The following is a 62,234-nucleotide window of genomic DNA, read 5'->3' as shown; positions in this document are numbered from 1 at the left end:
CAGATGACAGAACGAGGAGTAATGGTCTCAAGTTGCAGTAGGGGAGGTTTAGATTGGATATTAGGAAAAACTTTTTCACTAAGAGGGTGGTGAAACACTGGAATGCGTTACCTAGGGAGGTGGTAGAATCTCCTTCCTTAGAGGTTTTTAAGGTCAGGCTTGACAAAGCCCTGGCTAGGATGATTTAACTGGGAATTGGTCCTGCTTCGAGCAGGGGGTTGGACTAGATGACCTTCTGGGGTCCCTTCCAACCCTGATATTCTATGATTCTATGATTCTATGATACCTCTAAAATTCCAGAAATTGTAAGTAATAGCAAGGAAATACGTTAGATTATCTTTTGTTTTAGCTTGTGAATTTTACCTATGCTAAGAGGGAGTTTTATTCTTGTTTTGTCACTTTAAAGTTAAGCCTAGAGGGGAATCCTTTGTGTTTTAAGTCTTTTTATTACTCTGTAAAATTACCTTCCGTCCTGATTTTACAGAGGTGCTTCTTTTACTTTTTTTTTTTTTTAAATATAATAAAATTCTTCTTTTAAGAACCTGATGGGTTTTTAGTGTCCTAAAAACCCAAGGGTCTGGTCTGTGCTCACCTTGTTGACCTATTTGGTTGGTATATTATTCTCAAGCCTCCCCAGAAAAGGGGGTAAGGGGCTTGGGGGGGGGGAGATAGGGCTCCAAATGGCTCCTCCCTGAATGTTTGTCTAAATCATTTGGTGGTGGCAGCAATACCATCCAAGGACAAGGAATTTGTGCCTTGGGGAAGTTTTTAACCTAAGCTGGGGGAATATAAATTTAGGGGGTCTTTCGTGCAGGTCCCCACATCTGTACCCCAGAGTGGGGAGGGAACCCTGACAGGAGCCTCAACTGCTAATTAACAGTGCCTCGATACTTGTTTATGCTGCAGACTTTGTTGTCAGGGATTCCCAAGGACTCTGGTGTCTGAGGACAGAACACCCACCCATACACACACAGCCCCTGCATTTTTCTGCACACACACACACACAGAGCTCCTGCACTGCACACACCCCCACAGCTCCTGCATTGCTCTGCACACACAGAGCCCCTGTATTGCACATCCCCTCCCCACGATAACTCCTGTGTCCGGTGTCTAAGGGCAGAACTGTGGCCTTTACATGATTTGCTGGGCTGGTGCAAGTCCTGGTGCACTTGAGCAGTGCTACCCACAGGCGCTGGGTGTTCCCAGGCCAGGATGTGCCCTAGCCCCTGGGGAACAGGCAGCAGAGGCATTACAGCTGGATGGGCCCCCGGATTGCTCCCTGGTGGGGCTGGGCAGCAGCTGTGGGGTCTAGGGCAACCCTCAGGCCCTGCCCAGATTATGCCAATCCCTCAAGACCACCAAACCCGCTCTCCTGGCAGAGCAGCACCTGCCAGTGGCAGTGTGGGCATCTCCCTTTCCTGGCTGCCCCCAGGCTTGCAGTGGGAGATGCCTGATGGGGAACAGGGAGCGGAAGTTAATTTGACCCCATGCCACCATAATAGGGTCCTATGGGGGCACAATGACTGGAAGTTATATTGCCCTGGTGAGCACGGTATTAGAATCCATCCAGAAACAGTGACCAGAAGTTTTATTGCCCCAGTGCGCGCTCCGTTAGAGTCCGAACGGGATAGTGACTGAAATTGACATCACCCAATAATCTCTCTAATGGATTTCCACCAGGAACAGTGGGTGGAGGTTGCCCCACTTCCATAACAGGGGAATGAGAAGCTAGTGGAGAATGGAAGAGCTGGCCAGGGCTGGAGGCTTTGAGACGAGGGGCACTTGGCAGCTATTGGGGAGTGGGGGAGGGAGGAGGGGCAGGGATGTGGGGGTCCCTGCTGCAGTGCAGCAAGCTGGAGCCTACACTCCCGTGGTGCACTGGGGCTGGTGCAGAGAGGCCCACAGGGCGGGGCAGGGAGACAACATCTCCCATAGGGAGAGGGCCCTTCCAAGCAAGGTTGGCACCTCCCGAAGCAGCACGGACCCTTTCCCAGCATCACAGCAGCTTCTGCTTCCGGCCTCGCACCACCGACCCCTTGTCCTAGAAATGAGATGGTAGGGCCAGACTGGCAGTGGCTAATGGAAGATGGAGACAGGGGAGACACTATATCTACCATGATGCTCCAGGGCTAGGATTGCCAACTTTCTATTCCCACAAAATTGAACACCCTTGTCCCACCCCCTGCCTCCATCTCCCATCAGCCTGGTCAGTTCGTATCTCTGATGTTCATAACTCTGAGGTTCCACTGTATCCCCCTATTGACTGGGTACATGTCACCTCAGGTCATGATGCTGAGATCAAGTTTCTAGACACCATGAATAACTGCTTCTTGGAGTAGCTAGTCCTGGAGCCCACAAGTGGGGAGGCCACCCTTGATTTAGTCCAAAGTGAAGCAAAAGATGTGGTCCAGAAGGTGAATATAGCTGAAACACTCAGTAATAGCAACCATGATATAATTAAATGTTAACATCCTCGGCTGGGGGGGTACGGGGGAAAAAGGGGGAATGACACCAAAGAAACCCACCACAGTAGCATTTAATTTCAGAAAGGGAAAACTACAAAAAAAATGAGAAAGCTAGTTAAATGGAAATTAAAAGGTATAGTCACAAAAATGAAATGCCTACAAGCTGTATGGAAACTTTTAAAAAACATCATAGTAGAGGTTCAAATTAAATGTATACCCCAAGTTAAAAAAAAACACATAGTAAGAGGACCATTAAAGTGCCACCATGGTTAAACAACAAAATTAAAGAGGCAGTTAGAGGCATTAAGGCACCTTTTAAAAATTGGAAGTTAAATCTTATTGAGGAAAATAGAAAGAAACAAACACCAGCAGGTCAAGGGTAAAAGTTTAATTAGGCAGGTCAAAAAAGAATTTGAAGAGCAACTTGTGTGGCAAAATACCTTGTTTGCCTCAGTCCTTTTTAGCCTTAAAGACTCAGGTTTGGGGCAAAGCAAATCCTTATAGGTGGCACAGGGTCCTGCTACTCCTCTCCTCAGTTAGCCCCTTGTGCTTATTTTCCTTCCCTCCTGAGGAGCAAATGTAGCCTCCCTACTGGGAAGGTTTGGTTTCTGGCTGCAAACAGCCTACTAACAGTTTCCCTACTCCTTCACTCTCCCCCTCCTACCACCCAGGGGAGGGGTTAAAAAGGTCCCAAGTAGTTGGAGTCAGCTGAACCTAATTGATTCCCTAGCAACCCCTTTTCCAGCTGAACCTTATTGCCCCCTGGTTCTCTCTCCTCAGTGGATAGGGAGGGGCCTTTTAAACCCCTGGGACTAATTACTACCCCCTTTTTGTAGCTGTTTGTCCTGGGTTTACCACACTAGCCAAAGTCTCAAAAACCAACAGCAAAAAAATGTTTAAGTACATCTGAAGCAGGATCTTCAAGTACATTTGTTCAAGTTTAAGTACATCTGAAGCAGGATCTTGTGTTTAAGTACATCTGAAGCCTGCCAAACAATCAGTGGAGTCACTGGACAATCAAGGTGCTAAAGGAGCAGTCAAGGAAGACTAGGCCATTGCAGAGAAGCTAAATAAATTCTTTGCATCTGGCTTTACTGCTGAGGATGAAAGGGAGGTTGAAAATCCAGACTCCTAGGTTTTATTCCCAATTTTGGGAGAAGAATGAATCAGGACACCTGGGTTCTATTCTCAGCTGGGCCAGTGACTCAGACAAGTCACTTGGGCCCAGATCTCATAGATATTTAGGGCATGGCTATACTTGCAGATGTAGAGCTCTGTGAATTAAACCAGCCCTTGGAGAGCACAGTAGGGAAAGCTCTGCAGTGTGTTCACACTGTCAGCTGCAAGTGCACTGGCATGGCCACATTTGCAGCACTTGCAGCAGCATTGTGAGTGGTGCATTATGGGCAGCTATCCCACAGAGCACCTCTTCCCATTCTGGTGCTGTGGCTTGTGGGAAGGGGGTGGAGGGCTGCAGGGCATTCTGGGTCCTGTCCCAATGCCCCGAGATGCATCACTTCGCATCCCAGAAATCTCCCTGCTTCCGTCCATATTTGGCACCATCTTTCAACCTTTTTTGTACTGTGCACTCTGTATTCCCTTTTGGTCTGCAGGAATGGAACCCAAAGTGCTAAGGAATATGCTGATGAGTCTCGCCAGCACATCTGTCATAAATATAAAGGGAAGGGTAACCACCTTTCTGTACACAGTGCTATAAAATCCCTCCTGGCCAGAGGCAAAGCCCTTTTACCTGTAAAGGGTTAAGAAGCTCAGGTAGCCTGGCTGGCACCTGACCCAAAATGACCAACGAGGGGACAAGATACTTTCAAATCTGGAGTGGGGGGAAAGGCTTTTGTCTGTCTGTGTGATACCTTTGCCGGGAACAGATCAAGGATACAAGCCCTCCAACTCCTGTAAAGTTAGTAAGTAATCTAGCTAGAAAATGCATTAGGTTTTCTTTGTTTTGGCTTGTGAAATTCGCTGTGCTGGAGGGAATGTGTATTCCTGTTTTTGTGTCTTTTAAGGTTTTGCCTACAGGGATTCTTTGTTTGGAATCTGACTGCCTGTAAGATTATCTTCCATTCTGATCTTACAGAGGTGATTCTTTCACCTTTTCTTTAAATGAAATTCTTCTTTTAAGAACCTGATTGATTTTTCATTGTTCTTAAGATCCAAGGGTTGGGGTCTGTGTTCACCTGTACCAGTTGGTGAGGATATTATTATCAAGCCTTCCCCAGGAAAGGGGGTGTAGGCTTGGGGGAATATTTGCGGGGAATAGGACTCCAAGTGGTCCTTTCCCTGTTCTTTGTCTAAATCACTTGGTGGTGGCAGCAGCATACTGTTCAAAGACAAGACGGAATTTGTGCCTTGGGAAAGTTTTTAACCTAAGCTGGTAAGAATAAGCTTAGGGGGTCTTTCATGCGGGTCCCCACATCTGTACCCTAGAGTTCAGAGTGGGGAGGGAACCCTGACAACATCACATTTGGCAGTCAAGTTACTCCTTAAGCTACAAACTGACAGTAAGGAGTCCGACGATGTCGACTCGCTTAACGCATATGACACGAGATTGCTTGTGGCATTTATGGACATGCTCACCGCCATGGAACACCACTTTTGGGCTCAGGAAACACGCACTGAGTGGTGGGATCACATCGTCATGCAAGTCTGGGGTGATGAGCAGTGGCTGCAGAACTTTCGGTTGAGAAAAGCCATTTTCATGGGACTGTGTGATGACCTCACCCTCACCCTGCGGCGCAAGTACACGAGATTGAGAGCTGCCCTGCCGGTGAAGAAGTGGGTGGCTATTGTAATCTGGAAGCCAGTTTGGAGTGGGAAAGTCGACCGTTGGAATCATGTTGATGCAAGTTTGCAGGGCCATTAATCGCATCCTGCTCAGAAGAACCGTGACTCTGGGTAACGTGCATGACATTGTAGCTGGCTTTTCACAAATGGGTTTCCTTAACTGCGGAGGGGCGATAGATAGGACGCATATTCCAATTCTGACACCAGCCCACCTAGCCTCCGAGTACGTTAATCAGAAGGGGTATTTCTCTATGGTTCTCCAGGCACTTGTGGATCACTGTGGACATTTCATTGACATTAATGCAGGCTGGCCCGGAAAGGTGCATGATGCACGCATCTTTCGGAACACTGGCCTGTTCAGGAAGCTGCAAGCCAGGACTTTCTTCCCAGACCAGAAGATCACCGTATGGGAAGTTGCCCATTGTGCCCATTGTGATCCTTGGAGACCCCACTTACCCTTTAATGCCATGGCTCATGAAACCCTACACGGGGAGCCTTGACAGCAGCAAGGAGCGGTTCAACAGCAGGCTGAGTCAGTGCAGAATGACTGTGGACTGTGCTTTTGGCCATTTAAATGGCTGCTGGCACTGTCTGTATGGGAAGCTGGACCTGGCCGATGACAACATCCCTGTGATCATATCCGTGTGCTGTACCCTCCATAACATTTGTGAAGGGAAGGGTGAAAGATTCACTCAGGCATGGAACTCGGAGGTTCAACACCTGGAAGCTGAATTTGAACAGCCAGAGAGCAGGGCTATTAGAGGAGCTCAGTGCGGGACTGCAAGGATTGGGGATGCCTTGAGGGAGCAGTTTGAGGCTGAAAGTCACCAGTAATGTTTGGTGCCCCGCACGGGAGTGAAAGGTGGTGGTTCCAGTGTTAGTAGGAATCTGTGTTTGCTACACTGACTTGCAGTGCCTGTTGCTTTCCTGGGCTAAGGTATCTTTTACTTAATGCAATAATAAAGAATGTTTTCAAAGCCAGAAAATCCATTTATTGAAAAGAAAATTCATTTATTGAAAAGAAACACAACTGCTTGGGAAACAGAAAGGGCAAAGAGGTGGGGTGGTGAATGGTTCAATCACAGATTTGTGTATGCCCTGTTATCATACTCTGCCTTCCTGTCTGGAGTGCTGTGCAATGAGTGCTGCACTTCAGGATGGCTAAAATGCATGGTGTTGGGGGTTGAGTGCAGTGGGTAAGGGTCGTAGTTTTCAGGGCTGGGTGGTGAAGCTACAGGTGTTGGAGGCAGCTGGTGTCGATAAGAACCCGGATGTGGGGAAAGTGGGTTGGAGGTGACATGGGGGCACAAGGGAAAGGGTTTTGGGACAAGGGCTGCAGTGGGTGGGGGGGGGCGGGCACGGTAGTGCTCCACCTGTGTGGCTACGAGCGCCTGTATCGGGTCCTCTTGGTGCTCCATAATGCTTAGCAGCCGCTCCATGCTTTGGTGCCAGTGATCCACATTCTGCCGGCAGACCCTCCTTTCACTCTCCTGCCACTCCTGCGCTTTTTGATTTTCATTATGGGACTGCTGCATTATTTCATGCAGCATGTTGTCTTTGCTTCTACATGGCCTCTTCCTAATTCTTTGGAGTCTTTCAGCCAGTGATAACATGGGCCGCTGACATCTCAAGGTTGCACCTGTAAAGGCAAAATGCAACACTTAACAGAGGCAGCATTGTTCACATCAGACAGAGCAATGATTTGCCCATACTTAAAGACAAGCACAGGCTATACAATAGCAGAATTTGCCCATCCCTAAACGAGCGCATATAACCCACAGGAGCCCCAAAATGGTGAGTAAGCACAGAGACAAGGGGGCCGGATTGTTTCACGGCCATACCGTCCTCTGGGTTTCTGTGCCTTGGGGAGAGCTAACAGCTGCAAGAGGTCCCTATACTGAACACTGTCCCCACATTTTCCACAGGAGTTCATCCTGGAAGATATCTCGCTGATGAGGGTGACCTGGGAAGCAAGGGAGGGTCTTCTACTATAATGTGGCTTCTCCCCTGGTCCGTATGCAGTTTGCCTCTGTGCAGCAATGGTCCCCCCGCTCCTCATGGCGCAGTGGCATGGACATGTTAGCCTTACTGGGACAAGAAATACAGTAGCTCTCCCAAGGAACCTGCGCAAGTGCATTGCCCAGCTTCTGCATGAGACCTTTGAAGAGATCACTGAGGTATATTACCGCGATGCGAGAGAGCATATCAACACCCTATTCCGCATCTAGGCATGCTTGCAGCCCTAGCCCTCCTCGCCCCAAGAACCCGCACAGAAAAACATTCGTCCCAAAATAAAAGCCGCTTACCAAGCATCTCCTTTGGTGTTTGTCCTTCCCCAAGCACTGGCCACTGCGATTGGCTACCTTCTTCCTGGCTTGAGAACAGCTCCTGGCTGCATGCATCTAGGGGTGTCTCCCTCCTCCTCAGCACCCTCACTCCCCTTTCCTCCTCCTCCTCCTCCTGCCTTGTTAAACTGGGCTCTGAAGTATCCATGGTGGTCCTCAGAGTGGAGGTAGGGTCACCCCCAAGTATTGCGTCCAGCTCTTTGTAGAAATGGTAGGTCCCGGGGGCAGCACTGGAGTGGCATTCCACAGCTCCTTCACTTTAACCCTGCACTGCTGTGCGTCTTGGTCATGGCCCCTTTCCATCATGTCCCTTGATATCTGCCCAAAGGTATTGTAATTCCTACGGTTGGAGCACAGCTGGGACTGGACAGCTTCCTCCCCACAAACACTGATGAAGTCCAGCACCTCTCCATTTCTCCATACTGGGGATCACCTGGTGCGTGGAGGCATGGTCACCTGGAAAGATTTGCTAAGAGCACTCCACGCCTTGCTGAGCAAACAGGAAAGGGATTTTCAAAATTCCCAGAGAATTTAAAGGGTGGGTCTGATGGTTGGTCACCTGAGGGCAGGGCAGTAGAGTTCAAAGTGATGACCAGAGTGGCTAGAACAGGCATTGTGGGATACTTCTGGAGGCCGATCAGAGCGCAATAACAGACCAGGGTGTCCACACTGGCGCCGTGGTCCTCCAGCCGGGACACAGCAAGTGTAATGCCTCTCGTCGAGGTGGATTACCAGAAGCGCTCCAGCCGCAGAGTCCAAGCGCTGTACGTGCCTTGCCAGTGTGGACACTTCATGAGTTAGTGTGCCCGGGGATGCTTTAATGCACTCTAATTCACAAGTGTAGCCAAAACTCTTAGGTGCTTAATTCCCAGTGCGAGTTATATGCCTCTATACCTTTGAGGATCTGCGCCTTCACCTCTTTCTGAGCCTGTTTCTCCACCTGTAAAATGGCGACAGTGGTGGCTACCTTTGGACTACACACGGAAAGGAAAATTCTGCTGTGAAATACACCAGTTTAAACCTGGAGCAAGCAACTCCACTGAAGTTAACAGGGTTATGTCAGTGTAAGTGAGAGCACAGTCTGGTAGGAAGCATGGTACACAAGGGATTTTATTATTCTCCTTTGCAGATTTTGCCAAGATTTCCCACATTTATTTTACCCACAAATGTTATTGAAGTCCCACATTGCAGATGCCTCCTACAGCCTTTGACTCTGAATCTGGATATATATTAGGATTGTCAAAGGCATTTAAATGAATTAGGTGCCTAACTCCTACGGAAGTTAGGGTGCCTAGGTACTTTTGAAATACTTTAGATACTTTTCAGCATCTTTAGGTGCCTAAACAACCTTTAGAAATTTGGCTCTCTACTGCCAGTACCTTTCTGTATTTTCCAGTCCTGGGACTTCAGAATGAGGAAAATCCAAAGTGCTATATAAATGTGAAATATGTTTATTGATATTACATTTTTTGTAAGGGGTTTGGAAATCAAAATGATCCCAAAATTCCAGGGCTACATTTTTCAAAACTAGGACCCTAAATTCAGATTCCTAAACTCTGATTTAGTCTCCTAAATAAGTGACCTTCAGAAATGTTGAGCAGGGTTGCTCTGTACTTTTGAATATCAGCCCAATCTACACCCCACATAAGGATTTCTGGACAGTGCCTCCCAAAACTCCAGGCTAGTTTTTCAAATTTTGGCCCAAGATTGCATTCTTATAACAGACTGAAAAATCTTTATATGCATCTGAGGAAGTGAGCTGTAGCTCACGAAAGCTTATGCTCTAATAAATTGGTTAGTCTCTAAGGTGCCACAAGTACTCCTTTTCTTTTTGAAAAATCTTTGAGATTTCACAGAAAACCATGGATTTCTGTCACACGAATTTTCCTAAAACCAGCTCTGTAAAAATCTTTAGACACATGCTTTGAAGCCATGGGTTAAAGTTTCTGCATCTCATTCACCTCATTCAGAGAAATAACACTGACTGCTTTATGTTCTCAGCCAATTACAAAGCCGCTCTCTTCCCTGTCCCACCTACCACTTCCTCTTATCTGTCTCTCTTTCATCATCACTATACTTCCTGTATCCTTGTTTCTATATTCCGAGTCCTAGGCCAGTGTGGTGGGTAAGTTGCAAGATCTCTAATTCGGTTTGAATCCTTTGCCATTCTGGGTTTAATTTTTGCCATCCACCCATGTGTTAAGATTAGAATACGTGTCCTTAAGACTTTATGTGGGGAGAGCAGTGTTCCCGTGGATGGAATTTGGCACTGGGACTGGTGAATTCAGAATGTGTAGGTCACCCCGTTAAGTGGGGCCAAAGGCAGGAGGTTATTGGGAAAGTGGTCTGTTAAACTGTGAGATTGTGCTGTGTGATCTTCAGCGACACCCCTGAAATTCCCATTGAATTCGCAGTATCTGGGCGAAACAGATGACATGATTTGTCCCTGCGTTTTAATGAATTACTATGTGTCTGTCTGCAGTGTCCTCTTCAGGCCTGCACGAAGGCACGCATGCGGTGGAAAGAGTTGGTTATCTCTCTCTCTCCCCCCCGGCATGATTTGGTGACTTGTTTCAGGGCAGGCAGGGAGTGTGCTGCAGAGCTCGGAAGCGACCCCGGGAGTTCTGACGCTTAGTTTTGCCCTTTAATCCAGTAGACTCTACTCCCAGCTCCGGGAGGGAGAGCAAAGTCCTGAGACCCGCTCCTCCTGCTATAACCAAACCATAATAAACAGCAGGAGTTTTATGTACAAGTGTGTGTCCCTTTAAGAGGAAAAGCACACGGTGGGGGAGCCGGTGAAGGCTGAACGAAGGACGTCCTTGCTGCGGCGGGGGCAGGGCTCGGGAGGTGCCTTCCGCGGTGTGTCCTAGGACTAGCAGCCTCTTTCGGGGTGCGGAATGAGCGGGGAGCGGGTTTGACTTGGGGTTCAGAAATGCTGCTGCTGGCGGCAATGGTGAAGCTGACCACTCCGTGTGTGGCGGATGTGTTGGGGAAAGGGTGGGAGCTGAACGTCGCTCCAGGCCTCAATTTTGCTCTGGCTTTTCTCCCCACTTTATAATTTGCCGGTGAAACTCCACTGAAGGAAGTATATGGAAGTTTAGTTACAAGAGAAGAAAGTTGAGTGGGCTCTGCTGGCTTTGAAACACACCGTGCAATTCAGAGGCTATCTTGAGCCCAATGTGGCTCCCGTGGTAAAACGCCTGTCTGCTTGTATAGTGCCTTTACTGAAGCCGGGGTGCTCTCCAGACCCCATTTTAAAAATGGGTTTCATGATGGATGGGCTCAAGACTCCTGGGTTCTACCCCAGCACTGGGAGGGTAGAGGGGCCTTATGGTAGGTGAGCTGGGAGTCAGGACTCCTATTACTGGCTCTGAAGATGACCCAGGGGTGACCTTGAGCAAGCCACTTTGCCTGTGCCTCTCTGTACCTCAGTTTCCCCAACTGTACAATGTGACTAGTACTTCATAAGGAAGCATGGTGAGTCTTGATTCATTAATGATTATGCTTATAAAAACACTCCAATCTGGAATGGGAGTTACTAGAAAAAGAGCAAATTATTAAATATTGTTGTTTCTGCATCTGTTTTGACCCCTTATTAGCTACAGGTGGTTGGGTACTTCATAGCCTTTGAGCCATCCCTGTCAGCAACCTTTACCTGATCTGTAGCATCTTAAGACTCTTTGCATCTACCAAGGTAAAGGAAGCCAATCACTTTTATACAGGTCAGAAAGATACTCCTTGAGCCCAGGATCTATGAAGCCTCAAAGGATGTCAGATACAGAATGCAAACACCATAGGCTGCAAGCAGCCAGGCTTTCCCAGAAAGATTCTGTGCCTTGCTCTGGGGGGTTGGATCTGCAAATGAGGCAGTGGGATAAAGTCTGGAGGCTGATTCAGGGCAGCAATGGGTTCAATTAAGGATTATTCTAACACAGAAGATTGGAGCTACATAGGATGGGTGGCCTAACAGGCCTGTTTTCTTGGGGTCAATGTAGGATTGTTCCCTATAGTCTGCTTTCTATCCCTTTGTTCACTCTGGTTTTAAAAGCCATAAAGTCAGTCAGGAAGAGCTGAGACTAGAAGTGTAAATGCGGAAGAGGCTGAGAGGAAGGAGGACTCAGCAGTTAGGGTGCAAGCCTGGGACTTGAGAGACATGGGCTTAATTTCTGGCTCCACCACAAATTTCTTGTGTGACCATGTGCCAGTCTTAGTCTCTCTGTGCCAGATTTTTACAGGTACTTGGGCACTAAAGATACAGATAGATATGTAGTGGAATGTTCAGAAACATGTAGGTTCCTAACACCTACTGATTTCATTCTGTGTCTTTAGGTGCTCACAGACATTTTAAAAACTGGCCCAATGCCTCAATTCTTTAGCTGTAAAATTTGGAGAATAGCAGAGCCCTACATCACCAGGAAGAGATTGTGAGGTGGCGCCATGTAAGACTGACCTTAATCTGGTTATATTCATGGCTCTGCCACTTGCTGGTGATCTGGGGCAAGTCATTTGCCTCTCTGTGCCTCAGTTTCCCCATCTATACAATGGGGATGATATTGACTTTGCAGGGCAGATGAGAATTAATGTTTGTAAAGCAGTCGGACTGGAATTGTTGGAGCAGCCTAAGGGGGGGTAAGGTACCTAACTCCCGTAGGCTCCTCTGAAAGCCTCACTGTTGAAGATGTTCGGAAGAAAGGAGCTAGAGAAGGCCAAACCCTTGTTACTGTATTAATTTTAGTGAGTGTAGCTTCTGCATTATTGGTAAGTTGCTACTTACCCCTGTAGGCGGGAACGTCCTTGTGTCATGGAGTCCCTGGGCGATGCTCTGGAACTGTTCCCTACAAAGCCAGTCAGGACTCTGGGGAAGTCTCTTCTCTCTGAGCAGACTGTCTTCAGGACACACAGCTTCCACCTTCCTGGGTCTGACCTTGGAGCATTCAGCATCCTCCGCCCCTCACTGTGCTTCCCACAGTGAGTCCGCCCAGGCGGGCTCCTGGGGAAGCCAGAGGGTCCTGCACCCCAACTTCGCAGTCAGATGTGACTCTCAGCCAGCCAGTAAAACAGAAGGTTTATTAGATGACAGGAACATGTTCTAAAACAGAGCTTGTAGGTGCAGAGAACAGGACCCCTCAGCTGGGTCCATTTTGGGGGGCAGTGAGGCAGACAACCAAGTCTGCACTTCACTCCATGTCCCCAGCCAGCCCCAAACTGAAACTCTCTCCCGCCCCTCCTCCTCTGGGCTTTGTCCCTTTCCTGGGACAGGAGGTCACCTGATTCCTTTGTTGTCCAACCCTTTAGCTCTCACCTTGCAGGAGGGAAGGGCCAGGCCATCAGTTGCCAGGAAACAAGGTGTTGGCTATTCTCTGTGTCCAGACCCCTACACATACCTGCCCTCTAGGGCTCTGCAATGATCATACACCCTTATCCCATCACCTAGATACTTAAGAACTGCATAGGGAAAACTGAGGCACCCCCACAATATTCAGAGGAAACATTAAGAACAGTCCCGCTTTGTCACACCTTGTAGTGGCTTTTACACTCCAGTCTCTATTGTAATCTTTAAAAACCTCTTTTCTAACATAGCTGTGGTGATGTTGGATTCTGTTTTGCCAGGTTTTGGTCTGTGTATCCTAAACCACTGTTTGTATCCCTTCATTTTAGGCTGAAAATGGAATTGATGAGCTGGGAGGAAACAATTGCTTTGGACCAATGCCATATTCCAGATACGGGGAGCAATGAGCTGGTATGAGATTGGCTTCTTACAGAGGAAGGGAAATCCCTTACCTAGGGAACTAAACTCGCCCTAGAGTTCAATGGTTTTGCTGTTATGTCAACTGTAGTGGGTTAGAACGGGGGGGGGCTGGGAGTCAGGACCCCTGAGTTTTATTCCCAACTCTGGGGGAGTGTAAACTAGTGGTTAGAGCAAGGGAGTCCAGTCTAGTTGTAGAGAAGGGGGACTGAGAGTCAGGACTCCAACAGAAGAAAAATAACCCTCTCAAATGTTCCACAGGAAGGATTTCGATGTCAAACTTATCTTGGTCACTAACAGAACTCTTCCCCCTGAAAAAAAACAAACAAACCAAGCAAAAACCCAACCCCTTAGTTTTACGATCATGTGGGTGAATGTACTTTGCTGGGAAGTGGGGTTCGCTTTGCTGGGAAGTGGGTACGTGATCTGTTTATTACATCTGCAAGCAAACTAGCTCAGTGGTTTGAGCATTGGCCTGCTAAACGCAGGGTTGTGAGTTCAGTCCTTGAGGGGGCCATTTAGGGATCTGGGGCAAAAATTGGGGATTGGTCCTGCTTTGAGCAGGGGGTTGGACCAGATGACCTCCTGAGGTCCCTTCCAACCCTGATATTCTATGAGTCTATGAGACTCCTGGGTTTTATTTGCCTACCTCTCTTTAAGGGCTTTACCAAGACCTGTAATTTCCAACCTGGAGAGAGGACTCCAGAGTATTCCTGTTAGATCATGGTCCCACCTGCCAGATAACCTATCTCCCTTCCCCCAATTAGTGCAGGCTGAGGTGTGTCAAATCTTCAGTTCTGGCCTTTGGATTGTAGCAGATGTTTTTCAGCTCTGACTTTATCCAAGTGTCTGTTACGAGTTGTGTTGACCGATCCAGCGTTCAGCTACGATCATGGAGTGTAGTAGGAATGACTTGTGGCTTTTGGACCTTGCTAACCTACTCGCCTGTGTGTCTTGAGGCCTTCAGGCTGGTGTTGCCTTAGTGATGTAAACATCAGATTTTAAATCCTCAGTGTCCAGGATTGGTTCGTCTCTTCCCCCTTCTACTGCAGATAAATTAATGCTATTGGTCTGAAGCTGTTTGGGTCTCTTGCTTGAGGGTCTCTTGCTTGAGGTCTTAACAAAATTTGAGATCCTGTCTGCTCACTGTGGACATTAAAAGGGACATGGGATCTTTTGTTAGCATAGCAGGGAGCTTGGCCAGTTGTCTGCTAAAAAAGGATTCTCAACCTTGTTCTTTGAGGTCACCACAACATGCTATTAAAACTCCAGAGTCCAGCAGGGCTGGGGAGGTCTGGGCTTCAGGGGAGCTGGAGGGGCTTCTGCCCAGCAGGGCTGCGGTGGTTAGCTCTGCGGGGCTCGAGGCTCCAAGTCTTCTGTCTTGGGCCCCTTTCAAGGCTGATTCCCCACTCTGGCACTTTGAATGCAGAAGGTGGGGGCCCACAAGGATTCTAAATATTAATACTGGCCACTTCAGGCTTGTATTAAAGTCCCACGGTTACAGCTTTTCTCTGACCTTGGATTGGTAGGTGCTGCCACCACCCAAGTGCAGAACCCCTTTGAGGCCCAGGAAGGTGCACTTGGGGATTCCTTCCTGTGGGGTGCCCTTTAGCCCCCCTACCCCCTTCCGGGGAAGAGCTGGGGGGAGGGAGGAAGGGAAATCAGCTGTTGCCACCATGTAATTAAACAACATGCACAAACCTCTTAAGACACAGAAATCCAATTCTACTCTTAAAAAAGGTAAATTTTTTTAATTTTAAAAAGAGAGAAATTATATCTGTGAATTTAGGCTTTTGCTAGATGTAAAAAAAAAAAAAAATACAAGGATTAAGCATCAAGAATATCTTTCTTGAGATCCAGCTTAAAGGTTACAAGCAAAACAAAAGCACCTGGGGTTAGCACAGAGGAGTCCACAAGCCATAAACAAATAAAAAGAGATAAACCTAAATGCTTCTTCCTCAACATTTCCTAATCTACTTACATACCTGGGGTTTAAAATGAGTAGTTTCAAGGTATGATACTGAGGATTTTTCATACCTGGCCCCAAGCTTCTTACACCATAACTCTGCCCTGGGAGAACTCTCTGGGAGAACAACCACAGAGGGAGAAAAGGGGAATCTTTGTTTCAAAATTAAAAATTCTAGCCTTCCCATTGATTCTTTTGGTTAGGTGCCCACTCAGTTCCTTTTACCTATGCATAGCAGTGAGACTTTTTAACCCTTTACAGGTAGAGCAATTAGAGAACAGCTACTAAGAGGGATTTTATAGCTACTGGCTGGGTGTCCATAAAAGGGAGCTCTTCCCCCCCCCCCCCCCGCCCCCCTTCATTTATCACAGCCCCAACCAGCCTAATGCTGGCACTACTTCATGGACCAGCCGCGGGCCCCCAGTTGAGAATCGTTGTGCTAAAATATTCCCCTCCTTTCTCCTGTTGCACTTTGCTCTGGCTGTCTCTCTCCACCCCAGAAGTGACTTCATTTTAGTCCTGCTGTCTTCCTCTCCATGTATAGTGCTAGCTCTTCCTGCCTAGATGTGCCCAGGTAGAACTGGCCTGTGGTGTGCTGGGGAATTCAGTTTAGATGGGTCCAGAAGCAACTCTGATCTCTGGTATAGCTGCAGCAGCAGGGCAGAGGAAGAGGCTTTGTGGGTTATAGTTTTATGAATGTTTCTTTGCCTGTTTCAGGTGGTGGAGAGGCTGGAGACTGACTCCCCAACCCCATGAAACGATTGGGGTGAAGTGGACAAATGAAGTTACTGAATCTTGAAAATGGGCTGAAATGAAACACCCCGGATCTGAGCACCAAGTACAGTAGGGTAAGGGTTTCCTGCTGAGTAGGGCCTTAAAGAAAAGGGACTGAGTGCTTTTACAGCCTACATGAGCTGAGATAAGGATAATCAGCTCCTGTGCTTTCAGGGCTTGCTCTGATCTCTGTGAGGGGTAGCGGGGAGTAGCCAGAGGTGTGTTGCTGGAGGCAGGATGCTTCACTTGATGGGGCCCATCCACTGTTTTATTATTAGTTATGTTACACTGTTGCCTAGAGGCCCTACTGTGTTGGGGGTTGTACAGACGCTTAGCAACCATCCCTGTTCCAAAGATTTTTGTTGACTTTGTCTGCTTAGGTTATAAAGGATGGAAGACGGGAAGTATCAGCATTACAGATGGGGAACTGAGGTACAGAGAGCTGACGGCTGAGATTTTTTCAAAGGAGCCCAGTGGAGTTAGGCACCGAAATCAGAGATTTAAAAGGACTTGTTTGAGGTCACCCAGGGTGTCTGTGGCGGAGCTGAGAACTGAGCACAGATGTCCCAGTCCAGAGCCTTAACCACACAACTGTCTTGAGGGTGGGTGTTGAGGGGAGACCCGGCCCACAAGTAATTTCTTCTCAGACCCATGAGACCCCCTCTGTGCTTTGCCATTGGTGGTGTCGCAGCTGGGTTTGAGGGCATGGGTGGAGTGCTATGAGTATATTCAGTCCATCTTTCACCTGATGACACGTGCCCTGAGCAGACCCCATTTCATCAAGGATGGAGAGAAGCATTAACTCCCTCTCCATTTTGTGCCTGCAATGAAATCTAATAGATGTGGTCAACGTTTAAGGCCAGGAGGGACCATTATGACTATCTAGACTGACCTCCTGCATCGTAGGGGGCAAAGAAAGTAACCTAGTAATGCCCACTATGACTCCCTGACTCCTTCCCATTTCTAAAACTCAACTATTATCTCCCCTCTCCACACATGCTGCTTTTAAATAGTACCCTGCACTAGCCCTTCTCATCCCACTGCATCTCCAGTTAACTTCACTGCGCCATTTCCCTGGCTGGAACTGCTGTGACCTTAGAAGCTACTCGTATGGCTTTATTGAAAAGTCAGATTTTGAAGGCTAGACAGAACCGTTAGATTGCCTAGTCTGATCTCTAGTTTAATACCAGCTGGAGAATTTCACCTAGCGATCCTGCTGATTGTGTTTGAGCAAAGCATCCCTCCTAGAAAGGTATTCGTCTCCAATTTTTCAGCATCCGTATTAAAATTGGGACACCAGAACTGGATGCGGTATTCCAGTATTAGACTCACCAGTGCCATATACATGGGTAAAATCACCTCCCTGCTTCTACTGGATACTCCCCTGTTTATGCATGCAGGGATTTTATCCGTCTTCTTTTTGTAGGTAGAGTTGGGGAGCTCATGTTGGAACACGAGGAAGTTGGGTGAGGAAGCAGCTAAAATTCTCAACCACTTGAGGTTTCAGAGTCCTGGGTGGTGGTTTGTGTGTGGGAGGGGCAACCACATCGCCACTTGTAGGACTAGGAGGGGTCTGCTGTGATGAACCGCATGTTCAGTCCGTGTTTCACCTGATCTACCCTGATTGCACACATGCCCTGAGCAGACTAATGAAACAAACACCTGCAGCTGACATCTGATTTGGGAGAAAGCTGATGTTCTAATGGTCTCCAATGGATAAAGTCCCAGACAGTGAGAAGAATAAGTAGCAGATCCATGCAAACTCTTCAGAAACATGGATCTGGTTTTTGTGCAAATGAAGGAGGGGCATAGATGCAAGGAAAAGTTTTCCATGCAGTTGGTAGCTCTTCCCCCTCCCCCTTCTTCTCTCTCTCTCTCTCTCCGTTGACCTGGAAACATTTCCTCCTTGTATCTGTAGGGGCAGGAACTCTGAAAACAAAATTGGCTGGTTTCTCTTCTCCCTCCTCGCTCTGGATCCCTTATAGGAATCACAGATGTAAGTGCTGTTGGAAGTTCGTATCCATCCAGTTAGTTAGCATGGCCCCATATTGGCACCCCCCGCCAATGTCACCATGGGGGCAGGTATGGGGCAAGAAAGAGGTACTGTGGCAGACACAGCAGTTAACAAATGTCTCGCATAGAGTATAACATGCGTTCCGCATTCAGTGACAAACAGTCTCTGAACTAAAAAGAAAAGGAGTACTTGTGGCACCTTAGAGATATAAATAAATACATTTTGTTAGTCTCTAAGGTACCACAAGTACTCCTTTTCTTTTTGCGGATACAGACTAACATGGCTGCTACTCTGAAACCAGTCTCTGAACTGATCTTCCAAACATTGCCAGGCCGTCTTTCAGTACCTGAAGCTGCAGATGCTTTCAGAAAGCTGTATCTTTCTGCACACATGAACAGGAACTCCTTTTTGCAGGATTTTAGTAAGGAAACTGCTTAGTAAAGGTTTGCTCTTTAGAGAAATTCATGGTGTATCTCTCTAGAGAATCCTGTTGCTTTCAGAGCTGCTCATTTAAGGGAGAGTGGCCGCGATGACCGTTCCTCTGGCTGCCATGAACCATGGGCAGTGGGATTTTTTGTCATCGCAGATTAAACTTGGCCTTTCTTCACTCAGAGTGCTCTTGGATGGGTTTGGCCGTCCGTTGGCACCTTCTGAATTTTGCGGGGTCAGACACTCAAAGAGGCAGAAGGGGACTGGACTTTTAGGGAAAGAAATGGGGTTGAAAAACCACCTGCTCTGTACCTATTTCTCTGTCAACTTTAGGCAGTTGGCTACAGTAACCAGACTGTAAAATTACTATGTGAGCTAAAAGATTGCCTGAGCTGAAGCAGTAGGAGCTATGCTGGCCTCAGCTGGGAGGAGTTAGTACAGTTAAGCTATTTAGTTTTCTAAGAGGCAATTGTGTGCTGCATTCTGCATCTTTAATACTGAGATTCCTTATCTTTACAGGGATGATTTGAGATGAACCTTCAAGGAAAATGTATCTTTCTCTCCACCAGCATCAAATGTAAGAGAGAATTTGGGGCCTGAAGATTAAAAGATTTGCCCCGTCTCTGATCTGTATTACAAGGACTCTTTGAAGTTATGTCCAGGAAAGATTACTAAAAACAGGATAATTAAACTAGAATGGATGTGTAAGAGTTGGGTATTTTTTGTACAAACTTTTTGTTCTCAGTGGTAGAACTGAGGGGGAAATGGAGCTTTCTCAACTCTAATCCACTAGTCTGAATTCAGCCCAGGTCAGTCGTGGCTGTGGTTGGGATTTTCAAAGGAGGCTTAAGGGAGTTAGAAGATATGCTATGCTTTAGGCTCCTTTTGAAAATCCCATTGCTATCTGAAGGCTTTTCAGTTGCCCTTTCTGTGAAGTGAGTTAGGGTTTGACCTCATGTCTGAAATACAATATCTGCCCAGATATTTTTAAAGTTCCTAGTCATTGTAATATCCATGGGCTTGTACAAAATTGAGGATCCGGATGATTATCAACATCGGTCTATTTACTGCTGGGTCCAAAATTACTTTCCACTCTTCTGTGAGTTTACTCTCCCGTGTCCACTGTCTGTTTTCTACTACCAACACCGTTTAGGTTACGCTGAGATTTTCAAATGTGCTCAGGATTTGGACACTCGGTTCCCATTCAAAAAATTAATGGGAATTTAACAGGCAAATGCCATAGATTTGAAAATCCTTAACTTAAGCGTATTTAAACTATGTCTCCCTCACCCTATAGGTGCAGACTCGTCAGACACTAGCTCAGACCCTTATTTTGTGCTCCCAATGTTGGCTTCCTCTATCATTCTTTTTTCTCTCCACCCCAAATAAACAGATGTAGATCCTTTCCCACTGAGTGGGCAGCCACCACTGCAGGTCTTCTACATATTACAGTTCTTGTGCTGAACAGCTGGGAGGCAGTGAGAGAGATGGAGTTGAGCGCTAGGGCTGTGTGAACTGAATTCAGCAACGTGTGGTTTTGAGTTTAGACGGTCCTGGGTTATATGGGAGTCAGGACAGATTCTCAATGTCATGAGCAGAGATGCCATGCTGGACCCTCAAAACCAGGGCCATCCCAGAAAACGTGAGGCATTTGATCCTCAAGAGTTTGAACTAGCTTGTGGGGATTCAGCTGAACACAAGAAACAAGCATTTCCCCAAAATCATGTCTTTAAATTTAAACCAGGATGCATCTAAAAATTTTGTAATTCTCCAAAAAAATTTTGAACTCCTTATTATGGCAGAAGTTGCAGTTTTATTCTTCTAACGAGATTGCCTTTTTACTGTGTGTGACAGTCTCGCTCAATTTGATAGCATTTCCGTGTATTTGTCTGTACATGTGTAATGTGATCACTTTTGAACACTGTGCACGCCTTTCCAATTTTTCAGGGAATGTTTGAGTTTCTGATGGCTAAGAACCTGTTTATTTGTGTTACGAATTACACCTGGTAGGACACGCACACAAGTGCTACGAATTACACCTGGTAGGACACGCACACAAGTGCTGCGAATTATAGCTGGTAGGACACGCACACCAGTGCTGCGAATTATACCTGATAGGTCACGCACAGTTCGAATCTAGGCTGAGGCACAGAAACAAAGTCCACAACTGCAGAGTTCCCAAAAGACACTAAGTTTATTACGCTCGAGCGTGGTGCCCCCCTGCTAGCCAGGAGGGGACCCTGAATGCAGATTATACAAAGGTTATATACTTTTTAGCAAAGCATGTTGCCCTCATGCATCGGAAACCTCAGCCAATAAACAAACCCTTGTCTTATCTACCACCTATCCCTGCTTGGTGCATTCCTCGTGCTATACCAGTATGTTAATTACACAGCATGGTCCTAAAGCCATGCATCAGTAACTTTTATTATCAGGATGGGAGGCCTCACATCAAGGCCAAGAGACAGGGAGTTAGAGACTGACAAAAACCAGATACTGGGAGTCAAGGCAGGCTGGAGACAAGGAGGAGGATTTTCACAGGGATTCAATATCTAAGGATTACTCCTCCTGGTGTATGATGTGCTGGCATTTAAACAATGGTGGGCCCCAAACCAAAATGGAGTCACATGTGCTAACTTTTCCTTAACAGTCCTCCCTTTTTTTTTTGTACGTCAGTAAGCTATTTCAGGGCTGAGTAACCGCGCTGCAGGGTTAGCAACTGCCGACAGCACATACTGCAGCATTGTAGGCATACAAAAAATAACGCAAAAACAATAACAGTCAAAAAAAGTAAATACAAAATACGCCGTCCCCAAGTCCCCACATCCGGTAGTCATGAGGTGAGCCAGTCCCAGACCTCCTGGAATCCGGCTTTGGTAGTGTCGAGGCTGAGGTGGTGGAATAGGGCTGCCTGTTGCTTGAGGATGTGGATGTCAGTTTCCATCCTATGGTGCTGATTTACAAATACACAACAGCTTGAATTGACCAGAGCACAAACCCCGCCCTGATTTGCAAGGAGATAATCCAGGGTTAGGTGGTTTTGCAATGTCGTTTGGGATAGCTGGGTGACTTCAATTTGAAGGGCAGAGAGAGCATCTGCAGTAGCATTTGCCATTAGTTCCAAAGCAGCTGAAATGTTAACTATAGCTTTTTCCAGCTTGCTTACTCCCAACCATGGCAGAAACCAACGCACAAAGGAGCGAAAGCCTTTGGGCCGATAAGAAAGGGGGTTTAAAGGAATACTTCGTCGGTCCCTCCATACTAGATTGCAGATCTCTCCCCGGGTCAGGTTCTGGTGTACTGTCACGGCGGGTACTATAGCCCCTAAGGTACATGGACCACACCATCCTGCTGGGAGAACCTTATAGGCTGTGTGATTGCATAACCAATGCCAGCCAGACCCCTCGGGGACTGGCCACGGGGTTCTGGAGTAGGTAGAGGGGCCTCCCGCACCAGAGCTGATTTGAGTGGTGTCCTTGCACCCTACAAAATTCCCTACAAAAACTGTATTTTCTATGCCCTTACATCGTGACACACATAAAGCATAATTACTCTGGGCCACCATATCAATAAACCATATTTGGATTGTAACATTCCAGTTAAATATAGTGTTTGCCCATAGCTTAGCTTGGAGTGTTCGATTAAGGGGGATAGGTACCCCTACCAACGGGACGCCCTGACCTAAATATGTGGGGGTACGAATACAAATCCAACACTGCGTTCGATTTGCACCCTGTTTGATAGCACGGGTTAAATTCAAGAAGCTATTGCCCTCCCATCCTTGTACTGGACTTGGGAATAGGGAGAGAACCCCTCCCAGGCAAACCATACCAATGTCGACATCCTCCCCTGTACTATACAAAAAACACTACCCCCAATGTAAGTCCAATAAACAGGAACACAAAAAGTCCTGGTGGGCTGTGAAGGTCCCAGTAGCTGGAAAGCTTAGTCCATGGGTTGGTCGTGGTGTTCATTCGTGAAGTGGCTCATCCAATGGCTTGTCAGGGTCAGGTGGGGTTCCCAGCGCCAACTTAACGTAGCTATGATGGATCCAGGAACCTTTACCTGCAAAGGAGTGGTGGCAGATGGTGGGAGTAATGTTCGTTGCTGTAAGGCGTTTTTGGTATTTATACTTGCCTACAAGCACAGTTCCAGCCTCTGGAATAAACCCACCCCACCACTTTACTTCACATTTCCAAGAATACATTCCGCAACTTTCTCCCTGCCAATGTGCAATGCTCCGTCTTTGCCATCAGGGCCAATTTTCAGTGTCTTTTGCAGTTAGGAACCTTTGGATTTTGGTGGTTTTAGCAGAGCAGGCGTTCCTTCTCTCTTGGAACAGGCATGGTTTTGCATTATACAGGGGAGAGGTTACTAGCACGTCACCCTGTAGTGCTTTGGTTTCTTTAGCAAATACTGAATGCAGGTTAGCTTTGTCAGTGGACAAGGGAGAGGTTACTAGCACTTCACCTTGTTTTTTTTTTTTTTTTTGCTGTTTAAAAGGAGGGAAGGAAAAAAAAAACCCAGAAGGAGGGACAGACTGATCAGTAGTCGAAGTGAAGTCACCTCGAGGTGGAGGGGTCTTTTTGCAGTAAGAAGCATGGGTCTAGGCAGTCAGTCCTTGGCACTTCACAGCGGTGTTGGTAGTTAGCAGGACTTAATAAGGGCCTTTTCAGCATGGGGCCAGAGTAGTATTTTGTCGAGGGACCTTTATGTAGACCCAGTCACCTGGTTTTAACAAATGGCAGGTTTGCTCAGGATTCTTGAAGCAGGACTTCTTTTACCTGTAAATACAGAGACCTAACACATTTCATTAATGTCTGGCAGTGTGTTGCAGATCTCACAGCTGTTTGGGCACATTTAAGCCCCCCTCTTTCTTGGCTGTTAGCCAAATCCTAGCTGTGAGTAGTGTCCTTGGGCAGGCCAGTGTCTTATCTTTGGACCGAGCCTGCCAAGCCTGCCAGCTACAGTGTTGAATTAGCTTGTCCTTCGTTTTATTTTTTTTTTCCCTTCTTGGCTTTTATTAACCTGCAAAGGAAACTTTTACTTTTTACTTATACATTTTTGTTTAAAAAGGAACACATGTACATTGCCCATTATACAGCACTTTAGTCTTATTGTATAATGTATGCCACATATACCCTTCTAGGAAAATGACTTTATTACAGAGCTTTGGAGCAACAAGCCAGGACAAGCACACCCACTTTTGAGGAGTCCACTTGGTACAACTTCTGGTGTCCAATAGCTTTTTTCCCTCCCCAGCCCTTTGGCTAGAAATGTGAGGTAGCCAGAAGGATCTCATGTATAATATGGGGAGTGGGTTAACCTTTGATGTCCTTGCTTCCAAAGACTGTTGGTGTGCAAATTTTAACAACAATTTTTTTAATTAAAAGATCTGGCCAATTAATTTTTTTTTTTTTTTTTTTACTTAAGCAAATGTATTAAACTTTAGTATATCACATTTTTTGATATTATCCAAACACTTTGTATTGCAAGTTGAATAAAACAAGTATCTGCATTTTGATTTAACCCTTCTATTTAGTTTTAAACTAAACTGTCCTATGAAAAATTAAACACAGCAATTCTGGCCACAAGACAAACACCACAAGACAGGACATAGAACACAGAACAGAATTTCTATTGTGCCAGTAAATTCATGAGATGTTGAATTGCTTTTTAGCTGGCATCAGTTTTCTCTGAGTTTCTGAAAGACAAAAATAAAACACAGATCTACCCCTTTTGGGCAGTCAGTCAGTCATTGCTTAAAATATTTTCTTTTTATACAAATACCCTTGTTAATTGCAGGCAAAACAGAGGAATTACCCATATTTTCTTGTATTTGTTTTATAGTGTTACGAATTACACCTGGTAGGACACGCACACAAATGCTGCGAATTATACCTGATAGGACACGCACACCAGTGCTGCGAATTATACCTGATAGGTCACGCACAGTTCGAATCTAGGCTGAGGCACAGAAACAAAGTCCACAACTGCAGAGTTCCCAAAAGACACTAAGTTTATTACGCTCGAGCGTGGTGCCCCCCTGCTAGCCAGGAGGGGACCCTGAATGCAGATTATACAAAGGTTATATACTTTTTAGCAAAGCATGTTGCCCTCGTGCATCGGAAACCTCAGCCAATAAACAAACCCTTGTCTTATCTACCACCTATCCCTGCTTGGTGCATTCCTCGTGCTATACCAGTATGTTAATTACACAGCATGGTCCTAAAGCCATGCATCAGTAACTTTTATTATCAGGATGGGAGGCCTCACATCAAGGCCAAGAGACAGGGAGTTAGAGACTGACAAAACCAGATACTGGGAGTCAAGGCAGGCTGGAGACAAGGAGGAGGATTTTCACAGGGATTCAATATCTAAGGATTACTCCTCCTGGTGTATGATGTGCTGGCATTTAAACAATGGTGGGCCCCAAACCAAAATGGAGTCACATGTGCTAACTTTTCCTTAACATTTGGGAGAAAATTGGAAAACAGAAAGAGAAAATGCAGAGGAGAGAGAGGTGGATGGACACATGGAGCCCTTGCCAGCTGTGTAGCACAACTGCAGATTCAGGCAACTCTGCAATTGACGATAGACTCAAGAACTGGTTGATGGCAGCCATTAACCCCTTCCCCTATAACAGTGCCCCTATCTAATTTGTGTGTCCTACCAACAGAATTTAACATTTGGCACCCTGAATAGCTTCTAGATCAATAATGGGGTGAGGAAGAGGGGGACATGCACATCTCCCCTCCTCCCCCTTCGCCATGCTGGGGCAAAGAACTGGGAGTGCACAGACTCTGGTGGGGGAAATAGTTTGGGGGAAGGAGGCACACAGCTCCTGGCCTAGAGAAGAATAGAGTGCAGAAAGAGCCCTTGACATGAGGGGAGGGAAAGAATGGGGAATTGGGGCACACACACATACAGCTCCTGCCATTGAAGGGGGAGACTGGGGGACTCTGATGTAGACGGATGTGGGAATGGGGCATACCGAGCACCTGCCACAGCATAATTTAGTATCCCATCGCTCTTGGACCAAGATGATCCTCAAAGGCACTTTAATACTTCTGAGGATCTGGGCCTGGTTCCGTTGTACTCTGCTCAATGGGTTACACTTACATCATTGTCTCTGTGTGTGAGAATGTATTTGTGTGTGTGTTTGTCTCTATGTATGCATGCAAATCTATGCAAGTGTGTACCCTGTTGTGTATTGCCTCTGTGTATGTATGTGGGTCAAGTTATTCATGGGTGCGTTTGTATAAATCTAGATAGTTGTGTGTTGTGTGTGTGTAAGACAATGTGTGTTTAAATCTGTGTGTATACTGGTGTGTCTTTTGCTTTTGTGTGTGCACACACATGGGCAGGTGTCTTTTGCTGTGTGTGTTTATCTCTGAATGTCATAGAGTGCGTAGCTCTATGGGTGTGTACGTGCATAGCTTTGTGTAGGTGTGTTTTTGCTTCTATATCTATGCTTGTGTTTCCTCCTGTGTGTGTGTTTCTCGGTGTTATCCAGCATGTTCCTCTGGGTACATTCCATTTGCAGTTATTTCTCCCCCACTTAAAGTTCATCTGTGTTAATTTCACATTCATTATTTACCCTTCACTTTCACCAGGATTTAAAATCTTTCAGCCCCAGAATGGTAGAAGCAGGGTCAGTTTTGACATCTCACAGCCGATGGATTTGTGCACTGTATAAAGTCACCTTTGTAAATAGGTTGTTCACCCTCTTAGAAATAAGATTAGCAAAAATAGAAAGGGAAAAAAATTGATCTTTTGCATCTTCGTTTCTAATTGGATCAAGGGTCTCTGCAGTGCGGGAGGCGGGCAGCACGGGTAGGGTGGGGTGGGTGTGGGTGTGTGAGATCAAGGAAGGATCACGGGAGGGAGGGAGGTGGGTGGCTTGGGGAGCACAGGCCAGGTTGCAGGGGAGTGGATGTAAATCATCGGAGGTGAATGGCAGGGTGTGCACAACATGGGGAGGGGGGTAGGGTTACCAGGTGTCCAGTGTTCGACCAGAAAATCTGGTCTGACAGTGTCCAGTCTGAAACACAAATCAGACACCAAAAGTCCGGTTGCCACCTGCAGGGGCACCGGAACAGCTGGGGCCAAGGAGACGGGCTGGTGGGCAGGAGGCGCTGCAAGGGGATCATGGCACAGAGCCGGCAGCCATGCCCCCTCCATTGCTTCCCCCAGCACGTGCCCATGACAGAGTCTCCCTTGCCACCAGGCCACATCCTCCAGCGGAAGCAGCATCAGCAACGGGCAGCAAGAGCTGCGGTGATAGGCAGTGAGAGCGCACCCAGAGCAGTGTGGGCTCTGCCACTCCTCCCGTTCCCACTGCTGCTCCTGCCCTGCCCCACCCCACCCTGGGCAGGAACCCTCCAGCTCCCGTCTTGCACAGGTGAGTGGCCGGGGTAGGACGCGTTCCCCACCCTCCGCCTATCAGCAAGCTCCTGCCCAGCGCCAGGGGCGGACCACAGGGAAGGAGGTTCCCGCTCAGCCCCAGCGGGAGGATCCCTGCTTCCGAAGGCGGAGGGGCTCCGCTGGCCCCCTGGTGTGGGGAGAGGGCTGCAAGTAGCATTTCACTTCGCTGCCAACCCCCTCCCACACCCCGCGCACACAGCCCAGAACCAACATGTCCCCAGCCAGCCCCTCAGCTGCTGGCTCTGAGGCTCACTCCCCTTCTCGAGCGTGGACCCTGCCACCTCCCCGCAGGACCTAGAGTCAGCTCCCCTCGCAGGAGAAACACAGAGACCACAATCTGACCCTGGATCCCAACACCCTGGAATTACTATATGCTGCATCCTTGCCTCCAGTGTGTATATGTGTGTTTGGGGGGGGGGTGTCATTGTGTCAGTATTAGAGCTTATTTAAAGGTCTTTAACTTTTTTAGGAACCTTTTTTTTGGAGGGGGGGGTGCGCTGGAGGTTTAGCTCAGTAGAGTCAGTATCTCTCCTTCTCCCTACATTTTTTCCTTAGTGATGTGTTTTAAAGAGGGTCCTAAATACCCACTGCCTGTTTGTGGTTATTACAGGACTTGCGTAGTTGAGCCGTGGAACTTTTTCTGTGTATAGCACAGAGATCTCTGTAGAGAGGAGTGTTTCACCTAATCTAAATGTGATTCTGGTGAAGGTAAGGCTAGGGTGCTGTCTCTTTGGACAGAGGAGAGGGCAAGAATTAACTTTTCAGCCAAAATGAAAATGCAGCAAGCAAAAGTCCATGTTTTGCTTTCATTGTATAGAGGAGAGAGGGAGAATCATAGCAGGTTTCTGTTGCTGAAATGCATTTTCTTTTTTTATATTTCATGTTGATACACAGTACCTTGTGTAGTAACTATCAGTAGCCCTGCTGTTCTCTGTTGAAGGGTTATTATGGCAGCAGTCTTTTCCCTCTTCTTTTCTATAGCATCTCTGGTTCAGTGCAGTGTTAGGGATATAGGTAATGGTACCTACTGCAGGAGTAATGAGCAACTCCTTGACACTTCCCAGAGCACCCTGACAAATATGAATATAAGTATTGTAGCAAATTTTCAAACACCCCCTTTTCCTCAGAACATGTGATACAGGTTAAGATTGAAAGAGGGGGTAGGAAACATGCCATTTTCTGCAATAATTCCTGCTTTGGGATTTCGGTGTTTTTGTTTTGATTGGAGGGGAGAGGAGTGAGTTTGGGGGAGAGCCTTGGGGAGGGGGCGGAGCAGGGGACAGGGCCTCAAGGAAGAGGGCGGAGCAGGGGTGTCCTGTTTTCAGAAATCGGAAAGTCAGCAACCCTAGGTGAGCAGCACAGGCTGGGGTAGGGTCATATTTCCAATATGCCAATATTTCAAGTGGCTAAAGTTGGATGGGTGCTGCCTCCAGGGGAAAGGAGGCCTGGGGATGTGAGGGGCTAGGTGCTGCCTGGGGGGTGGGAGGCCTCTGGGGGGGTCAGGTGCTGCCCCCAGGGTGGGTGGCTGACGGGGTGGCGGGGGGAGTTGCAGAGCAAGCCTGTTCCATGCTCGCGCTACAGTGGCAACTCCTGTCCTGCGGGGATGGCTGGGCTAGGCTCCCCGGTCCAGGTGTTGTGCTCTGTCTCCTGGTGTACAGAGTCACAGCGATGTCCAGGTATGGCCTGGCTGTGTCCCCACTCGACGGGGCCAGGCTAAATACAAGCATTGCTTCTGTGACACTGCACCCCATATTCATCATGGGGGGACGATTATGATCATTATGACATAATTATAATGCAATTTGTACAAGATGAATCTTGTGAGGTGTCATTGGAAAAGTTATGATTTGCTGAATATTATTATCCTATGTGTCCTATATTGACAGGTTTCAGAGTAACAGCCGTGTTAGTCTGTATTCGCAAAAAGAAAAGGAGTACTTGTGGCACCTTAGAGACTAACCAATTTATTAGAGCATAAGCTTTCGTGAGCTACAGCTCACTTCCTCAGATGCATCTGAGGAAGTGAGCTGTAGCTCACGAAAGCTTATGCTCTAATAAATTGGTTAGTCTCTAAGGTGCCACAAGTACTCCTTTTCTTTTTGTGTCCTATATTATTATCCTATGTGAATATTATTATCCTATCCTATCCTATTACCATTTTTGTGTCTAAAGTTATGGATATTGACTATGTATCTGTATTTCAAATGTAGTTACACCTGGGTGACACTCACTGGGGAAGATGCTTCCAGTCTAGATAGTTGGGAAGGGCCTATTCAGGGTAATGGGCCATTAGGAAAAACAACAGGCCTTAGGAGAAGTTTATTTCCCACCTGGTGAGCCTTCCTGAGAATGCTCCAGACAACCTGTAAGTAATGGCTGCTATGACTCTGCAAGGGTATGTGACCAGGCCACATGACTCTGACCTCCATTTGGGTACCTGTATTTTTCCACAAACTGGTCTGAGACCCAAGTTTGAAACAAAGGGTTCCCGCTATATGGAAAATCTATATAAGACAGGGAGTGACATCATCTATTGTTCTTCACTCCCCCACAACTCAACACCTGAGAGAAGCTCTGGAAGAAAAGGACTTGGAGTGGGGTTCCGGAGCCCAAGCTGCAAAGCAAGCTCAGCTTGTGCCTTGACAACCTGCAAGCCTGCTTGTGTCATCAGTCATGGTGAGAAATAGCTAATTCATATCCAGTCTTTCTAGTATCTTAGGATCAGTTTGCATTTTTGTTTATTTACTAGGTAATCTGCTTTGATCTTTTGCTATCCCTTATAATCACTCAGTCTATCTTTTTGTAGTTAATAAACTTGTTTTATGTTTTAATCTAAACCAATGAGCCTTTAACTAAATGTCTGGGGAAAAATTTCAACTTGGTTAACACAAGTTTGTTGCATATTCCTCTCCACATCCTCTCCAGGTAATAAATTCATACTGGTCGGAGTTTTGACCAGGGCACAGCAGTACAGCTCTGGCGTCCTAAGTTGGGAAGCTGAGGGTACCTTGGCTGTAGCCTCTCTATTGTTTGGTCAGCCTGCATGTAACTGCAGCTGGGTGTGTCCCTGCCTGTGCAAATGCTGGTAAGAGTGTAAGTCTGGGAGTGGTCTACAGTTTATCACAGCAGCACAGTGTGAGAGGGAGCCCAGGCTGGTAGGTCAGAGGGTTCAGTGGAACCCCACTTCCAGGTGGCACCACAGGGGGAACCAGTCACAACTTCAACCCCATGCACCAGGAGTCAGGGCACAATGCCTGGAGCAGGGAACCGAGCCCAGCCAGCCCCAGGACAGGAGCTGCTTCAACTGGGACATGGGGCTTGGCATCAAAAAAGGACAGTCCCACAAAACCCAAGACTATTGGGAGGTTTGTAGGGCTGCCACCTCTGAGATGCAAAAACATGGGACAACCGCAATGGTCCTGAGACTGTCACACTGGACAGCTGGCAGCACGTACCAGGCTCCCAGACCGACTTCCCAGGACAGCTACGAAGGGATGATCCTGGAGAAACATGGATATTGGCAACCCTAGCAGGGCATGGAATTAAAAAGAGATCCCTGAAGTGGGCGAGGTGGGCAGTGTGGAGACCCCAGGCTCGGCTATAGAGGGCTGGTAAATGGGGGGAGGTGTGGGGACCAATGCCAGAACTGTGTGTGAGTGTGTGTGAATGTAGGGGTTGTGTGTGGAAGGGGGGGGAGGAATACAGGAGCTGTGGGGGGAGGGAGCAATCGGCTGAGTACGTTTGTGCAGAGCAATACAGGGGTAGTGGCGGTGGTGGTGTGCAGTACAGGAGCCCTCTGTGTGCAGAGCAATGCAGGGGTTGTGGGGAGTGCAGTTCAAGAGCTGGGTGTGTGCAGAGCAATGCAAGGGCTCTGGGCGGAGGGTGCAGAAGAGAGACTGGGGGTGTGTGTGCAGTGCAGGGACTGTGTGTGCAGAGTAATGCCGGGGCTGTGTGTCTGGGGGGGTGTAGTGCAGGAGCTATGTGAGTGCAGATGAATGTAGGGGCTGTGGGGGGTGCAGGAGCTGTGTGTGTGTTTGTGTGTGTGCAGAGCAATGCGGGGCTGTGTGTCTGGGGGGTGTCGCAATACGGGGCTGTGTGTCTGGGGGGTGTCGCGATGCAGGGGCTGGTGGGGGGTGCAGAGCAATGCGGGGCTGTGTGTCTGGGGGGTGTCGCGATGCGGGGCTGTGTGTCTGGGGGGTGCAGAGCAATGCGGGGCTGTGTGTCTGGGGGGTGTCGCGATGCAGGGCTGTGTGTCTGGGGGGTGCAGAGCGATGCGGGGCTGTGTGTCTGGGGGGTGCAGAGCAATGCGGGGCTGTGTGTCTGGGGGGTGTCGCGATGCGGGGCTGTGTGTCTGGGGGGTGCAGAGCAATGCGGGGCTGTGTGTCTGGGGGGTGTCGCGATGCAGGGCTGTGTGTCTGGGGGGTGCAGAGCAATGCGGGGCTGTGTGTCTGGGGGGTGTCGCGGTGCAGGGGCTGTGTGTCTGGGGGGTGTCGCGATGCGGGGCTGTGTGTCTGGGGGGTGTCGCGATGCAGGGCTGTGTGTCTGGGGGGTGTCGCGATGCGGGGCTGTGTGTCTGGGGGGTGCAGAGCAATGCGGGGCTGTGTGTCTGGGGGGTGTCGCGATGCAGGGCTGTGTGTCTGGGGGGTGCAGAGCAATGCGGGGCTGTGTGTCTGGGGGGTGTCGCGGTGCAGGGGCTGTGTGTCTGGGGGGTGTCGCGATGCGGGGCTGTGTGTCTGGGGGGTGCAGAGCAATGCGGGGCTGTGTGTCTGGGGGGTGTCGCGATGCGGGGCTGTGTGTCTGGGGGGTGTCGCGATGCAGGGGCTGGTGGGAGGTGCAGAGCAATGCGGGGCTGTGTGTCTGGGGGGTGCAGAGCAATGCGGGGCTGTGTGTCTGGGGGGTGTCGCGGTGCAGGGGCTGTGTGTCTGGGGGGTGCAGAGCAATGCGGGGCTGTGTGTCTGGGGGGTGTCGCGGTGCAGGGGCTGTGTGTCTGGGGGGTGTCGCGATGCGGGGCTGTGTGTCTGGGGGGTGCAGAGCGATGCAGGGGCTGTGTGTCTGGGGGGTGCAGAGCAATGCGGGGCTGTGTGTCTGGGGGGTGCAGAGCAATGCGGGGCTGTGTGTCTGGGGGGTGTCGCGGTGCAGGGGCTGTGTGTCTGGGGGGTGCAGAGCAATGCGGGGCTGTGTGTCTGGGGGGTGTCGCGGTGCAGGGGCTGTGTGTCTGGGGGGTGTCGCGATGCAGGGGCTGTGTGTCTGGGGGGTGCAGAGCAATGCGGGGCTGTGTGTCTGGGGGGTGTCGCAATGCGGGGCTGTGTGTCTGGGGGGTGTCGCGGTGCAGGGGCTGTGTGTCTGGGGGGTGCAGAGCAATGCGGGGCTGTGTGTCTGGGGGGTGTCGCGATGCAGGGGCTGTGTGTCTGGGGGGTGTCGCGGTGCAGGGGCTGTGTGTCTGGGGGGTGCAGAGCAATGCGGGGCTGTGTGTCTGGGGGGTGTCGCGATGCAGGGCTGTGTGTCTGGGGGGTGTCGCAATGCGGGGCTGTGTGTCTGGGGGGTGTCGCGATGCAGGGGCTGTGTGTCTGGGGGGTGCAGAGCAATGCGGGGCTGTGTGTCTGGGGGGTGTCGCGATGCAGGGGCTGTGTGTCTGGGGGGTGTCGCAATGCGGGGCTGTGTGTCTGGGGGGTGCAGAGCAATGCGGGGCTGTGTGTCTGGGGGGTGTCGCGATGCGGGGCTGTGTGTCTGGGGGGTGTCGCGGTGCAGGGGCTGTGTGTCTGGGGGGTGCAGAGCAATGCGGGGCTGTGTGTCTGGGGGGTGTCGCGGTGCAGGGGCTGTGTGTCTGGGGGGTGTCGCGATGCGGGGCTGTGTGTCTGGGGGGTGCAGAGCAATGCGGGGCTGTGTGTCTGGGGGGTGTCGCAATGCGGGGCTGTGTGTCTGGGGGGTGTCGCAGTGCAGGGGCTGTGTGTCTGGGGGGTGTCGCGATGCAGGGGCTGGTGGGGGGTGCAGAGCAATGCGGGGCTGTGTGTCTGGGGGGTGTCGCGATGCGGGGCTGTGTGTCTGGGGGGTGTCGCGGTGCAGGGGCTGTGTGTCTGGGGGGTGCAGAGCAATGCGGGGCTGTGTGTCTGGGGGGTGCAGAGCAATGCGGGGCTGTGTGTCTGGGGGGTGTCGCGGTGCAGGGGCTGTGTGTCTGGGGGGTGTCGCGATGCAGGGGCTGTGTGTCTGGGGGGTGTCGCAATGCGGGGCTGTGTGTCTGGGGGGTGCCGCGATGCGGGGCTGTGTGTCTGGGGGGTGCAGAGCAATGCGGGGCTGTGTGTCTGGGGGGTGTCGCGGTGCAGGGGCTGTGTGTCTGGGGGGTGTCGCGATGCGGGGCTGTGTGTCTGGGGGGTGCAGAGCAATGCGGGGCTGTGTGTCTGGGGGGTGTTGCAATGCGGGGCTGTGTGTCTGGGGGGTGTCGCAATGCGGGGCTGTGTGTCTGGGGGGTGTCGCAGTGCAGGGGCTGTGTGTCTGGGGGGTGTCGCGATGCAGGGGCTGGTGGGGGGTGCAGAGCAATGCGGGGCTGTGTGTCTGGGGGGTGTCGCGATGCGGGGCTGTGTGTCTGGGGGGTGTCGCGGTGCAGGGGCTGTGTGTCTGGGGGGTGCAGAGCAATGCGGGGCTGTGTGTCTGGGGGGTGCAGAGCAATGCGGGGCTGTGTGTCTGGGGGGTGTCGCGGTGCAGGGGCTGTGTGTCTGGGGGGTGTCGCGATGCAGGGGCTGTGTGTCTGGGGGGTGTCGCAATGCGGGGCTGTGTGTCTGGGGGGTGCCGCGATGCGGGGCTGTGTGTCTGGGGGGTGCAGAGCAATGCGGGGTTGTGTGTCTGGGGGGTGTCGCGATGCAGGGCTGTGTGTCTGGGGGGTGCAGAGCAATGCGGGGCTGTGTGTCTGGGGGGTGTCGCGGTGCAGGGGCTGTGTGTCTGGGGGGTGTCGCGATGCGTGGCTGTGTGTCTGGGGGGTGTCGCGATGCAGGGCTGTGTGTCTGGGGGGTGTCGCGATGCGGGGCTGTGTGTCTGGGGGGTGCAGAGCAATGCGGGGCTGTGTGTCTGGGGGGTGTCGCGATGCAGGGCTGTGTGTCTGGGGGGTGCAGAGCAATGCGGGGCTGTGTGTCTGGGGGGTGTCGCGGTGCAGGGGCTGTGTGTCTGGGGGGTGTCGCGATGCGGGGCTGTGTGTCTGGGGGGTGTCGCGATGCAGGGCTGTGTGTCTGGGGGGTGTCGCGATGCGGGGCTGTGTGTCTGGGGGCTGTCGCGATGCGGGGCTGTGTGTCTGGGGGGTGCAGAGCAATGCGGGGCTGTGTGTCTGGGGGGTGTCGCGATGCGGGGCTGTGTGTCTGGGGGGTGTCGCGATGCAGGGGCTGGTGGGGGGTGCAGAGCAATGCGGGGCTGTGTGTCTGGGGGGTGCAGAGCAATGCGGGGCTGTGTGTCTGGGGGGTGCAGAGCAATGCGGGGCTGTGTGTCTGGGGGGTGTCGCGGTGCAGGGGCTGTGTGTCTGGGGGGTGCAGAGCAATGCGGGGCTGTGTGTCTGGGGGGTGTCGCGGTGCAGGGGCTGTGTGTCTGGGGGGTGTCGCGATGCGGGGCTGTGTGTCTGGGGGGTGTCGCGGTGCAGGGGCTGTGTGTCTGGGGGGTGTCGCGGTGCAGGGGCTGTGTGTCTGGGGGGTGCAGAGCGATGCAGGGGCTGTGTGTCTGGGGGGTGCAGAGCAATGCGGGGCTGTGTGTCTGGGGGGTGCAGAGCAATGCGGGGCTGTGTGTCTGGGGGGTGTCGCGGTGCAGGGGCTGTGTGTCTGGGGGGTGCAGAGCAATGCGGGGCTGTGTGTCTGGGGGGTGTCGCGGTGCAGGGGCTGTGTGTCTGGGGGGTGTCGCGGTGCAGGGGCTGTGTGTCTGGGGGGTGCAGAGCAATGCGGGGCTGTGTGTCTGGGGGGTGTCGCGGTGCAGGGGCTGTGTGTCTGGGGGGTGTCGCGATGCAGGGGCTGTGTGTCTGGGGGGTGCAGAGCAATGCGGGGCTGTGTGTCTGGGGGGTGTCGCAATGCGGGGCTGTGTGTCTGGGGGGTGTCGCGGTGCAGGGGCTGTGTGTCTGAGGGGTGCAGAGCAATGCGGGGCTGTGTGTCTGGGGGGTGTCGCGATGCAGGGCTGTGTGTCTGGGGGGTGTCGCAATGCGGGGCTGTGTGTCTGGGGGGTGTCGCGATGCAGGGGCTGTGTGTCTGGGGGGTGCAGAGCAATGCGGGGCTGTGTGTCTGGGGGGTGTCGCGATGCAGGGGCTGTGTGTCTGGGGGGTGTCGCGGTGCAGGGGCTGTGTGTCTGGGGGGTGTCGCGGTGCAGGGGCTGTGTGTCTGGGGGGTGCAGAGCAATGCGGGGCTGTGTGTCTGGGGGGTGTCGCGATGCAGGGCTGTGTGTCTGGGGGGTGTCGCAATGCGGGGCTGTGTGTCTGGGGGGTGTCGCGATGCAGGGGCTGTGTGTCTGGGGGGTGCAGAGCAATGCGGGGCTGTGTGTCTGGGGGGTGTCGCGATGCAGGGGCTGTGTGTCTGGGGGGTGTCGCAATGCGGGGCTGTGTGTCTGGGGGGTGCAGAGCAATGCGGGGCTGTGTGTCTGGGGGGTGTCGCGATGCGGGGCTGTGTGTCTGGGGGGTGTCGCGGTGCAGGGGCTGTGTGTCTGGGGGGTGCAGAGCAATGCGGGGCTGTGTGTCTGGGGGGTGTCGCGGTGCAGGGGCTGTGTGTCTGGGGGGTGTCGCGATGCGGGGCTGTGTGTCTGGGGGGTGCAGAGCAATGCGGGGCTGTGTGTCTGGGGGGTGCAGAGCAATGCGGGGCTGTGTGTCTGGGGGGTGTCGCAATGCGGGGCTGTGTGTCTGGGGGGTGTCGCAATGCGGGGCTGTGTGTCTGGGGGGTGTCGCAGTGCAGGGGCTGTGTGTCTGGGGGGTGTCGCGATGCAGGGGCTGGTGGGGGGTGCAGAGCAATGCGGGGCTGTGTGTCTGGGGGGTGTCGCGGTGCAGGGGCTGTGTGTCTGGGGGGTGTCGCGGTGCAGGGGCTGTGTGTCTGGGGGGTGTCGCGATGCGGGGCTGTGTGTCTGGGGGGTGTCGCGGTGCAGGGGCTGTGTGTCTGGGGGGTGCAGAGCAATGCGGGGCTGTGTGTCTGGGGGGTGCAGAGCAATGCGGGGCTGTGTGTCTGGGGGGTGTCGCGGTGCAGGGGCTGTGTGTCTGGGGGGTGTCGCGATGCAGGGGCTGTGTGTCTGGGGGGTGTCGCGATGCAGGGCTGTGTGTCTGGAGGGTGCAGAGCGATGCAGGGGCTGTGTGTCTGGGGGGTGCAGAGCAATGCGGGGCTGTGTGTCTGGGGGGTGTCGCGGTGCAGGGGCTGTGTGTCTGGGGGGTGTCGCGATGCGGGGCTGTGTGTCTGGGGGGTGTCGTGGTGCAGGGGCTCTGTGTCTGGGGGGTGTCGCGGTGCAGGGGCTGTGTGTCTGGGGGGTGCAGAGCGATGCAGGGGCTGTGTGTCTGGGGGGTGCAGAGCAATGCGGGGCTGTGTGTCTGGGGGGTGCAGAGCAATGCGGGGCTGTGTGTCTGGGGGGTGTCGCGGTGCAGGGGCTGTGTGTCTGGGGGGTGCAGAGCAATGCGGGGCTGTGTGTCTGGGGGGTGTCGCGGTGCAGGGGCTGTGTGTCTGGGGGGTGTCGCGGTGCAGGGGCTGTGTGTCTGGGGGGTGTCGCGGTGCAGGGGCTGTGTGTCTTGGGGGTGCAGAGCAATGCGGGGCTGTGTGTCTGGGGGGTGTCGCGGTGCAGGGGCTGTGTGTCTGGGGGGTGTCGCGATGCAGGGGCTGTGTGTCTGGGGGGTGCAGAGCAATGCGGGGCTGTGTGTCTGGGGGGTGTCGCAATGCGGGGCTGTGTGTCTGGGGGGTGTCGCGGTGCAGGGGCTGTGTGTCTGGGGGGTGCAGAGCAATGCGGGGCTGTGTGTCTGGGGGGTGTCGCGATGTAGGGGCTGTGTGTCTGGGGGGTGTCGCGGTGCAGGGGCTGTGTGTCTAGGGGGTGCAGAGCAATGCGGGGCTGTGTGTCTGGGGGGTGTCGCGATGCAGGGCTGTGTGTCTGGGGGGTGTCGCGGTGCAAGGGCTGTGTGTCTGGGGGGTGTCGCAATGCGGGGCTGTGTGTCTGGGGGGTGCAGAGCAATGCGGGGCTGTGTGTCTGGGGGGTGTCGCGATGCGGGGCTGTGTGTCTGGGGGGTGTCGCGGTGCAGGGGCTGTGTGTCTGGGGGGTGCAGAGCAATGCGGGGCTGTGTGTCTGGGGGGTGTCGCGGTGCAGGGGCTGTGTGTCTGGGGGGTGTCGCGATGCGGGGCTGTGTGTCTGGGGGGTGTCGCGGTGCAGGGGCTGTGTGTCTGGGGGGTGCAGAGCAATGCGGGGCTGTGTGTCTGGGGGGTGTCGCGATGCAGGGCTGTGTGTCTGGGGGGTGTCGCGGTGCAGGGGCTGTGTGTCTGGGGGGTGTCGCGATGCAGGGCTGTGTGTCTGGGGGGTGTCGCAATGCGGGGCTGTGTGTCTGGGGGGTGTCGCGGTGCAGGGGCTGTGTGTCTGGGGGGTGCAGAGCAATGCGGGGCTGTGTGTCTGGGGGGTGTCGCGATGCAGGGCTGTGTGTCTGGGGGGTGTCGCAATGCGGGGCTGTGTGTCTGGGGGGTGCAGAGCAATGCGGGGCTGTGTGTCTGGGGGGTGCAGAGCAATGCGGGGCTGTGTGTCTGGGGGGTGTCGCAATGCGGGGCTGTGTGTCTGGGGGGTGTCGCGGTGCAGGGGCTGTGTGTCTGGGGGGTGTCGCGATGCAGGGGCTGTGTGTCTGGGGGGTGCAGAGCAATGCGGGGCTGTGTGTCTGGGGGGTGTCGCGGTGCAGGGGCTGTGTGTCTGGGGGGTGTCGCAATGCGGGGCTGTGTGTCTGGGGGGTGTCGCGATGCGGGGCTGTGTGTCTGGGGGGTGTCGCAATGCGGGGGCTGGTGGGGGGTGCAGAGCAATGCGGGGCTGTGTGTCTGGGGGGTGTCGCGATGCAGGGGCTGTGTGTCTGGGGGGTGCAGAGCAATGCGGGGCTGTGTGTCTGGGGGGTGTCACGGTGCAGGGGCTGTGTGTCTGCGGGGTGTCGCGATGCAGGGGCTGTGTGTCTGGGGGGTGTCGCGATGCGGGGCTGTGTGTCTGGGGGGTGTCGCGGTGCAGGGGCTGTGTGTCTGGGGGGTGTCGCAATTCGGGGCTGTGTGTCTGGGGGGTGTCGCGATGCAGGGGCTGTGTGTCTGGGGGGTGGAGAGCAATGCGGGGCTGTGTGTCTGGGGGGTGTCGCGATGCGGGGCTGTGTGTCTGGGGGGTGTCGCGATGCAGGGGCTGTGTGTCTGGGGGGTGTCGCGATGCGGGGCTGTGTGTCTGGGGGGTGTCGCGGTGCAGGGGCTGTGTGTCTGGGGGGTGTCGCGATGCAGGGGCTGTGTGTCTGGGGGGTGCAGAGCGATGCAGGGGCTGTGTGTCTGGGGGGTGCAGAGCAATGCGGGGCTGTGTGTCTGGGGGGTGTCGCGATGCGGGGCTGTGTGTCTGGGGGGTGCAGAGCAATGCGGGGCTGCGTGTCTGGGGGGTGTCGCGATGCAGGGGCTGTGTGTCTGGGGGGTGCAGAGCAATGCGGGGCTGTGTGTCTGGGGGGTGTCGCGATGCGGGGCTGTGTGTCTGGGGGGTGCAGAGCAATGCGGGGCTGTGTGTCTGGGGGGTGTCGCGGTGCAGGGGCTGTGTGTCTGAGGGGTGTCGCGATGCAGGGGCTGTGTGTCTGGGGGGTGCAGAGCAATGCGGGGCTGTGTGTCTGGGGGGTGTCGCGGTGCAGGGGCTGTGTGTCTGAGGGGTGTCGCGATGTGGGGCTGTGTGTCTGGGGGGTGCAGAGCAATGCGGGGCTGTGTGTCTGGGGGGTGTCGCGGTGCAGGAGCTGTGTGTCTGGGGGTTGTCGCGATGCGGGGCTGTGTGTCTGGGGGGTGCAGAGCAATGCGGGTCTGTGTGTCTGGGGGGTGTCGCGGTGCAGGGGCTGTGTGTCTGGGGGGTGTCGCGATGCGGGGCTGTGTGTCTGGGGGGTGCAGAGCAATGCGGGGCTGTGTGTCTGGGGGGTGTCGCGGTGCAGGGGCTGTGTGTCTGGGGGGTGTCGCGGTGCAGGGGCTGTGTGTCTGGGGGGTGTCGCGATGCGGGGCTGTGTGTCTGGGGGGTGTCGCGATGCAGGGGCTGTGTGTCTGGGGGGTGCAGAGTAATGCGGGGCTGTGTGTCTGGGGGGTGCAGAGCAATGCGGGGCTGTGTGTCTGGGGGGTGTCGCGGTGCAGGGGCTGTGTGTCTGGGGGGTGTCGCGATGCGGGGCTGTGTGTCTGGGGGGTGTCGCGATGCAGGGGCTGTGTGTCTGGGGGGTGCAGAGCAATGCGGGGCTGTGTGTCTGGGGGGTGTCGCGATGCGGGGCTGTGTGTCTGGGGGGTGTCGCGGTGCAGGGGCTTTGTGTCTGGGGGGTGCAGAGCAATGCGGGGCTGTGTGTCTGGGGGGTGCAGAGCAATGCGGGGCTGTGTGTCTGGGGGGTGTCGCGATGCAGGGGCTGTGTGTCTGGGGGGTGCAGAGCAATGCGGGGCTGTGTGTCTGGGGGGTGTCGCGATGCGGGGCTGTGTGTCTGGGGGGTGTCGCGATGCAGGGGCTGTGTGTCTGGGGGGTGCAGAGCAATGCGGGGCTGTGTGTCTGGGGGGTGTCGCGGTGCAGGGGCTGTGTGTCTGGGGGGTGTCGCGATGCAGGGCTGTGTGTCTGGGGGGTGTCGCGATGCGGGGCTGTGTGTCTGGGGGGTGCAGAGCAATGCGGGGCTGTGTGTCTGGGGGGTGCAGAGCAATGCGGGGCTGTGTGTCTGGGGGGTGTCGCGGTGCAGGGGCTGTGTGTCTGGGGGGTGTCGCGATGCAGGGGCTGTGTGTCTGGGGGGTGTCGCGATGCGGGGCTGTGTGTCTGGGGGGTGTCGCGGTGCAGGGGCTGTGTGTCTGGGGGGTGTCGCAATACGGGGCTGTGTGTCTGGGGGGTGTCGCGATGCAGGGGCTGTGTGTCTGGGGGGTGCAGAGCAATGCGGGGCTGTGTGTCTGGGGGGTGTCGCGATGCGGGGCTGTGTGTCTGGGGGGTGTCGCGATGCAGGGGCTGTGTGTCTGGGGGGTGTCGCGATGCGGGGCTGTGTGTCTGGGGGGTGTCACGGTGCAGGGGCTGTGTGTCTGGGGGGTGTCGCGATGCAGGGGCTGTGTGTCTGGGGGGTGCAGAGCAATGCGGGGCTGTGTGTCTGGGGGGTGTCGCGATGCAGGGGCTGTGTGTCTGGGGGGTGTCGCGGTGCAGGGGCTGTGTGTCTGGGGGGTGTCGCGGTGCAGGGGCTGTGTGTCTGGGGGGTGCAGAGCAATGCGGGGCTGTGTGTCTGGGGGGTGCAGAGCAATGCGGGGCTGTGTGTCTCGGGGGTGCAGAGCGATGCAGGGGCTGTGTGTCTGGGGGGTGCAGAGCAATGCGGGGCTGTGTGTCTGGGGGGTGCAGAGCAATGCGGGGCTGTGTGTCTGGGGGTTGTCGCGATGCGGGGCTGTGTGTCTGGGGGGTGTCACGGTGCAGGGGCTGTGTGTCTGGGGGGTGCAGAGCAATGCGGGGCTGTGTGTCTGGGGGGTGTCGCGATGCGGGGCTGTGTGTCTGGGGGGTGCAGAGCAATGCGGGGCTGTGTGTCTCGGGGGTGTCGCGGTGCAGGGGCTGTGTGTCTGGGGGGTGTCGCGGTGCAGGGCTGTGTGTCTGGGGGGTGTCGCGATGCGGGGCTGTGTGTCTGGGGGGTGTTGCAATGCGGGGCTGTGTGTCTGGGGGGTGCAGAGCAATGCGGGGCTGTGTGTCTGGGGGGTGCAGAGCAATGCGGGGCTGTGTGTCTGGGGGGTGTCGCGGTGCAGGGGCTGTGTGTCTGGGGGGTGTCGCGATGCGGGGCTGTGTGTCTGGGGGGTGCAGAGCAATGCGGGGCTGTGTGTCTGGGGGGTGTCGCGATGCAGGGGCTGTGTGTCTGGGGGGTGGAGAGCAATGCGGGGCTGTGTGTCTGGGGGGTGTCGCGATGCGGGGCTGTGTGTCTGGGGGGTGTCGCGATGCAGGGGCTGTGTGTCTGGGGGGTGTCGCGATGCGGGGCTGTGTGTCTGGGGGGTGTCGCGGTGCAGGGGCTGTGTGTCTGGGGGGTGTCGCGATGCAGGGGCTGTGTGTCTGGGGGGTGCAGAGCGATGCAGGGGCTGTGTGTCTGGGGGGTGCAGAGCAATGCGGGGCTGTGTGTCTGGGGGGTGTCGCGATGCGGGGCTGTGTGTCTGGGGGGTGCAGAGCAATGCGGGGCTGCGTGTCTGGGGGGTGTCGCGATGCAGGGGCTGTGTGTCTGGGGGGTGCAGAGCAATGCGGGGCTGTGTGTCTGGGGGGTGTCGCGATGCGGGGCTGTGTGTCTGGGGGGTGCAGAGCAATGCGGGGCTGTGTGTCTGGGGGGTGTCGCGGTGCAGGGGCTGTGTGTCTGAGGGGTGTCGCGATGCAGGGGCTGTGTGTCTGGGGGGTGCAGAGCAATGCGGGGCTGTGTGTCTGGGGGGTGTCGCGGTGCAGGGGCTGTGTGTCTGAGGGGTGTCGCGATGTGGGGCTGTGTGTCTGGGGGGTGCAGAGCAATGCGGGGCTGTGTGTCTGGGGGGTGTCGCGGTGCAGGAGCTGTGTGTCTGGGGGTTGTCGCGATGCGGGGCTGTGTGTCTGGGGGGTGCAGAGCAATGCGGGTCTGTGTGTCTGGGGGGTGTCGCGGTGCAGGGGCTGTGTGTCTGGGGGGTGTCGCGATGCGGGGCTGTGTGTCTGGGGGGTGCAGAGCAATGCGGGGCTGTGTGTCTGGGGGGTGTCGCGGTGCAGGGGCTGTGTGTCTGGGGGGTGTCGCGGTGCAGGGGCTGTGTGTCTGGGGGGTGTCGCGATGCGGGGCTGTGTGTCTGGGGGGTGTCGCGATGCAGGGGCTGTGTGTCTGGGGGGTGCAGAGTAATGCGGGGCTGTGTGTCTGGGGGGTGCAGAGCAATGCGGGGCTGTGTGTCTGGGGGGTGTCGCGGTGCAGGGGCTGTGTGTCTGGGGGGTGTCGCGATGCGGGGCTGTGTGTCTGGGGGGTGTCGCGATGCAGGGGCTGTGTGTCTGGGGGGTGCAGAGCAATGCGGGGCTGTGTGTCTGGGGGGTGTCGCGATGCGGGGCTGTGTGTCTGGGGGGTGTCGCGGTGCAGGGGCTTTGTGTCTGGGGGGTGCAGAGCAATGCGGGGCTGTGTGTCTGGGGGGTGCAGAGCAATGCGGGGCTGTGTGTCTGGGGGGTGTCGCGATGCAGGGGCTGTGTGTCTGGGGGGTGCAGAGCAATGCGGGGCTGTGTGTCTGGGGGGTGTCGCGATGCGGGGCTGTGTGTCTGGGGGGTGTCGCGATGCAGGGGCTGTGTGTCTGGGGGGTGCAGAGCAATGCGGGGCTGTGTGTCTGGGGGGTGTCGCGGTGCAGGGGCTGTGTGTCTGGGGGGTGTCGCGATGCAGGGCTGTGTGTCTGGGGGGTGTCGCGATGCGGGGCTGTGTGTCTGGGGGGTGCAGAGCAATGCGGGGCTGTGTGTCTGGGGGGTGCAGAGCAATGCGGGGCTGTGTGTCTGGGGGGTGTCGCGGTGCAGGGGCTGTGTGTCTGGGGGGTGTCGCGATGCAGGGGCTGTGTGTCTGGGGGGTGTCGCGATGCGGGGCTGTGTGTCTGGGGGGTGTCGCGGTGCAGGGGCTGTGTGTCTGGGGGGTGTCGCAATACGGGGCTGTGTGTCTGGGGGGTGTCGCGATGCAGGGGCTGTGTGTCTGGGGGGTGCAGAGCAATGCGGGGCTGTGTGTCTGGGGGGTGTCGCGATGCGGGGCTGTGTGTCTGGGGGGTGTCGCGATGCAGGGGCTGTGTGTCTGGGGGGTGTCGCGATGCGGGGCTGTGTGTCTGGGGGGTGTCGCGGTGCAGGGGCTGTGTGTCTGGGGGGTGTCGCGATGCAGGGGCTGTGTGTCTGGGGGGTGCAGAGCAATGCGGGGCTGTGTGTCTGGGGGGTGTCGCGATGCAGGGGCTGTGTGTCTGGGGGGTGTCGCGGTGCAGGGGCTGTGTGTCTGGGGGGTGCAGAGCAATGCGGGGCTGTGTGTCTGGGGGGTGCAGAGCAATGCGGGGCTGTGTGTCTCGGGGGTGCAGAGCGATGCAGGGGCTGTGTGTCTGGGGGGTGCAGAGCAATGCGGGGCTGTGTGTCTGGGGGGTGCAGAGCAATGCGGGGCTGTGTGTCTGGGGGTTGTCGCGATGCGGGGCTGTGTGTCTGGGGGGTGTCACGGTGCAGGGGCTGTGTGTCTGGGGGGTGCAGAGCAATGCGGGGCTGTGTGTCTGGGGGGTGTCGCGATGCGGGGCTGTGTGTCTGGGGGGTGCAGAGCAATGCGGGGCTGTGTGTCTCGGGGGTGTCGCGGTGCAGGGGCTGTGTGTCTGGGGGGTGTCGCGGTGCAGGGCTGTGTGTCTGGGGGGTGTCGCGATGCGGGGCTGTGTGTCTGGGGGGTGTTGCAATGCGGGGCTGTGTGTCTGGGGGGTGCAGAGCAATGCGGGGCTGTGTGTCTGGGGGGTGCAGAGCAATGCGGGGCTGTGTGTCTGGGGGGTGTCGCGGTGCAGGGGCTGTGTGTCTGGGGGGTGTCGCGATGCGGGGCTGTGTGTCTGGGGGGTGTCGCGGTGCAGGGGCTGTGTGTCTGGGGGGTGTCGCAATACGGGGCTGTGTGTCTGGGGGGTGTCGCGATGCAGGGGCTGTGTGTCTGGGGGGTGCAGAGCAATGCGGGGCTGTGTGTGTGGGGGGTGTCGCGATGCGGGGCTGTGTGTCTGGGGGGTGTCGCGATGCAGGGGCTGTGTGTCTGGGGGGTGCAGAGCAATGCGGGGCTGTGTGTCTGGGGGGTGTCGCGATGCAGGGGCTGTGTGTCTGGGGGGTGTCGCGGTGCAGGGGCTGTGTGTCTGGGGGGTGCAGAGCGATGCAGGGGCTGTGTGTCTGGGGGGTGCAGAGCAATGCGGGGCTGTGTGTCTGGGGGGTGCAGAGCAATGCGGGGCTGTGTGTCTGGGGGGTGTCGCGGTGCAGGGGCTGTGTGTCTGGGGGGTGCAGAGCAATGCGGGGCTGTGTGTCTGGGGGGTGTCGCGATGCGGGGCTGTGTGTCTGGGGGGTGCAGAGCAATGCGGGGCTGTGTGTCTGGGGGGTGTCGCGATGCGGGGCTGTGTGTCTGGGGGGTGCAGAGCAATGCGGGGCTGTGTGTCTGGGGGGTGTTGCGATGCGGGGCTGTGTGTCTGGGGGGTGCAGAGCAATGCGGGGCTGTGTGTCTGGGGGGTGTCGCGATGCGGGGCTGTGTGTCTGGGGGGTGCAGAGTAATGCGGGGCTGTGTGTCTGGGGGGTGTCGCGATGCGGGGCTGTGTGTCTGGGGGGTGTCGCGGTGCAGGGGCTGTGTGTCTGGGGGGTGTCGCAATACGGGGCTGTGTGTCTGGGGGGTGTCGCGGTGCAGGGGCTGTGTGTCTGGGGGGTGCAGAGCAATGCGGGGCTGTGTGTCTGGGGGGTGTTGCGATGCGGGGCTGTGTGTCTGGGGGGTGCAGAGCAATGCGGGGCTGTGTGTCTGGGGGGTGTCGCGATGCGGGGCTCTGTGTCTGGGGGGTGTGGCAAGGGCGTGGTTGCGGGCGCGGGGGAGGGAGAGCCAGCGGCGCTGTGCAGCATTCCCCCGCCGACCCTGTAGATGTCCCTGCTCGGCCCGCAGCCCAGCCCGGAGCGCGCCGAGGCGCAGGGAGGGGCGGAGCTCAGCTCAGCTCGCAATCATGGCTGAGGAGGGAGCCGGAGGAAGCCGCCAGGCCTTGCAAACCCTGCAGGTACCGGGGGGGCTGCTGCCTGGCTGAGTGGCCACGGCCGGGGGCGCGAACTCTGCGTCTGCCGGTTCCTGCGGGCTGTGAGACACACACACAGCGAGGCACAGACACTCCGATCGCCCCGTACGCACACAGATATGCACACACATACAGACACACAAAGCAGTGTGCACACACGAGCAAAGCACAGACACACACCGATGCACGTGCACTGATCCCTGCGTGCACACACACACAATGAAACACGACACACATTCTGATCCCTGCACAAAAACACACACACACCCCGTCACTCATCCCTGCGCACACACTGATCCCTGCTCGCACACGATGCACCCACACAATGACACACACACTGATTCCTGCACAAACACAGAGAGGTGCACACACACAAATCCTTTTGTTACATGCACAGACACACACACGGAGCCTTGCCCTATATCTCCCTTACAGTGCCTTCTGCTTTTGCAATCCCTGTGTGTGAATTAACCTCTTCCCTTTGTCATGTGTTTTTCCCTGCACTCTCTCTCTCAGCATCTGGGTGGGTTTAGCCATTTTCCTTTTGCTCTTTAAAGTCCCCAGCCCAAGATGGGTGCAAATAACAGGCCTGTAATGGGAAACAGCCTGTAAAATGCCCTGGGATGTAACATTTGTACACTGCCTTTATCAACTGTGTATTGGGTTTGTAATTAAAATCATTAGCAGATGGAGGGGGGAGGAATCTGACTGTGTTAGGGTCACTGAGATTTGCGGCTTTAAGAGGCCATCTGGGGCACTAGACTTGGGTCCCATTTCCACTTCCACCATTGAGCTTGGGGAGGTCACTTCCCCCTCTGTGCCTCACTTTCCCTGTTTATAAAATGGGGAGATGGTCATTCCTTTGCCTGTTTAGACAGGGGAGCTTTTCAGAGCAGGGTCTGTCTCCCACTGTGTCTGTGCAGCGCCCGGCACAATAGGGGGCCTCTGTCAGGGTCTGTGCAGCGCCTGGCACAATGGGGGCCCTGATCTCGGTCGGGGTCTGTGCAGCGCCCGGCACAATGGGGGCCCTGATCTCGGTCGGGGTCTGTGCAGCGCCCGGCACAATGGGGGCCCTGATCTCGGTCGGGGTCTGTGCAGCGCCCGGCACAATGCGGGCCCTGATCTCGGTCGGGGTCTGTGCAGCGCCCGGCACAATGCGGGCCCTGATCTCGGTCGGGGTCTGTGCAGCGCCCGGCACAATGCGGGCCCTGATCTCGGTCGGGGTCTGTGCAGCGCCCGGCACAATGCGGGCCCTGATCTCGGTCGGGGTCTGTGCAGCGCCCGGCACAGTGGGGGCCCTGATCTCGGTCGGGGTCTGTGCAGCGCCCGGCACAGTGGGGGCCCTGATCTCGGTCGGGGTCTGTGCAGCGCCCGGCACAATGCGGGCCCTGATCTCGGTCGGGGTCTGTGCAGCGCCCTGCACAGTGGGGGCCCTGATCTCGGTCGGGGTCTGTGCAGCGCCCTGCACAGTGGGGGCCCTGATCTCGGTCGGGGTCTGTGCAGCGCCCTGCACAGTGGGGGCCCTGATCTCGGTTGGGGTCTGTGCAGCGCCCTGCACAGTGGGGGCCCTGATCTCGGTCGGGGTCTGTGCAGTGCCCGGCACAATGTGCGCTCTGACGTTGGACAAGAGCTACCATAAGACATATTATTAATAATAACCGTGGTGAAAGCCATGAGAGGCTGCACAGGTGATACGTCAGGTGATAGGGCTCATATCTACAGATTGATCCTCTGGGCACTTAGAATGATACCCAAGTGTGATCATGGCCTCGCTGTGCTGGTACCGCACAGACCTCTAATAAGATCGGAATCCTGTTGTGCCAGGTGCTGCCAAGACCCTGACTGAAGTGAGGGCCCATTGTGCCGGATGCTGCACAGACCCACAGTGAGACAGTGCCTCCCTGAAGAGCTTGTCATCTAAAAATTGATGAGATCAGAACAGCGTATTGGATTGGGAAGCCCAGTTCCCAGGAATTAGCTCTCTGGAGCTGGGACAGCCATTTTGTTCTGTGTTTGTACAGGTTTCAGAAGCTTATGCTCAAATAAATTGGTTAGTCTCTAAGGTGCCACAAGTCCTCCTTTTTTCTTTTTTGTGTTTGTACAGCATCTAGCACAAAGGAGCCCTGGGCCATGACTGGGCTCCTAGGCGCTATGGTAATACATATAATAATGGGAACTGATTTCCAGATTCCTTAGCCAGCTTTGAAAATCCCAACCTAGGCATGGAGAGATTCAGTTACAGGGATTTGCAAATGAGGCCAAAGGAGTTAGGAGCTCAGTTGGCTTTCAGTGTCATTTGGGGGCCTCATTCCTTTAGGCTCCTTTGAAATTCCTAGCCTACTGACTTACCCAAGGTTACAGGCATAGTCTCCGGTAAAACTGGGCTTTGAACGCAGGTTTCTTGAGTGCTAGTCCAGTGCCTTAACTGCCAGGCTACATGCCCCCTTAGGCAGCTGCTGCTAGGGTGTAGTTTACTGATGTGCTCCTTCCCACCCCTGCCTCTCTCATCCACCTGTCCCTCATCCTCACAGGAATTGGTCGATGGCCTGTACTATTTCCGGGATCACTACTTTGAAAGCCACAGCATGGAGGATGCTGGGAGAAAGCAGCAGGACGTGGTGGAGGAAATGGAGAAAACACTACAGCAGATGGGCGAGATAGATGGTAACCGGGTATAAGAGGGAAATGCAAGCCCTCCCCTAGAGGGGAAAACCTGGTATCCCATTCCCCACCCCCATGAGCCAGCCAGACCTAGGGCCCCCTGGGGCTGGATTGGAGCTGGCACTCCCTAGAAGGGAAAGGCCTCATGCCACATTCCTCACTCCCTGACCCAGCCAGCCCAATGCCCTGGGGCCGGAGGGGATTTGAGCCACAGGCTATGCCCTCCCTTTGCGGCTCTATCTCTCCAGGCTGTTCCCAGGGCCGGGCTCAGGCGTTGATGCTGAAGGGGAAGGCTCTGAACATTACACCTGACTACAATCCCGAGGCTGAGGAGCTGCTGGCCAAGGCTGTGAAGCTGGACCCGGAGCTGGTGGAGGCCTGGAACCAGCTGGGCGAGGCCTACTGGAAAAAGGGTGACATCACAGCAGCCCACACCTGCTTCTCTGGGGCCCTGGGGCATGTGAGTTCCACCTCCAGGCATACCGGTGGGCTGGGGTGGCCAATACCAGGGATAGAAAGGGGAGAGACCCAGCTGCCCATTGGAGGGCTGGGTAGCTGGGGCCAAGGGGCCGATCTGGGGGGAGAGGTGGGGACTGGGCTGAGGGACTGATCCTGGGAAGGGGAGACAGGGCTGGTTGGGCCGAAGGGCCGATTGAGGGGTGCGGAGGGAAGGAGAGACAAGGCTGGCTGATCTGAAGGCAGAGGACGGGAGGCGAGAAGCCGGGCTGAGTCGCTGACCCTGGCTCCGTGTCTCCTCCACAGCGGAAGAACAAGGTCTCGCTGCAGAATCTGTCGATGGTGCTGCGGCAGCTGCGAGCCGAGAGCACAGAGCAGCACGCCCAGAATGTCATGGACAGTGTCCGGCAGGCCAAGCTGGCTGTCCAGATGGATATGCGGGATGGCCGCTCGTGGTGTGAGTGACAGCCCCTTTCCTGCCCCCAGGCACCGCTCCTGTTAACTCCCTGCTTCAAGGGACACTGGGACCCAACATTGTACCAGTTGGGAAGGGCTCAGGCTTCTCAGTATGCTCTGCAACTTCCTGCCCTTCACCTGACTCTGTGGGGAGGATAATGTACCCCAGCAATATCCCTACATTCAATCCTCCATTTTCAGCTATGTCTCACCATCCCTCCATTCAACCCACCATCCTCAGCTATATCCATCCCTCCATCCATTCAACCTCCATCCTCAGTGTCCCGCCATCCCTCCATCCTTAGCTGTAGCCATCCATTCCCCTCAGCTATATGCCTCAGTCTGTCCATCCTCAGCTATAACCATCTCTCCACCCATCCTCAGCTGTAGTCATCCATTTAATCCTCTATTCACAGCTATATGCCTCCAACCAGCCAGCTGTTCATCTTCTTTGATGTCCGTGTGTTCTCCGTGCTAACCTCTGTGTCTCTCTGCCGCAGACATCTTGGGAAATGCCTACCTCTCGCTGTTTTTCAACACCGGCCAGAACCCCAGTATCTCCCAGCAGGCCCTAAGTGCCTATGCCCAGGCGGTAGGTACTGCCCTGTCTTCTGCTGGTTGCAAGGGAGCCCTGTGCTGCAGGGAGCAGGGCAGAAGGCTCAGCAGGGGGCGCTCTGATGTTGATTTCCTCTCCACACTAGGAAAAGGTGGATCCTACAGCATCCTGTAACCCGGACCTGCACCTCAACAGAGCTACGGTGAGAAGGTGGGAGGGAGGGGAGTGGAAGGTGTGACTGAAAGGTGTCAGGGGCTCAGGAGGGGCACTCTCCCCTGGGAGGCAGTGCCAGCATCAGTGTCCCAGTGTGGTTTTAGGGGGCTCTGTGTCCCTGTGCCTGCTGCCCCCTGCTGGAAGAAATGAGCCCTGCTCCAGTGTGTGTGCGTCACTGCTACTTTCTGGCTAACCACTAGACCCCACTCTCCTCCCAGAGCCAGGAATTGAACCCAGGAATCCTGATTCCCTGCGCACGCTGCTCTAACCCAGTAGGGGCTTCTCCCTACTCCCCTCACACTTTGAGCCAGGAATGGAAACCAGGAGTGCTTGCTCCCAGCCCCCTCACTCTAACCCACTAGACCCCCTCAGGCCTGCAACAGAACCCAGGAGTCCTGGTGCCAAGCCCCACTGCTGTAACAGTAGCACTATGCTGTGTTTCACTTGGGATAGCTGCATAAATATGAGGAGAATTACACGGAGGCCCTGGAGGGGTTTTCCCATGCTGCGGCCCTTGATCCAACCTGGCCCGAACCCCAGCAGCGCCACCAGCAGCTTCTGGATTTCCTGGAGCGACTCACCAGTCTCCTGGAGAACAAGGTAGAGCATCTCCCCTGCTCCCTGCCCTTCCCTGGCTGGCCTACAGGGAGACATGTCTCAGTCAGTGACCCTGCTCTCCTTCCTCCCCCTGCAGGGCAAAGTGAAGGTTAAGAAGCTGCAGAGCATGTTGGGAAGCCTGCGCCCATCCCAGCTGGGCCCCTGTGGGGATGGGCGGTACCAGGGGTCCTCAGGCCAGAAGGTGGCACTGGAGCATCGGCTTCTGAGTGCCCTACAGCCAGGTGTGAACACGGGGGCCGTAGTGCTGGGAAGGGTGATCTTCAGCCTCACCACGGATGAGAAGGTGCCCTTGTGAGTACCATCTTCCCATCCCTCCAACTTCAGTGCTTTCTGTTGATGTTGCCTATTCTCCTGCTACACATCTGTCAGTCCTGAGCTCTGTCCATTCTGAGCTCTGTCCATCTGTGTGTCCTGAACTCCATCCATCCGTTTCCTCAGTTCCGTACACCCATCCAGCCATTCTCATAGCCATCCATGTGGCTTTCCATCTATGCATCCTCAGCACCATCCATCCATCCCCTCACCTCCTGTCCCATCACCTTACTCACACTCTCGCCTGGTTTTCTGGCAGCACATTCGGCCTGGCTGACTCCAAGGGCCCCTGTTTTGCTGTCACTGTTTATAACATGGTCCAGAGCTGGGGTGTGCTCATCGGCGACTCAGTGGCCATCCCTGAGCCGCATCTCCGGCATCACCACGTCCAGCACCAGGGCAAGGTGAGTGTGGCTCGGTCCTCCCTGCCCCTGGCTTAGTGCTGGTGGGATTCCTAGCCCTGGCCCTGTGGGTGGAGGGATATGGGAAGACACCAGAGATAGCAGGTTGATATAGGACTGTAGCTCTTCGTCAGTTTAAAGATTAATCCCCACCCTTTCCTCATGCCCCTCCCTCCACCTGTTGTATCTTCCCACCCCCACTGTGGTGGCGGAAGGCATGAATGAACTCGAGACTTCCTGTCTGCTACGTGCATCACTTCCTATGTGAGCTGTTAGACCTCAGTTACAGGGCCACAGACGCCAGATGGGGCCTTTGTCACAGTACGATGGGGGCGATGTGTCTTTCCCAGCCCCCTTGTTATGGGGTAGAGGAAATGACTTTGAATTGGGGGAGGGGGGTTGCAATTCCCTACCCCAATAATCACTCCCATGTCCAGGGAAGCAGAAGCCCACTAACTGCCCAGCAAGGAAAGAGTTAATTTTCACACCGTTGCTGGGAGACTGGGCACCTCCTCCCTCACTAGAACACATCTCAGTCTTCTGCAGGAAGGTGGGAGGACGACACACTGGCTCTTCAGGTTTTTTACAGCTGCCTAGGGAATTTGGGCTCTTGACACTTGTTAAATTTGGGCACCCAGATCCCTTAGGCAGGTTTAAAAACCTCAGCACATGAAATGAAAATCACCATCAGTAGGAGTTAACAGTGGAATTTGCCCTGCCTCATAGATGGGTGGGGAATTTTTCAACCCATAATGTGCAAACAGTCATCAGTAGGATTCAGAGTTAACCACCCTTCTGACTGACTTCTCTGTCTTCACGGTACCCCCAGAGCTTCTCCTTCCCTGGGATCCGTCTGGATACCCCACTCCTGCTGGTGGTGAACGGCAAGATGCAGGGACCTGGCAACCAGGCGGCAGCTACTGTGGCATACCGAGCACAGAGCGAATGATGCTGTGGGGAGGGAATGTGCAAAGATAGCTCCTTGCCCTCCATGCTGCTGCTGGAGGGGTCGGACTTGTCCTGTTTTCTGCTGCCCCCTAGTGGGTCCCATAAGTATAATGGCTTTGAGAGGCTTGTGGGGCAGCAGGGGATTTACAACTGGGTATGGAGGCAAAGGATGGGGACTGAGTGATTTCTCCCCCTCCCCCCAAAAGAGGGACAGAGGTCCCTCTTTTTCCACTCTCTCTCCACTCAACATTGTCCAATCTCCCATAGCAATGAGCTCTACCCAGGCTCTGCCCCTGGTACCCCAATAAATCACTCCAATGAGCTGATCCCAGGTGTGAAGAAATTGCACTGGGACTAGGAGACCTCTACCAAGGCCACCAATGGCTCTTCCATCTGCACCTGTGCCCTGCCTTTTCTCCTTTTCCACACTCCCCCTTCCTGTTTCCTTCCCATGGGCTGGAATCACTGGCCCTGACCCCCCTTGGTTTGTCTGGCTTATGACATGGGGACGTTCAAAGGTTATTAAGGGGTGTTGTAGCTGCCTAGTCCCTATAGGTTTGGGGGTCGGACTTCCTTAGGGCCCTTTCACAGTGGGTGTGGCCCAGGGCCCTGCTCTGTGTGTGTGTGTGTACAGAGCGGTGGTATATTTCTTTTGGAAGGTTCTTTTTGTTTTATCATATGTTTAAAGGTTGTTGTTTTTCTTTTGTAATAAATAAATAATGAATAAAATCTGTTATCGATGAGGTCCATGGTCGGTGAGTGGTGTCAGTCGGTCCCTCCCCCTACACAATCACCTGTCTGTCTGTCTCTTTAACTACTGTTCGATGGTCACAATGTGTCGAGTATTTCTCTCAGGAAGGCAAATGGAGATGCAGCCCTGGTCAGCTCTGACTCTGAGCAGCTGATCAGTCCCCCGGGACTAAGGCAGCCCCACAGTGCAGAGGGAAAACTACTCAGATAGCAGAGGTGACTCGGGCAGATCCATTGAGAGTTTACACAGTGAGTAGGCACCAGCAGCTGGCCCGTGTCAGTCGACTCAGGCTTCTGGGGCTCAGGCTGCGGAGCTGTTTCACTGCTGTGTAGATGTCAGGGCTCTAGGACCCTGCGAAGTTGGAGGTTCCCAGCTATCTAGTTGCTGTGTAGACATACACTTATCCTCCAAATCCCACTCAGCTGCTGCCTAACCTGGTGCGTTCCTAAATTGCGGTTAGTGGGCCAGCGTCAGCCCCCTCAGCCCTGACCCCTGGCTCAGTCTAAGCCCTGGAGGAGGAGGGGACGCTTCTGCATACTCCAGAGCAGCGGTTCTCAACCTTTTTTCATTGGCGGGCTCCTAAAAAGTTTTGAATGGCGATGCAGACTTCTTTGGAAATTTTGAGTGGCAGCATGGAGCCATTGGAAATCTACGTCTCTACATGTAGCTGGATTCTGGTCAGTCCGTTTTCAGTCTGAGTCTTTCGCAGACCCTGGAGCACCGGTTGAGAACCACTGCTCTAGAGCTCTGTGGTTGGAGCACTTACCTGGGATGGAGGAGACCCCAGTTGAGATCCTTATTATAGGGTCCTGCCTGGTGGGAGGACACATTCTGATCCAGGTCTTTTCTAAGCCTCATATGGGTGTCAGATAACCAAACAGCCACGAGCTGGTGGGACTGACTGTGGGCCAGTGGTCAGGGCACCTAGCCGGGAGGGGGAAAGTCAGGCTCAAGTCTCTGAGCCAAGGACAGCATCATACGAAGTGGAACAACAGAGACCAAGGGCCAGCCCCACTGCACGTCCCAGTGCCCCTGCACGGTAGGATACCTGCGGACAAATATCCTGGAAGTTCCCCCTTATTGGGCTGGCCCCAGGGATCCACCCAGCTCCACAGGGCCAGGCTTCCCCATCTTGGCCTGGGGGCACCAGTGATCCCTGTCTCTCTCTGGGGTTCCCCGGCTGGGCCAAACTCCTGGGGGACGCTTGTTCCATCCCTGCAGGGCGCAGTGTCCTCAGGCCGGATCTGCAGCAACACCAAACAGCCTTTTCAACCCAAGGGGACCCTTTATCAGTCCTCTGGCTGCAGGCTGCCAGGCTTTGGGTTGGTAGGAGGGAGGCAGACTTGGGTTACAGTTCCTGTTGGTGAGAGCTGGGGCCTGTCCATGCCCTGCTCCCCCACGCCCCATTCTGCTGTCTTTGGCCCTCAGTCCCCAGCACGCAAGTTACCTGGGTGAGCCCAGCTCTCATTGACAGAGTTACCTCCCCCCCCCCCCCACCATGTCTTTGTCCTCCAGATACAGCCACCAACACGTTCAGCTGGCTCTGCAGCTAGGGGTTTGTCTTCGGTCCCTGAGGTTCCCCGCATCTCTCTAGGGTCTTCCATCCTAACGTGCAATCCAGAAGGTCCTAGTGGCTCTGTGAATACCTGGCCTGGTCTGTCGTGGCCTAGGGAGAGATCCGATTCCTTCCCCCAGGGGGCAAGGGCCGCCAAGGGGATCAGCCCAGAGCCGTACGGATGGTTCATAAAACGATTTAGGGAAATTCACAGGTTCATCCTAGGTCCCACAGAGGGGTCCCAGTTGTGATAGGTGCCTGCGACCCTTTGAAGGGTCAGACTTTGGCCCCACCCCTCCCTCGGCATTTCCCTTTGGTTAGTTTTGGTGGCTCCAGGCTGTAGTTACCCGTCTATCCCTATGCATGGTCTGTGGAGCCTGGGCACCTACCTAGGGGCTCTGGATTGCATGGGGCAGCAGGAACCTAAACGTTACACTGGGTGTAAGTTCCCTGTGTGGATCTAGCCCCTTATGTCTTCGGACGTGGGAGGGAGCCTGGTAACTAGAGGGGTGGAGCATGCATAAATGACAACGGGTGCATGGGAACTTTTCAAGTGACTTCCCCCCCTGCTCCTCTCCATGGGCTGTCAGGTGCAGAGTTCATCCCCCCTGGAGCTCCCATTCATTTCTGCACTAGGTCTGTTCTACCGTGCCTGAGTGTGGAGCGTGGTCCTAGGACAGGGGTCTCTCATCCCAACCGCCTTGTGTTGGACCGTGATGAACTAGACCCCCTTTCAGTAGTGACATCCGCCTGCTCTGTGCAGTGGGGTCCATGTGTAATGAGTGGGCTTGTTCCCAGCATTGCATGGGTCCATGTGAACCTGAGACTGAATAGCTCTGCTCATTGCCAGAGACCAAGAGCTGAATGGACCCTGGAGACACAGCTCCCTTTTCCGCCTGGGACTCCCAGTCCTGACCACAGCCCCAACCCCTCTCCCAGGACTTGGATCTCCCCTCAGCTCTCTCAGCAAATCAGGTAACTTTTCCTTTTAATTGCCTGGCTCCAACTTTTCAAGCAGGAACCAGCAGCAAATTCAGCTCAGTTCTTTAATTGACTCCGCCAGCAGCCCAAATCATCAATACCCAGAGCGAGAAGAGTTCAGACATCAAAACAAGCTAATTACGCCAAGGGATTTGCAGTCTGGTCCGTGTGATTTATTAAGTGGCTCAAACTCCCTTGAAAGATAACGGATGGACGCCCCTCAGAGACGGACAGCCTCCGTTAATGCCTAAAATTGATATGGTGTGTGGGTCTAGTGGTCAGGACTCTGGGGCTCTTTTACCAGTTCTCAGAGGGCAGTGGGTCCAGCGGCTTATAGCAGGGAGTGAAGGGTAGTCAGCACTCTTGGGATCTATCCATCATTCTTGGAGAGGAGTGGGAAAGTGGGATCCAGTGGGTTAGAGCAGAGTCTGGAAGTCTGGACTCCTGGGTTAGAGTTTAAGGCTACAAGGGACCACCAGATCACCTTGTCTGACCTCTGTAGATCACAGGCCACCAAGACCACCCCATGGCTGAAATTAGACCAAAGTAGGAGAGCCCTCGGGAAGCTAAACTGTTTTGTGCCACAGGCAGAGAATAGAAGGGACTGACGAGCACCAGAGCCCCAGCAATAGCAGGGAAAGGGTTACACCCAGATAACCCTGATGAATGAGATACATCCCACGCTGCAGAAGAAGGAGCAAAACCCCCAAGGTCACTGCCAATCTGATCTGGGGGAAAATTCCTTCCCCACCCCACACAGAGCGATCAGTTAGACCCAGAGCATGTGAGCAAGAACCAGCCAGCTGAGCATCCGAGACAGAGAATGCTGGGTGCCACCTCAGAGCCCTGGTCCACCCCACCCAATGTCCCATCTCCAGCATTGGCCATCCCTGATGCTTTGAGGAAGAGACAACAACACAAACAACCCCTCCCATAAAAAAACCCAAACTCAAGCCAAAACTTTTTTTGGGGGGTGGATTTCCCTTCCTGACCCCCACAGGTGACTAGCTGAAACCTGGAAGCATGAGCTTCTAGGAACATCAGACATGAACCAGAAAGGAGCTTCAGGGCTGCCAAGCCCTGCCCTCCTCCCCATCACAAGCAATCCCACTCATCTATTTGCCTAGTTCTCCCTTAAAATTAATGGTTTACCCCACCCACCCCCATTGGAAAGCTGTTCCTGATGGTTAGAGACCTTCTCATTTCTGTCCAATGCAATGGGATGGGAGTGAGGACTAATGGGTTAGACGAGGGGGGCTTGGACTCCTAGGTTCTATCCCTGGCTGTGGGAGGCGATTGGGGTTGAGTGGGTTAGATCAGTGGCTCTCAACCTTTCCAGACTACTATACCCCTTTCAGGAGTCTGATTTGTCTTGCGTACTCTCAAGTTTCACCTCACTTAAAAACTACTTGCTTACAAAATCAGACATAAAAATAAAAAAGTGTCCCAGCACACTATTGCTGGAAAATTGCTGACTCTCATTTTTACCGTATAATTATAAAATAAATCAATTGGATTATAAATTTTGTGCTTACATTTCAGTGCATAGTATATAGAGCAGTATAAACAAGTCATTGTCTGACATTTTAGGTTGTACCAACTTTGCAAGTGCTTTTTTATGTAGCCTGTTGTAAAACTAGGCAAATATTTAGATGAGTTGATGTACCCCCAGAAGACCTCTCCATACCCCCAGGGGTACACATACCCCTGGTTGAGAACTACTCAGTTAGATCAGAGTGCTAGGACTCCTGGGTTGTATCCCTGGCTATGAGTGGCAAGTGGGGTTGAGTGGGTTAGATTGGGGTGTCACCGTGTGGAGGGACACCAGAGCACAAGTGTCAGCTATCCATGCTTCCTTAATCGACTCAGAGATCCAAGTGACGATTCAACCCTTCAAGTCCAACTCTTTCAGTTTGCCTACAGCCAAGTTGCCTGTCCAGTACAAGGATTGGTCAGGAACGGGGACTTCTACTGTCTATGATGATTATCCCATCCCCACGCTGTTGGGGGAAGACTTGGCCAATTATGTGAAGCGGGCAAAGAGGATGGGATTGGTCACCTGCAGCCAGGCTAAGCAAGCTGTGACGCCTAGCTCTATTCCGGAAACTTCTACCAGGACCCAGTCAGAGGTGATGAAACCGGACCCCATGCCAACATCAGCAACAGCAGTAGTGAATCCAGTCCCAGAGACCCAGACAGAGCCAGCCCCAGAACCGAAACTGGCAGAACAACCAGCACCAGACCCATTGCCAGCACTGAATCCAGTACCTGAAACCCCAACACCAGAGGGCCCCACCGAACCTGAACCGACAGCAGCCAATAACCCTACACAAGAGGCTCAGCCAGAGCCTGAACCCCAACATAGTGTCCCAGTGGAGAGCGGTTCACAGTCAACGGAAACAGCCCCATCCCCTACATCGCTTCCAGAGGGACCAAGCATAGGTCCACGATCCAATGAGGAACTGATATCTCCAGCATCAAGAGAACAGTTCCAGACCAAACAGGAAGCAGATGAAAGCCTCCAGAGAGCTTGGATGGCAGCACGGAGCAACCCACCGCCTCTCAGATCTTCTAATCGATCCAGGTTTCATGTAGAAAGAGGACTTTTGTACAAGGAAACTCTTTTCAGTAAACACCAGGACAACTGGCATCCTCAGAGACAGTTGGTAGTGCCAACTAAATACCGGGTCAAGCTCTTGAGCTTAGCCCATGATCATCCTAGTGGCCATGCTGGGGTGAACAGGACCAAAGACCGTTTGGGGGGGTCATTCCACTGGGAGGGAATGGGCAAGGATGTTTCTACCTATGTCCGGTCTTGTGAACTATGCCAAAGAGTGGGAAAACTCCAAGACCAGGTCAAAGCCCCTCTCCAGCCACTCCCCATCATTGAAGTTCCATTTCAGTGAGTAGCTGTGGATATTCTGGGTCGTTTTCCGAAAAAGACACCCAGACGGAAGCAGTACATCCTGACTTTCATGGATTTTGCCACCCGATGGCCGGAAGCAGTAGCTCTAAGCAACACCAGGGCTAAAAGTGTGTGCCAGGCACTAGCAGACATTTTTGCCAGGGTAGGTTGGCCCTCCGACATCCTCACAGATGCAGGGACTAATTTCCTGGCAGGAACTATGGAAAGCCTTTCGGAAGCTCATGGGGTAAATCACTTGGTTGCCACTCCTTACCACCATCAAACAAATGGCATGGTGGAGAAGTTTAATGGAACTTTGGGGGCCATGATATGTAAATTCGTAAATGAGTACTCCAGTGACTGGGACCTAGTGTTGCAGCAGTTGCTTTTTGCCTACAGAGCTGTACCACATCCTAGTTTAGGGTTTTCACCATTTGAACTTGTATATGGCCGCGATGTTAAGGGGCCATTACAGTTGGTGAAGCGGCAATGGGAGGGATTTACACCTTCTGCAGGAACTAATGTTCTGGACTTTGTAACCAACCTACAAAACACCCTCCGAACCTCTCCAGCCCTTGCGAAAGAAAACCTACAGGATGCTCAAAAAGAGCAAAAAGCCTGGTATGATAAACATGCCAGAGAGCGTTCCTTCAAAGTAGGGGACCAGGTCATGGTTTTAACCTAAGCTGGTAAAAGTAAGCTTAGGAGGTTTTCATGCAGGTCCCCACATCTGTACCCTAGAGTTCAGAGTGGGGGAGGAACCTTGACAGTACCATATTAATTCTCTAAAGCCCTTTTATTCCAGAGAATTAAAGGTTTGTCAGTTTACAGCTCAGGGAGGAGATGACGCTGAGTGGCCTGAAGGTGTCTACTACGAAGGGAAAAGTGCTGGTGGTGTGGAAGAGGTGAACCTCTCCATGACCCTTGGGCGTATGCAGCGACAGCAGATCTAGGAGCTGTGCACCAATGTTCTCAGCCACCCCAGGACTGACTGTACGGGCATACCACTCCACTGACACAGGTAATGCTCACCCAATTAAAGTCCAACCTTACCAGGTGTCTCCTCAAGCTAAAACTGCTATAGAACGGGAGATCCAGGATATGCTACAGATGGGTGTAATCCGCCCCTCTGGAAGTGCATGGGCATCTCCAGTGGTTCTGGTTCCCAAACCAGATGGGGAGATACGTTTTTGTATGGACTACCGTAAGCTAAATGCTGTAACTCGTCCAGACAACTATCCAATGCCACACACAGATGAACTATTAGAGAAACTGGGATGGGCCCAGTTCATCTCTACCTTGGACTTAACCAAGGGGTACTGGCAGGTACAGCTAGATGAATCCGCCAAGGAAAGGTCAGCCTTCACCACACATCTCGGGCTGTATGAATTTAATGTCCTCCCTTTCAGGCTGCGGAATGCACCCGCCACCTTCCAAAGACTTGTAGATGGCCTCCTAGTGGGATTAGGAGAATATGCAGTCGCCTACCTTGACGATGTGGCCATATTTTTGGATTCCTGGGCAGAACACCTGGAACATCTACAAAAAGTCTTTGAGTGCATAAGGGAGGCAGGACTAACTGTTAAGGCTAAGAAGTGTCAAATAGGCATCAACAGAGTGACTTACCTTGGACACCAGCTGGGTCAAGGAACTATCAGCCCCCTACAGTAGCTGTGGATATTCTGGGTGTGTGCCAGGCACAAAGTGGATGTTATCCAAAAGTGACCTGTCCCAAGGTCAAAGAAACAGGTCCAATCCTTCTTAGGTTTGGCCAGTTATTACAGGTGATTTGTACCGCAATACAGCCAAATCGCCGCCCCACTGACACACCTAACCAAAAAGATTCATAGATACTAAGGTCAAGAAGGGACCATTATGATCATCTAGTCTGACCTTCTGCACAATGCAGGCCACAGAATTTCACCCACCCAGTCCTGCGAAAAACCTCTCATCTATGTCTGAGCTATTGAAGTCTTCCAATCGTGGTTTAAAGACTTCAAGGAGCAGAGAATCCTCCAGTAAGTGACCCATGCCCCCATGCTACAGAGGAAGGCGAAAAACCTCCAGGGCCTCTTCCAATCTGCCCTGGAGGAAAATTCCTTCCCGACCCCAAATATGGCGATCAGCTAAACCCTGAGCATATGGGCAAGATTCACCAGCCAGATACTACAGAAAATTCTTTCCTGGGTAACTCAGATCGCACCCCATCTAATATCCCATCACAGGCCATTGGGCCTATTTACCATGAATATTTAATTACCAAAACCATGTTATCCCATCATACCATCTCCTTCATAAACTTATCAAGTTTAATCTTAAAGCCAGATAGATCTTTTGCCCCACTGCTTCCCTTGGAAGGCTATTCCAAAACTTCACTCCTCTGATGGTTAGAAACCTTCATCTAATTTCAAGTCTAAACTTCCTGGTGGCCAGTTTATATCCATTTGTTCTTGTGTCCACATTGACACTGAGCTTAAATAATTCCTCTCTCTCCCTGGTATTTATCCCTCTGATATATTTATAGAGAGCAATCATATCTCCCTTCAACCTTCTTTTGGTTTGGCTAAACAAGCCAAGCTCCTTGAGTCTCCTTTCATAAGACAGGTTTTCCATTCCTCGGATCATCCTAGTAGCCCTTCTCTGTACCTGTTCCAGTTTGAATTCATTCTTCTTAAACATGGGAGACCAGAACTGCACACAGTATTCCAGGTGAGGTCTCACCAGTGCCTTGTATAACGATACTAAAACCTCCTTATCCCTACTGGAAATACCTCTCCTGATGCATCCCAAGACCGCATTAGCTTTTTTCACAGCCATATCACATTGGCAGCTCATAGTCATTCTAAGATCAACCAATACTCCAAGGTCCTTCTCCTCCTCCGTTACTTCTAATTGATGCATCCCCAGCTTATAACTAAAATTCTTGTTATTAATCCCTAAATGCATGACCTTACACTTCTCACTAATAAATTTCATCCTATTACTATTACTCCAGTTTTCAAGGTCATCCAGGTCATCCTGTATGATATCCCTGTCCTTCTCTAAATTGGCAATACCTCCTAGCTTTGTATCATCCGCAAACTTTATTAGCACACTCCCACTTTTTGTGCCAAGGTCAGTAATAAAAAGATTAAATAAGATTGGTCCCAAAACCGATCCTTGAGGAACTCCACTGGTAACCTCCCTCCAGCCTGACAGTTCACCTTTCAGTAGGACTCATTGTAGTCTCCCCTTTAACCAATTCCTTATCCACCTTTCAATTTTCATATTGATCCCCATCTTTTCCAATTTAACTAATAATTCCCCATGTGGCACGGTATCAAATGCCTTACTGAAATCTAGGTAAATTAGATCCACTGAGTTTCCTTTGTCTAAAAAATCTGTTACTTTCTCAAAGAAGGAGATCAGGTTGGTTTGGCATGATCTACCTTTTGTAAAACCATGTTGTATTTTGTCCCATTTACCATTGACCTCAAATGTCCTTAACTATCTTCTCCTTCAAAATATTTTCCAAGACCTTGCATACTACAGATGTCAAACTAACAGGCCTATAGTTACCTGGATCACCTTTCCCCCCCTCTCTTAAAAATAGGAACTATGTTAGCAATTCTCCAATCATACGGTACAGCCCCTGAGTTTACAGATTCATTAAAAATTCTTGCTAATGGGCTTGCAATTTCATGTGCCAATTCCTTTAATATTCTTGGATGAAGATTATCTGGGCCCCCTGATTTAGTCCCATTAAGCTGCTTGAGTTTTGCTTCTACCTCAGATATGGTAATATCTACCTCCATATCCTCATTCCCATTTGTCATGCTACCATTATCCCTAAGATCCTCTTTAGCCTTATTAAAGACTGAGGCAAAGTATTTGTTTAGATATTGGGCCATGCCTAGATTATCCTTGACCTCCACTCCATCCTCAGTATTTAGCGGTCCCACTTCTTTCTTTGTTTTCTTCTTATTTATATGGCTATAGAACCTTTTACTGTTGGTTTTAATTCCCTTTGCAAGGTCCAACTCTACTTGACTTTTAGCCTTTCTCACTTTATCCCTACATGTTCTCACCTCAATAAGGTAGCTTTCCTTGCTGATCCCTCCCATCTTCCACTCCCTGTATGCTTTCTGCTTTTTCTTAATCACCTCTCTGAGATGCTTGCTCATCCAGCTTGGTCTATAACTCCTGCCTATGAATTTTTTCCCCTTTCTTGGGCTGCAGGCTTCCGATAGCTTCTGCAGCTTTGATTTAAAATAATCCCAGGCCTCTACTACCTTTAGATCCTTAAATTCTTCAGTCCAATCCACTTCCCTAACTAATTTCCTTAATTTTTGAAAGTCAGCCCTTTTGAAATCAAAAACCCTAGTTGCAGATTTATTTTTGTTAATCCTTCCATTCAGTTTGAACTGAATTAGCTCATGATCAGTTGAACCAAGATTATCCTCTACAACCATTTCTTCTATGAGGTCCTCACTACTCACCAAAACCAAATCTAAAATGGCATCCCCTCTAGTCGGTTTAGCAACTACTTGATGAAGGAATCCATCAGCTATCGCATCTAGGAAAATCTGAGCCCTATTATTATTACT

At 53.3% G+C, this 62,234-nt stretch overlaps 1 protein-coding gene and 2 long non-coding RNA genes across 8 annotated transcripts; 2 read left to right on the top strand and 1 right to left on the bottom strand.

Moving 5' to 3' along the window:
• The first annotated feature begins 9,655 nt into the window (after window positions 1-9,655).
• Window positions 9,656-28,435, top strand: LOC311529772. Of its 5 annotated transcripts, XR_014713873.1 has the most exons (6): window positions 9,656-9,737; window positions 13,271-13,352; window positions 16,042-16,172; window positions 18,017-18,094; window positions 19,061-19,118; window positions 26,738-28,435. It is a non-coding gene; the product is annotated as an uncharacterized lncRNA (long non-coding RNA). The 5 variants fall into 5 exon arrangements; XR_014713874.1 differs by lacking the exon at window positions 26,738-28,435 and having other exon boundaries at window positions 19,061-19,249; XR_014713875.1 differs by lacking the exons at window positions 9,656-9,737; window positions 26,738-28,435 and adding an exon at window positions 10,428-10,502 and having other exon boundaries at window positions 19,061-19,249.
• Window positions 20,717-26,366, bottom strand: LOC311529773. Its single transcript, XR_014713878.1, has 2 exons — window positions 24,479-26,366; window positions 20,717-23,325 (listed from the first exon to the last, which is right to left on the bottom strand). It is a non-coding gene; the product is annotated as an uncharacterized lncRNA (long non-coding RNA).
• A 658-nt stretch (window positions 28,436-29,093) lies between the features above and the next one.
• Window positions 29,094-52,199, top strand: TTC5 (tetratricopeptide repeat domain 5). 2 transcript variants are annotated; one of them, XM_084645938.1, is made up of 10 exons: window positions 29,094-29,644; window positions 47,367-47,499; window positions 47,745-47,956; window positions 48,259-48,409; window positions 48,909-49,000; window positions 49,110-49,166; window positions 49,631-49,777; window positions 49,872-50,086; window positions 50,367-50,511; window positions 51,338-52,199. In XM_084645938.1, the coding sequence occupies exons 1-10, from the start codon at window positions 29,642-29,644 to the stop codon at window positions 51,455-51,457; spliced, it is 1,275 nt and encodes a 424-aa protein (XP_084502064.1). In that variant the 5' UTR covers window positions 29,094-29,641; the 3' UTR covers window positions 51,458-52,199. The 2 variants fall into 2 exon arrangements, with proteins under 2 accessions (XP_084502064.1, XP_084502063.1); XM_084645937.1 differs by lacking the exon at window positions 29,094-29,644 and adding an exon at window positions 44,662-44,820.
• Window positions 52,200-62,234: the final 10,035 nt, after the last annotated feature.

Source organism: Lepidochelys olivacea (assembly GCF_965140295.1).
Source record: "Lepidochelys olivacea isolate rLepOli2 genome assembly, chromosome: 13".
NCBI lineage: Eukaryota > Metazoa > Chordata > Testudines > Cheloniidae > Lepidochelys > Lepidochelys olivacea.
This window is presented reverse-complemented; position numbering and strand designations above follow the sequence as displayed.

Coding starts and splice junctions, on each gene's coding strand:
- TTC5 (XM_084645937.1), top strand. CDS start 44,770: ATGGCTGAGGAGGGAGCCGGAGGAAGCCGCCAGGCCTTGCAAACCCTG. Junction 44,821..47,366: donor AGGCCTTGCAAACCCTGCAG/GTACCGGGGGGG, acceptor TCATCCTCACAG/GAATTGGTCGATGGCCTGTA. Junction 49,001..49,109: donor TAAGTGCCTATGCCCAGGCG/GTAGGTACTGCC, acceptor TCTCCACACTAG/GAAAAGGTGGATCCTACAGC.